Consider the following 71,620-nt stretch of genomic DNA (forward strand, 5'->3'; position numbering starts at 1 on the left):
ACACAGCATCTGCTTGGAGAACCGTCTGTGCCGGCTGCCCTCCTGCTCACTTAGGAACGTTTAGGCCAAGAGACCTCCTGTGTCAGCCTGGGTCACCCCCAGCCAGAGTGACGAGTCAAGGCTCTGGAACAGCTCACATCCTCTGTGGCTCAACAGAGAGACCTCTAACACCAAAAGACTCCAATTGCATGACAGTGGGTTCAATTCCAATTTTTCCCATCTTAATTGTTTGACTTCTTCCAACCAAAGCCTGCAAAAACAAGCCTGACAAACCAATCTTTGGAGTATTGCTTCCTGTTTTCTAAAGCTGAATCCAGAACAACGGTTTGTGTAATGATGATGAACTGTTAAATAGAATTGTCTTTTTCCCTATGGACTTCGTAATAAAAATTGTAAACAATACTTTGCAAATAAAGCTGCAGGCCTATGGGCTGTCCCTCCCAGATGGCATGAATTAGCGGAGGAAGGTTTGTTGTGCTTCCTTTTCCCAGCCGTCCACCCCTCCCTGGGTTTTGGATGTGCTTGCCTTGGATGGGGATGACTCAGCTGCTGGTGAATCACCTGCTCAAGTGCTAAAAGCTATCACTTGGCTCCATTTCCTCCAGCAACAGTGAGCTTGAGACTAGTAAGAACATTGTTTTCTGCAGCTGGGAGAATTTTCCTGCTTGCAAATCTAGATTTGCTGCTATTAGAGGTGGTTGCACAGATTTTACTGTGACTTCAACAACGCCCTTAATAAAAGCTTCCTTGTGCAGCCGCTCATTCACAATAGGGCTTTTCCCAGGCACTGCTGTAACGCTTCTCTAGCAGAAAACCAGTCAGTGAGTAGCTCATGTACAACGTAACTGGAGAAATACTGGTCAGGGATGTTTTGCTATTTTCCAGTTGGTGACAAGGAAAGTAATGGAATATTTCCAACTGGAGAGTGTTCCTGAAAAGAGAGGAGATCTAGAAAAGCTTCCTGAGATCTTGCTTTTTCAAATTACTGTTTTCTGGATTGGTGATGGTGGAGAAAGCCACAAAGAAAACTAAAAACCACCTGTAGAACTTTGCCAGGCTCCTCATCCCCATGGGACTGCATGTATCCAACCAGCTGCTGGGGAGAAAAAACATGGAGAACCTGTTGTGGCTACATAGTGAGTCCAGATGTCCTTTACAGAGGCTGTGTGAGAGATGCAATCAATGCTAATTCGCCACAGTAATTTTTAACTAACAACTGATGCGATCAATGGGCTTTTTTGACTATTTCTGTTGGTGTCGGTACCTTCTTCCTCTTAATAGTCGAAGGGAAGTAGTGTATCAGCTGATATTGCCTGTTGTCTTTGTCAGGGTCCTCTGAACCAAAATCCTCCTGCAAACCAGTGGTTGAACAAGGATGGTTAAATTCTCAGTCACGTAGGACAGAGCAAACAGTGCCAAAAAGGAGTATTCAAAGTTACATATATGTGTAACTCCTCGTTGTAGCAAAGCCAGAGGGTTCATCACCTGGCAGGACCAAGCTAAATGAACAAGTGTCATTCTATGAACTCTTGGTTTTGGAACAAGTCTGATCGTTATTTGTATTTTTGTGGGGGAAGGTCCAAGGATGTGGCAGAATCCCACTATGAGCCAGGCTTGCTCGTGGTCATGCTTACTCTCAGTCACCCTTCGCATTAGTCTTACGATAAGCATGGAGGAGACAGGAGATGGAGTCAAAGGCATTCCTTCACATATTTTTCCATGAACATCCCACATCTTTAATATTAAACAATATTCCATTTTCTGGAATAGCAGGCATTGGACTTGATGCTGTTGGAGGTTCTCAACACGCAGAGGTTGTGTAAGACCATGTCAGCTCAAACATCACCACGTGCCGAATGCGGAGAGCCAAATATCTGCAGAAAAACAAACGCAAGGGTACACAGAGGTCTCCAAGTGCCGTGTTATACTGTCTACTCTAACCCCATTCCAGTGTCAGTGGAAAGGCATGGCAAAGCTGTGTGCTTAGCTGCACGACAGCACACGCAACTCTTAGATCCAAACACAAGCAGTGTCTGACTCAGATCTGCCTTTTTTTTTGTCTTTCTACCTCAATTTGGTTTCAAACCATCAGGCATTTTAGTGTTGGATGTCTCCAGCCTAGTGAAGCTATTTACCAATTTATCAACTTTACTCTAAAGTCAAGCGTATGTATGTGTACGTAAGTTTAGAGGTATTCATTTTTTCTCATTAAGATAATTGCTTTTGTTAAGAGGGATCTTATTTCTTAAGGGATTCTACTCCATTTACAGTCAATCCATTTTGCCAGTCATCTTTAAAAAGCTCGAAGATAACAGCAGTCAATTTATAGCAGTCCTTTACGCAGACAAAATACAAAGGTTCTTAATATTTTCCATCCAAGTCTCCCTAGAGTCCAACTTGGGAGTGGTAATAGGATGAGAGCCAAGGAATTTCCAGCAATCTCGAAGTGCGAGTAAGTCATTCCTGACACAGTGCCATGAGTGTTTGGTTGGTGAAAGTTAGATGCAGGACCACGCTGCCCCTGATTAGCAGATGTTATCAATACATCCCAACAAAAGTCAAAGCTTCTTGCTTGCTTACACAGTGGGGGAAGAAAGAGGGTAGTTACTTTCCCAGCTGGGAACAAACACAACCTTTCAGCACTCTCTGACCTCTGCAAGAGACTATTTTAGCAACCGCCTTCCTCACCTCAAGTCATTCTTTGTTCAGGTTATATTTGTTTCACAGCTTAAAGATGAATAGGCCTCTTAGTGTGAAAATGTTCTTTAAAAATCGTTGTAGGTGTATAAAATCTGGAGACCAGTCCTGTGGCAAAGGGTGTCTTCCGAAACAGACTGCACGGAATACGCGGGCATGAAGCCCCAACGAATGCAGAACTTCATTAGTCACCACAGAAGCTCTAATGGTCTACGTGTAGGACGCTGTAGATGGCTTCAGGGCGATCTCCTGGATTTCAAAGTGGCTAGATCAGGTCCTGCAAAATAGTTAAGAGACACCGTATTTGGTTTGTAAAGGCATAATTTGTTGCTCTATTGTATCTCCTCCAAAATCCTCAGCCAAGGAATGGTGTGATCCCTAGCTTGTTTCCCTTGATCTATGTGTACTTTAGTGCTCCTTTCTGGATATCAAGAAAACACTACTAAAAAGAAAAAAACCTATCACAGTTTGAGGCTGGGCCGGCCACTAACGAATGACAGACGCTCTCTACTAACCCCTCTCCCCTCCCAAAAGGGAAAAGGAGAGAGAACAAGGGAGAGAGACTTTACGGTTTGGAAAAGAAAACTAAAACAGCTTTAATGGAACAATAACAATAAAAGAAAAGATAATAAGAAGAATAAGGAAAAAAAATGAAATATATACAGTATGTACAAATATATACAAAATGAATACGGAACCCAACTCCCCCCACCCTGATGACAATACGTCACCACCACACTGCAGGGCTGGCACTGGGGCAGTCCCAGGCTGGACTCGGCAGCAGACAGGGACGGGATGCAGGAGCTGGACTCAGGCACTGGATTCAGGGATGCACGGATCAGTCCTCCTCAGATGTCGGCCATCGAAGAAGAGCGAAGGGGAGCGAAGAGGCGAGACCCTCGTGATCTCTCAGCTTTATACTGAATATGACGTCTATGGGATGGAACACTCTGTTGGTCAGGTTTGGGTCACCTGTCCAGTTCGCTCCTCCCTGTAGGTGCGACCCTTTTCACTCTTGGCACCCCAACACGCAGTACAAGATTTAGCAGTGACCTTGGTCGCCATAAGAACAAGTATAAGCCAGGGCCTCTCTGCATCCCATTCCTTGGTACGAACTATAAACATCAGGCCTTGTCACTGCTAGGAGCAGTCACTGTCTGGAAAAACATGCTGCTGTTTCAGAAAGTGCTGGTAGTTAGAGGAGACTTAACTGAAAAGTTAAAGCACTAAAACAGAATCAGTTCTGATTTAGCCCAAACCAGGACAAAACCTAAACCACCCTATAACTCAGGTGGAGAACACAGATGAATATTCACAGCACATCTCTGTGGTTTTGTCTGCTGGAATACAAGACAACAAAAAGTCTATGGACAAAAGGGAACACAGGCCAGGCCTGCACAGTGGAAATAATGCAACAGCTTTTCCTTCGGATTGAGAAATCCATTATTTCTGTGTCATGTTCTCACAAAATAATGGCAAAAAGGCTAGTGGCTGGGTGAATAAAAAAACCCCAACATGTGAACATGCCAGTGTTCTCCTTTGTCTGGGTTCTTCGCAGTCAGGGTGCTACCCCATACAATGCCTGCTCTTCTTAAAAGGGATTATTTAATCCATGAGGGAAAGCATTGTGCAGGCAAGTCACCACATGGCCTCAGGTGTGAAGCTCGAGCCTGCTATGGCAAAGCAAATCGCAAAAACTAGTTAAAAAGGCTTTGAAAAGGGGGTGGATTTGGAAGCCTTCCTGTCTGCCTCAGGAAGGGGGCATGCTGCTCCTTCACTCACAACAGCTCTCTACCTCTTTTTACCTCTGTGCAGGCAGAGTTCAAACAAATACAATTCATACACGTATGACTGAAGGATACGTATGTATGCATGAGTATATATACACACACAGACACAGCCACCCCCCTCCTGTCCTACATTCTGCATTTCCAAAGTGCCTAACCCTCTGCTTATCCTCCTCACAAAGCACCTTGTTTGGGACTAAGACACGTGCTAACCTATCATGGTTTTTAGCTCAGGAGATTCCCTAAACCAGCAGCAACAGGTCCAGCCTTCAAGAATCCTGGGGACCAACAGGATGTCTTCTGGTACTTCCATAAGGAGACCATATACCAACGAATAAGTCATCCCCAGTATCACCCTTCCCTGTTTTCTTGCATGCCTCCCCATATTTAGTGGGCTCCCATTTGAACTGGTGAATTAAACTTCCTCACTGCTTTTCTCCATCCTCCAGCCACCTTCTTGAAGGTGGTTTTCTACTTGGGAACCTGTAGCTCTCCCCCACCAAACCCAGCTGCCTCTCTCCAAACCTAGGAAGATGCCGACGACAGGATGTTATTCCTTGAATGTGAAGTGATTGTTTAAGCGCTCTCTCCCCTTTGAAGGGACTCCCTAGACAAAGCTATGCTTTCCTCAGGTATACGCCCCCTGCACAACTTCAGGCTGTGAGCTTGGTGGCTTTGGCACGAAGAGATAAGATCTGTCAAGCTGGAGATCCCTAGGACTAGAGAGAAAGCGTGTTACACACCAAGTGGACAAAAGCCACTGGCTGCAATGCTCCCCCACCTCTTGAAGCATCAATGACACCACCAAGTCTCACCAGAGACAGTAGTTCTGCATTCTCCTAGAACAGTCCATAGCTGTGGATCCAAACCTGTCCCTCCTGACTGTCACAGCAAAGAAAAACTGTCAGAGAGTCTAAGTTATTCTGTTAAAAGACTGATTTTTACAAAGCCTGTGGTTTTGGATAGCTGCTGAGCAAAGCATGCAGTCCACAGAGGTGTCTTCCACAGACCAACTGCCCCCAGGAAAGTTACCAGGAAAGAGGTATCTGTGTGGTTCCTTCCTGAAGTGAGATCAGACCAGCGGCCAAGCAGCTACTGTTGTTGTTGCTGTTTTCCTTCTCAGTCTTGTTCAGAGGGTCAAGTTAGTGCCAAGAAAAATTACATTCTCCATGCTTTGAAGCATTAGAGGACAGCAAGACTGCTGCTGCTACAGGAATATGAACTCACATGGAAAAAGAAACACAACAGGCAACAAAATACGGTGGTCCGGACTGTCTTTGAATCACTGTATCGGTGACTGTCAAGCCAATGCAGCCACCCCAGTCAAATTGGGGACCCAGTCATTTTGTTAGAGACTATTTAAAGTTTCAAGCAATGGTCATAAACCCAAGAATTCCTCTGTAGGAGCTGCCTGATGTACTTCAGAAAGCAGTCCCCGGCTGTTGTCTGACATGATGCTGTCACAACTGAGATGCTCTTCCATTTCACGTTCTGTCTTCTTGTTTGGGTCTCACAGCAATCCTTCCGTGAGTTTTCTTGCTGAGCGCAGGAGGAAAGAGTCCTTCTTGATGTCCGGAAAGTAAGCAATCAAGATGATCGTTATGCTGGAAGTAAGCCATTGTTTATGTCAAGAAGTTCACATGTCACTTGCAGATCCAAACACTCACTCCACGCCACCTCCTGAACACAGGGGAAGGATTTGTGCTGCCTGACGTCCAGGGTACAACTCTACATAATCCGTTGTGCCCTCTCAGGAGATGTGGGAGAGCAAAACCACCAACAGGATAGGCTGTTATCCTCCAGTCACACAAAGTAATCTGACAGCGACCATAACATTCAAAGTGGTAGCAACACACTTGCATAAAAGCCGCATTTGTGTACTCCTACCAGGACAGCTGGCCAGCAGAGATCGTCTGGTGACGCTCTGTAGGACAGACTCCACACGCTCAACCTCCCATAGAACTTGGTCTCTAAAAGATATGAAATACTGGAGTGAGTTCCAGCAAAGGGCCACAAAGACCATGAAGCTACTGGAGCATCTGTCATACAAGGAGAGGTGGAGAGAGCTGGGACTGCTCAGTCTAGAAAAGAAAAGGCTCAGGCTCAACGTGCATAAGTTCCTGATGGGAAGGTGTAACACAGAGCCAGACTCTTGGTGGTATCCACTGAAAGGACAGGAGGCAACGGGCACAAATTGGAAAAAAGTACATTCAATTTGAGTATAACTTTCATTTATTTGTTTTCAAACTGAGTGTGAACAAACGCTGGAACAGGTTGCCCAGAGAAGTTGTAGAGTCTCCGGCCTTAGAGAGATTCAGAACTTGACTGGACGCAGTACTGAGCAACCTGCTGCAACTGACCTTGCTCTCGGTCCTTTCCAAGCTCAATGATCCTGTGAAGCTGCAGAAGCCCTATGGAGATGTACTTCTCTGGCACAGATTATCAGGTAAGATCCTCCTAGTGGTGCAACCAACCTGAACTCACTGAGAATCCACAAATCCCACAGCCAGGCTTATCGCTTTCAATTTCCCCCAGTGCAGAGACACTAAGGATGAAAAGCTACTTGCTCTACGAGAGCTGGGGTTTGACCCATACTGTTCATCTGCATAATCCACTTCTCCTTTGCACACCTAGCATTTCCTAGTTAGGAGGGAAAATGTGCTCTGTTAGTATTGAAAAGTGAGGAGTCTGCAAGACACAGGTAGACTGCGGTTATTAGTGGCTGACTGTGAACAATGAAATGTCCACATATTTAGGCAAGATCTGTTTTTTAATTAGTAACTTTCATTTCCTGAAGCGTACTGTAAAATAAGCAGAATTTGTGAGGTGGAAAAGCTGCAGATCTGAAAGGACAGCAAGGCAAATCTTTTCTTCATCAGTCTGAATTGGAACTCTCATCAATCCATCATAAAGGCGAGGCTATTTGTAACACGCTTGTTTTACTTGGTGTTTCTTGCTCATACGTAGTAAAGCAGTTCTGTGTAAACCTTGCTCTGCTGGGAAACCTCACCAATGTATAGACAAGGGAAATGAAGGCAGTTTCTAGCCTATCATGGGGAAAAAAAAAATTTTAAAAAAAAAAAATCACCCTTTTCTCCCTACTGTCCTTCAAATAGTTGCATGCTAAAGCACTTTAGACTTTGTTTGCAGGTGTTACCAACTGCCAGTAGAGCACTGACATGAGGGGGGCTCAGCCAGCATGTGCATCAGTAACATGCACTTAAGGTATCTTCCTTCTTGTTTGGGATTTACCAAAAGGCAAGGGAGCTTTCAGTTTTTTAAGCTGCCATTGTCAAAAAGGGCAAGGCCCCCTCAGCATGTGTCCAAAATAAATGGATAGTCCTGAGAGTAAAGGGAAAGTTAAATGAGCCTCTGCAGACACAAGGCAACCTGCCACCCCATTCAGAGAAGCAAAACGTGACGCTGTGACTCAAGCTGCGGCTGTAATGATCCCGTTCACCCTGGTTCCATCAGCATCATTCCTTCCCGGAATAATCCCGAGAGAAGCCCTGATTACACACCGCCATACCTTCGCTTTCAGTAGCCCACTGTCTCACTTGGCGGGAGACTGGAGAGCACGCCTAGGCTGGCAGTCTTATGCTTTAACTTTATTCTGTTTAAGAGATGAACGTTTTAAATTGTTCTTAAGAAATTGCACTTAGAAGATACAAAGATTTCTACTACATAGTTGCAGTCATAGTATTAGCTTTTAAAATAAATTCGACAAGAAGTAGATTAACAGCACAAATACATCATTTACATGCCCCCCCTCCCCACCCTGACATCCACAGTCATCTCTGAGCGCCGAGATCACCAGCTCCAAAAATCAACGTATTTCATCGGTTTTGCACCGACACAGCACATACTTTCATTCCAGAAAACCTCCCTTCATATAAATTCGAAGCTGTTGTTTCAGGAAGCTCTGGAGTTCCTCAGCTTACCAGGGAACGGGAATGGCACCAGCAGCACAGCCCGTCCTTGCGGTTTGGCCATGGCAGCGAGAAGTCAGGTCCACTTGAGGCTTTCCTGGCTCCCTGCCGAATACACGTGGTTTCTCGGTGCCTTCTCCTCTGAGAGCTGTCAATTATTAGTTTGTGATGCAGGATCATATTTAAGGCATTATAACAGACACAACAAAAGGAACTCATTTCAATTCGTGTATTTCCATAATGAGGTGAAAAGAAAACAGTTCACTGGATTAAAAAAAAAAAAGTTTGAGTGAAAGCTGTTGATTAAGAGCCAATGCAAAAGCAGTTTCCTTAACAGCTGTAACTACTGAGAGGTCAGGCACCTCAAGCTCTCAGGTGCCAGAGAAGCAGGCACTTCCCCCACCAGTTATATCAAGGTCCACTTCGGAGCTGCTGGTCTCTGAATTTTGCGCTTTTTCAGTCTTTCCTTGCTCGACCTTTGAAGCTATCCATGACACGGAAGACTCCCAGATAGTTCAAAAAGAGAACCCTCACTTTCACTGGTAGGATGCTGTAGGGTAGGGGGTTGGAGAAAAAGAGAAGGAAAACAAAACAGACATCACAAGAGTTCTGTGGTTCAAGCACAGAACGGTTTTACCTGGCTATTACTGGCAGAGACACCACTCTCTCTAGATTATAGCGCCACAAGTCCTCTCAAAATATCCGTTACGCTCATTTAGCAGCCTGAGCTATTAGGCCTATCAATCCCCCAACCTGGCTTGCAACAGAAGAGCCCTATTGCTGGGGCAAGACACCAGCTGGGCAGTTTCTGAGGAGCCAGCCCAGTTTCCACAGCCCACAGTAAAACTGTGACCCAACAGAGTCAGCGAGTCAGTTAGACATTTCTGTCATTGTCCTGTGGTCCAAGGGTGGACTAAACCCCTAGAAATGAAGAAAAGACAACTCCAGGCGTGTGCAGGACTTCAGGGATTCACACCAAATTCACACCAACAAGCAGAAGCCCAGTTTGCACTTTTAGTCAAACACATAGCTGGGACATCCCTGGGCGGTAAGGAGAGCGAGGAAAAGAAGGAAAAGGCGTAACTTACTTTTTCCAAGCTAATATGAAAGAAAGACTGCGTGGTAGCACCAGTATTTCTTGATCCCGCCGAATAGCAGTGATTATCTTCTCAGCCACATACTCTGGCTCCAGAGTGGGAAGCAGAGTTGGCCAACTGGAAGAGAAGACATTTCTTAGTGTAATACAAATTGCTTTGGATTCCCATTTTACTCAAAAGAAGTCTCCATTTCACAGTTATTCCACTAAAAGAAAAAACTACTACGACAAATCCTGTGAACAACAGAACCTTCGTTATGTTACCAAGCGAGTGGCCATCGTTACTTCCCCTTCGTGTGATCTCTCACAAGACAAATCCACACAGTGCTCGTATTAAGACATATTGGCCTTTTATTTGGTTCCGAAATTTTGTCATTATACAAGATACCAAGCAAAGCTACGCCACTGATTTCAGGAGGTGAATGGGGGGTTAGAAACCAGACAGGACAACTGGACATTCGGCTTCTGCAGAGGAAAGGACACCAATTACCTTCCACGTTTCAGCTTGGATAATGGATAGTGAAGTACCAAGAGTTTACTCACATGGTTCTACAGCCATCGAACATGCCTGTGTTTATGAAGTAAGGACACACAATCGTGGTTTTAACACCAGTCTTTCCCACATCTCTCATCTCTAAATCAACTGACTCTGCGAAACCAACTGCTGCAAATTTACTTGCACAGTAATCTGTAAAAGAAAAAAACCAAACAAACCACATTAACTGCGGTTAAACCTTTTAATTTACTATTTAAACTTTACTAAACAGGTTCAGTGAGTCCTACCACCGCACATGTACACAGGAGCAGTGACAGTTTTTGACAGAGAACAGGGACATGATTATGTGCTGGCAAGTAAACTAACTAGCCGGGGGCTTTTTGGCTTTGTTTTTTTTAGAGTATATGACAGCAGCACTACAGTATGGAAATGATATATATATCATTATAGAGATGATATATACCCAGCACCTGCAGGAAATTACTGTCCAACAATAAAATACTTTACAACAGAGTAGGAACATTTTCAGGATTAGGTTTCTAATAAAATTTGCCTTTGATGCAATTCTCCCCTTTTCTTTCCCTCTCCTAAATTAACTGTTGCTCAAGACTGGCTTTGACTGCTACATCACCTTATTCCATTTTCCTCCCGCTCTGCAGACGTTTTCCAGAAATGCCTCCTGAGTTTGCCCTAATCTCAACACTCTCTTTCCATCACTGCGTGGGTCCTCTCGAATGAGTGGCTGAGAGACAGAGAGAACGCAAAGTGCGATACCACGCCTCTGCCTCTGTACCACACGGGGACAACCATTTGCTTTACTGATATGCAAAGATACAGAAACTCAAAGTGACAATTTTTTCCATGCACATTGATAGCAGAGTTTAAATAAAACCTAATTGTTTACATGAACATTAGCTTTCATACACTACCTGAAAGTCGATTGACTCCCACCAGTCCCGCTGAGCTTGCAATACTAACCAAGTGCCCGTGGTTGGAGGCTATCATCGCTGGGAGGAAGGCTTTGTAAGTCTGCAAGGGAAGCCAGAGTTGCAATGAACCATTTCACCAAGTAAGTGACGTGCTATAATAGTTTGAAGGTGGTGTTTGTCAAGAAATTCTCCCTATGGTTTAAATAAGCTTCCCCCCCATCCATTATGGAAGAGAGGGGAGGGGAGAAAAAATAAAAAGAGGAGTTTATTGTTTGAACTCTAACCTTCAGCTACTAAACTGGGACCTTCCAGGCCCCACCGGTACCACTTTCTTCTCAACACCAAAGACAGATGGTAACTTGCTGGAAGCTGAAGATACAGCTTCAGCTAGCTGTTACGTTTCTTTCAGCCTAAAGTTCAGCCCTGCAATGTTCCAAATGAGAACTAAGTGCTCGCTGCAAATTTGGTAAAATGGCAAAAATTTGAATTTTGTGTCTTCCTTCTCTTAAATTAATTTAATCTTTGTGATTAAATTTCTTTCTGAAGAAACTGAGGCATGTTCTAATATCCCCTTTGCAATTTTTTATGATAGGAACACCACAGGGATGACCTGCCTTCCCTGGAAGGAGGAAAAAGCACATTAAGCTACTCGTTTTGGATGAAAGCCCCCCTTATTATTAACAGCATTGACTGAACACATGGCATTTCTTACTGAAACTATCATAACCACAAAGCAACTACAGCAGTAAGAGAATCAAACACTTCTCTGTTGCTAAAGCAGCAACTTTTAGACTGGGCCTGCTTCACATCACTTAATACCGCGGGATTATAACATATAACCAGCTGCTGAATTTAGCAGATGGTAAAGTTCAGTTCTTAAGAGCATTCCTCAATATGAAGCAGTTCTGCTTCCCCCTGCCTACACCAGAAGTTCCCAAAGGATCCATTCTTCCAGCCTTTCTTTTCATTTTACAGACTCCCAGGCATAGAAAGTGATTCCTTGTATCATTTCTGACTGAACTTAGAAGGAGCTATATATCCTTGCATACCTTCTTCAATTCCAAAAAGCAAAACTAACACTGAAAACATGTTAAAAGGATGTTTCAGTACGTATATGCAAAGTACAGGCATTACCCAGAAGTGTGCCATTAGGTTCACTTCCATGGTTTTTTCCACAAGTGAATCTGGAGAATCAATAAAGCTCTTCCCAGTTACAATACCAGCGTTGTTGACCAGGATGCTAACGTCGCCAACTTCTTTTTTAACCTGAAACAAAAAGCCTCAAGATATTATGCAATAAATACAAAACATGCTATCCAAGTCTTACGTGTGAAGACATAAGAAACAGAAATACTGCACATTTCAACTAAGTTGAATTTATGCTTTTTACAGATCCAAACACCTCAGGTGGATGAGCAGAAGGAAAATTGGATTCTCCGTTGGTGGCGTGAACTGCCTGCATCCTAACAGCCCAGGGATTCACCTCTCCCACTGCACAGGGCAGCAGCTACTTAGCAGCATCTTGATATTTCAGATATTTCAAGAGTCCTTTGTGCTGTTTTCCACACGTTCCCCCTCTCCTGACTGCAACCGTTACGCACGAACATGTTATTACACAGTAGTCTCCCACCAGCGGTAACTTTACTCGCATCCCACAGCACATGCATTAACCCCGACTTCCCTACAGCTCTCTGGGGGAGCAGATGGAGCTCTCTGCCCTCAGTCTGTTGGAATTAGAAAGGGCAAACAGTCACTTCTGATAAGAAGTATTCCTCATATGCCTTGGCAGTGAGAAAGACCACCTGTAAAATTAATTTCCTCCTTACAACCTTTTCATCTATTCAAGTATCTTGAATAACTTCAAGCAACTTTACAGGTCAGGAACTTAAGGGCTTATCTTACCAAGCAAAAAAGGGTTTGTGTTTTTTTGTTTTTTTTTTTTTACAAGTTTATCTCTCACAAAGACAGCCTGAAAGAACAGCATGTCTCCACCGATACTGGCTCTGAGGACACCGGGAATGAGAAGACAGCAGGAAGGGTAGCAGTTCGTCATGAAAGTTAAACAGAAGTTGTAGGGTTCTGAATAAAGGAAGGTTTTAGGACACGTGCATTCACAGAGGGCAAAAGCCTTCTGAGCTTCTGGGGCTCACGGTGCAGAAGTTCGTTTCTAGTGTAGTTGCTTCAATTCTAACCCTGTAGCGGAATCCTTCTAAGATGGTTCCCAGAAGGTTGGTTAAAGAATTGTTCCTACACATTTAGTTCAGTAAGACAAAGTACAGTTCTCATTTTAGCTCCAGACTGAGAACTTTCATGAACAGACTCACTTGAGAGAGCAACTACAGGCCAGCTGATAGCAAGGTATCGTGCCAGCTCTCAAAAGGAGAATGAAAATATTCAGTGCAGAACTACTTTTATAATCAATTCATCAGCCAGAGCCCCTCTCCACCTCGGTCATTGCTCACACGCTCTTGTCTGTCTGTCCCCCTCTCAAAAGGTTGTTGTCTAATGAACCAGCGCCACATGATCTCCACAGGCAGCCTTACACAAGTCGTTCTAGTCACCAACCCGAGCGTGTAGCCCTCATCACAAGTTAAAAACAGTATGAATTCAGAGACATAATCATTGGTAAATGATGCCTTGATACTGCCTGATGTCAGATGATCTAGCAAGTCTGGAAGCCTGGACCAGTACCCCAAATCTACCCTTTGGGGCAAATAACAAATACCTGAATAAATGGTCAGGTTTGTGCCAACAAAAGACAGACAGAGGTGGGGGATGTGGTACAACACAGTTTATAACTCGGTGATCAGGGCATTCCGGTTAGATGGCAGAAGGGAAATAAGAATAGAACCTTGATCACCCCACTTCTAACCAGTGGCAAAAATCTAAACAACCTCCTCCTCTACCACCTGTCTCAGTCTTCCAAAACATAGTCACACTTTGGATGGAATTCAAAGCACATTCGAGTGGCCTTCTTGCAACCCAGACAAATAATTCCAGCTTTACAACACCCCTGCTACCTAAATACAGCAGCTCTTTCCCCAGCGAATTGGCCCTTCTCCTCATTTTAGTTCCCTTCTCCTCTCAGCTCTCCCCTGTGCAGGACAGAGCCAAGACACTCAGCCCAGGCTTCCACACTCTGCTTTGAGGCCAAGTACAGAAGACCTTTACCAAGTCTTTTCCCCAGCTATTAAGTGTGTGTGGGAGATAACCTCAACTTTCCAGAGCTCTAAACCTCTCCATTTGTGCAGTGCAGGAAAGCATGTTCTAGGTGTTTAGGCCTAATAAGGCAAGAATTGTGCAAACAGCTGTTCTGGTTAAACGTCCTTTTCAGGTACAAATACTATTGCCTGTTGGTTTCTGCATTTACATTTATGCCTTTATATTGAAGTTTAGTAGTGAGCAATTCCCACGATTCCCAAAAAACAACCTGCAGTGTCTGCTTTCTAAGAACCACAAACCCCTCCCTAACTGCCTACAAGAGGTGGAAGAAAGCACTGGATGTTTCATAGGCAGGATGAAATACCACCAGGAGATGTGCTTCTGCTGTTGCTCCTCTGCACAGGGAAAAGGATTCTCAGAAAAGCGGAAAACTGGCCGTAAACTGTCGCCTTGACTAACAAGCAAGAAAAACAAACAGTGGGCAAGCAAAAAAGTACCATGCAAGAGAGATCCTAGAAGTGAATGTGGGTTGACAGGCAATTTTGCAACATGATGAGGAAAAGGCTTCCATTTCCTCACAAGTAGGAGGATCAAAACCCATAGCGTTACCTCCCTCTTTCAAAGCCCTTGATTCTTAAAGTTTAGCTCGAGGGAGGGATGGGGTAGGTCAGAGAAGGCCACATTCCTTTTGGGCTTGGGTACTTCTGGAACAGGGACATTAATTTCAAGCTATAGCTCTTGGTAGCCAAAAGCTGTCCCTCATCTTGTTGGTACAGGAAAGGAACAACAACACCCCATGTGCAGGGCTTTTTGGTTTTCTTCCCACTGAGGTGACTTTCTCCTGGTCTCTGCACGGCTGGTGAAGTACCAGAAGCAGGTATTTGAGGTTCACATACATTTCATTTTAGCTTTGAGATTGTTTTACTGGGCACAAAGTTTTCAACCATATCCTGCCCTGCCTGCATGAATTCAGTTTGCTATAGTCTTGCAAAACTCAGAGTCATTGCATGAAGCTGAATCACCAGGGGGAAAAACCCCAAAATCTGGAACTGTGCTGCCTCACGGCGCAAAGGCTGACGAGAACACTATGAGCCAAAGCCTACTACGCTGCATTAAATAGAGAGCAACACCAAGCACCAACACTAAAGCCTTTCTGTCCATAATAAGATGGGAAAGTTGTCAGCATGGTTCTACAGAAAACATCCGCAGGCAGTAGGGTATTTTCTTCCATGTGGATCAGCAGAAGGATTATTAGTGGATCTGCTGTTAGTGAAGTGCTGACAGAAGGTTGTAAGTGAGGAATCAGGCACCGAGACCCCCTGGCTGCTCCTTCGCTCCTGCCTACCTGCTTGTGTCATCCCTACCCTGTGTCACACACGTATCTACACTCTCTTCTTTGTTTTGCTTTGCTACTGCTTTTCTCCGTGGGACTGAAGCGCTAGCCCTTGAGTCCTCAAAACTGAGGGTTAGTTTCCAGCTTCTTCATTCCAGTGTCCTTCACACTACAACACTCCCTCCTCCTCCTCCCAGTTCAGCGGGAAGCACAGTTACAGGCCTGTGGCAAAACACGTGCAACTGCTGCCGTAACTGAGCTGCAAGGGGGACCGGGGCCGATTGGCATCACCGGGGTACAAACCCAACAGCACCAGCCTCCAGCAAGCCACAAGTCATGTACAAGCTTCACTTATCAGAAAGTTTGTTCCAGGAGCTCTTGAACAGCACCAAAAGAGGAACATTATTTCAACCAACAGATGTTCCTGAAGACAGCTGAATTTTTTTTAAATTTAATTTTTTTTAAAGAATTCATCGTCAGGCAAACACTCACTGCGGAAAACTCTCTAGTCCAACAGTTAAGTTTAGCAACATTTTAAACAAATGAGAACAGGTCATTATAATGGAAACTTTTAAGCAATTTTAGCTTTTGGCAATTCTACTAGTCTGCCCAAAATATCTAACCACATGCTACATTCACAAAGCTCTTCAGAAAGGAAAAGTAAGAAATACTTAAGACTTTGAGATGCTTTATCGGAATTAATAAATGTAAGTCTGCAAAAATCTATTCACAGCCATGGAATTTTTTTCAAAACCACCTAAGCAGTTAATCCTTTTCACAGTGTATGGCCTTTAGGGTTTACTTTTGGTAAAAAGCTGCCAGAACTTGAAATACTGCTTTAGCTTCAATAAACTGATTTTCTGCACTTCACCGGTAAGTGCTTGCTCAGTCAATGAATGAAGGAGAAGCTACTGAAAAAGAGAATCAGCTCTTTTTAAAGGAACAGAGGTACACAAGTCAACTCTAAAAAACCAGCATTCTTGAAATCGGTAGCATGTGCCATACATTCTGAATGAATTCACTTTAATCTCTTGCTTTGAAGTCACTAAACTTTATCACAGACCACACCCACGCGCGCGCACTCATCTTAGAACAGTGTCAAAGCCACAAATAAGGTACTGTACCTGATCAGCTACTCTGTAGACGTCCTGCCTTTTGCTGCAGTCGCAGACGTAACAGTGTACTCTCACTGCTCCGTTCTTTCTGGCCAGTTGACTTGTCTCCTTGAGCCCCTCTTGGTTAATGTCCCAAAGAACCACTGTGGCTCCAAGGCTGGCAAACTTTAAAGATAAAAGTCTTCCAATGCCACTTCCCGCTCCTGTTATTAATACTATTTCACCACTAACATTCTTCTTCCGTTTAGGCACGACCAAGAACACTAGCGACTGCAGCAAGTAATACACAGAAAGTCCGATGACTTTCAACGTTTCCAGGAAGAAGTTCATCTTGAGGCTATTTCTTCAGATATCTGATAAAAGAAAATGTTTACCGGATAGAATAAATCAAAAAGAGAGAAAATGCAAGCATCAGTATTTCCAGATTGAGAAGCATTTTCAGTTCCATTCTAAATATTTTCTCTAGCCTGCTTCTGAGCACTGTTTAAAAAAAAAAAAAAAAAAAAAAACCAAACAGAAAACAGGCTTACACCTGCCCATCTGACCCATTTGTCCTGTTCCTGCATCATCTCCAGGTTGCTCCTGCTCTCCTCCAGAACACAGCACACCCTTCCTTTACCTTCTGGCAGAGGCAGGAAACGCTTGCCCTCATCTGCTTTAGAAATGCCCCTCCCGTCACGGGTTTCCACCTCTGCTCTGACAGAATGTGGACTCAAAAATGAGAATCAAAAGCGATAGCTGCCCCTTGAGCATCTGAAGCAGAAATGCATGCCCGTTACATCAACGGCTTGATCAAACGGCTTTAGCACTCGCCAGCTAGTACTTTAGGTCAGGGAAAAATTCTCCTTTTAGGACCATGGCTTTTTTTCTTTGCAGGCACCCCTTGTCATCAGATCCCATGCAGACCAAGTCACAATCTCAACCCTGCTGAAAAACTGCCAGCACAAGGAGCTTCAGAACACGACCTGCCTACAAATCTCCCAAACACGCCAGGTAAATCACTGGCTGTCACTACTAGCTTTTCAACTACCAGTACCACCACTGAGGAGCGGCTGCTATTGCAACTGAACAGTGTTTTGTTTACTAATGCACTGTAAAGCTGTTGACTTTCTTCTCTTCACCTCCCTGTATTAAGCAAACAGCACGGGCTTGAATCGCACCCTCTCAGGTACACGTTTAACTTCACAGTCTTGACTCATCACCATCGTGCTGACACCGAGCAGGCGTTTAAGCCCTCGAAAGAATGCTGTGTGTTTCCCAGTATACGAATGCTATGCAAGAAACGCACCCTTGGTCAAAGCAGGTTGTAATCTTTGACTAACTAAGGTACGAAGGATTAGTATCTTCCTTCTTAAGTAAAAGCAGAGCACGCTGGAGATGACACTTCAACCTTCAGCACTACGTGCCTGGTTTGGACACATCTCCTATTTAACATTGCTATCTGTGTGTACAGGTAATCGTGTTTGACAAGTGCCAAGAGATAAGTTACTCGGATCTCTGCTACTCTGAGCAAAGTGCATGAAATTCAGCATGCGGACACACGTGTCTTATCATGAGTCTCAGGTTTTGTCCACAGGAAATGAGGCCAGTCCACAAAGGGAAAGGCCACTGCTAGAGCAAAGCAGGTTATTTCAGAAAGTTTTCTGGCAGAAACATTAGGACATCTTAAAACTATGCCAATAATAGAAAAAATATTTGTCAAAAACATAGTGCGTAGGGAAACAAGTTCTTCTTTCTGAAGAAGAGGAGTCATAAGGGGAATGTTTTCTGTTCTTCATTCCCTTTAAAATGTGTGCAAAGGTTCTGGCACAGATGAAAGGCAGCAACACTGATAAGAAACAGAAGAACTATCAAAACAGCACAGGAACATTTTTCTAGAGCCAATATTGACATCTCCCGTAGTAGGCTCTCATAGCTATACAGTTACTACAGATATAAGCAAAACCAGAAGGAAATGTGTTATTAAATTTCACGTACATCAAAAAACCCAGCAAGTTTTCAAAAACACAAGTTCTTTGCTGGGTCTAAACCGGAAGAAACAGATCTTTAAAATAAATGGAGTTTCTGAATTTAACTTGATTACACTAACAATGCACTCAACACCCTCCATCTGCATAAAGGAGACTGATGTCTCTGGAGTAGATATGGATCTTAGAGTTAAACCCTAAGGAAAAACAAAAGGGGCAATTGCCTTCCAAGTATAATACACAGTCTGATCTAAACCCGGTTTGGAACTTATGTCAGTAATTTATTAACTAAAATAATCACCTATTAGGCTTGCATAGGACAGGGGCACATTAAATCCTAGAGAAGTACTGCCTTTCTCTTAGAGAAGTAAATTGTTTTAGGCATACAGACCACCGGAGACTTTCTGGTGGAACACCAGCTCCACATCCTTCAATGAGACACTTAATTTCCACTGACACGTCTCTTGCCTAACCCAGCTTTGACTGGATCAAGGGCCCTCCATGCTCAGTGCATTAGTACTGCTAATTACACCAGCTACTGTAACCAAGCACATCCATACGGACAATTAAATCAACCTTTTCTGATTTTGGCTCCTTGATTAAAGTGCACGGACGTCTACTATATGACCAAGGGTACCTTTAGCACGCATACGATCCCAGATCCCTTCCAATGCCACGTATTGTTTTAATACGCCTACATCCACACAGCGATGAGCATGGAGGGCCTTTAGACTGCAGTGAAGTACCAAAGGTTTTACGATGGCTTATCAGGCAGATTTCCGTCCAAGTGCAGGCAACTCTACCATTACCAGACTTGCTGGTAGGTGTGCTAACGCTCACACCGAGCAGCTCTCACAGACTGGCAGTGCTTATGAAACACAAGGAGAGAACCCAGGCTGGCATCTGAGGTGCAAAACACCTCTGCCAGCCAAAGGGATTACAGGTTGATCCCGCACTCACCAGAGTTTGGCGAGCTCACCGCATCTGGAGGGCTGTGACCCCCCTCAAACACGCAGCAGGCCCGCAGCCGGGGCAGCCCAAGGACTGAGGTGCAGCCCTACCTCCCTCCCCACCTGCACGGCGCTGCAACCACCTCACTCTTACTCGGCACACCCCGGCTGCTAACCCCATGAGCACCATTGAAAGAAAAAACACAACAAACAACAAACCCCACACGCAGTTTCCAGCCGCGGTGACCAGCTCACCGCCTCCCTTCCCGCACCCTCCCACCCCCAGAGCGGGACCTGCCCTGGCAGGGGCGAGAAAGGGGCTGGAACCACGCCCCCCCCCCCCCCCCCCCCCCCGCGCCGAGCGGCCGCAGACCCTGCCCCGTCCCCCAGCGCCCGCCCACCCCGTACCGCCCCCACACCGGGACCCCCCCCCCCCCCCCCCCCCCCCCCCCCCCCCGGGGCGCGGGTACCTGCGCCCGCCGGGCTGAGGGAGGGCAGCGCGGGAACCTCCGCCGTGCTGTGCCGACTGCGAAGCGGTCGAAGCAGAGCGCGCAGGCCGAGGGAGTGGCCCGCCCTTTAGGCCCGCAGCCCGCCCCGGGGCTGACCGGATGCCCGGGGGCGGGGAGGCAGCGCTCCGCGGCGGCTGGAAGGCAGGAAAGGGCCCGGCGGGATGGGCTCCGGCCGGCGGGGAGGGAGGGAGGGAGGGAGCGAGCGGGGGTGAGGGGCTGCCCTCCGCATTCGGGAAGGAGAGCAGCGGGCCGGGGGCTGGTGAGGGCCTTCGGCCCTCTTAGCTCCTCGCTCCGGGGAGGGAGCAGCTTGGTCGGCGGGGGCTCCCCTCCACTTCCCCTTTGTTTTTTTAAAAAATCAGTATTTATAATATACTTTTGATTTTTCTGAGGGAAGAAATAACTTGTGCTGGAGAAGTGATCGACTGAGAGAAGGTGGATTTCGGGCGGCTGGTCCGGCCCCGTGTTGTAGGGCGGAGGCAGGGATGAGGGTAGGTGGGCTGCGGGGGGGGGGAGCAGGAACATGGTGTGGCTGCTGGAGGGGCAGCGCTGAGGGAGAGGAGGGCACTGCTGTTGGCTTTGGAGGAAGATGGAGAAGCCCGTTGGGCAGTACCAGGCTTCGGGACGTGCAGGATTTTGGGAGGCCCGCAACAAGGATTTGCTACGCTTGGGGTTGTTGTTACTCCCTGTGCAGAGGCTGTACCTGAGGGTACACTTGAGAGCGAAGAGATTACCCGGCTTGCAGGGCCAAAGCCTGTGGGAAGCCATGGTGCACAGAAGGGTGAACGTGACCCTGCCAGGGTGGTGTCCTTTCAAGAGAAAGAACAGGGCTTGAGCTTGCGAAATGTCTTCTAGCTGCAGAATAGTCTTGAGTTTGCTGATTCAGTCAGGTGCTCTGTATTTGCTGCTACAAGTACTTTTATCCCTTAGAGCAGCATTGTTTTGGAGGGGTTTATTAACCTTATGCTCATCCGTAGGCAGCAGTGCTCTGAAACTGTAAGGTGCTGAATATTCACAACTTCAAGGAAAGTCCACGTGAGGAGACGATGCTTAGTACCACCAGAAAAAAAAAAGACTGAAGATTATTTTCTTGGCCCTAAGATCATTAATATGTCTCCTGTCCAGATTTGTATGTTTGTGTTGGTATGTACTTCTGTAGAAGTTTGAGAACACAGCTTTTTGAATATTTTCATCTGATTAAATAAGCAAACACTTGCTTATGAAACACTAGATTTAATATACTGCATAATAAAGAATATGAAACAGCAATTCCTAATGTAAGCATCTTCAAGCAGCATCTATGTTTAACCCATAACCGGGGGTAAACTATAACAGTTGCTCTGTCACCCGATGACCCCTCACCAGCCAGGGAGGGGAATCGGGAAAAGGAGATCTGTTGGCTGAAGTGAAAACAGATTTAATGAAACAGCAGTACTAATAACAAAGGCCTACAGAGTTGTACTCAGCCACATGAATGTGCAGCCGTCAAAAATGGACAGGAGAGCGGTCCTCAGGAGCAGGGAGAAGCCAGAGGAGGAGCAGGAGGAACCCCACAGGAGCTCCCCTTCCTCAGCAAACCTTCCCCCTTTACAGTGACCATGACGTGATGGTCTGAGCTACACCTGTACCTCGCCCAGGTCAGCTGCCCTGGCTGGCTCAGAGCTGCTAACGGCCTGCCCGGTGTGGCTGGGCTGGGAGTCTGTGCCAGCCGAACCAGGACAGGCAGCTTTAAAAATCTGCCGTTTGATCCAGAAACCTCCAAAGAAATGTTGAGAACTCCCTGCGCACCTGCTCCTGAGGGAGCGGGTTGCTTTACTTGCTTGCCCTGGAGCAAATGGCTGCCAGTAGTCAGAAAGAGCTGGGGTTAGAAAGGCGCTGTGCTCTCTAAAGAAACACTCTTCTTGCTTCCCCTGCACAATTTGAAGTATTGTTGAAAGAGGTCAAAAGCTCTTTTCAGGTATGCAGTTTTGGATCAGAGTCTGGGCTCTTGACTATAGACTCTGCTGTGCCCTCAAGAACTATTCACAGAAGTTAACTGCTGGATTAGAATCTTTTAGTGGAAGTTTACATATTATTGTAGCAATACAGTGAATTTGGGAGGCTAATGATAGCCAAACAGCGACACTGATGAAATTTGGGGTTGGCTGCTGCTTTCTTTTTGTGGATTGTATTGTTTACAGTGGCTCCCTTAAAACAAGGAAGCGTAAAAAAGCTGCATTCATTTAATTTTCAAAAAGGTTTAAATAAAATAGACGCTTTGTAGTAATACTTGGAAATTAATAATCTTTAACAGTGAGACTGAGCTTATGATTGGAGTTGGAGGCCAGAGGGTGGGAGACCTGGCTCCTTTTCCCAGCTTGTACAAAGATGTCCTGCAAGTAATAAACTCACTGCTGAAGTGAAACTCATCAAGTATCCTGAGTTTACTAGTCTGTAAAATTAGCCTTAAGATAACGAATCCTTTTTTTAAGACTGTCAAATTAGTGTCTTACTCAGTCTGGGGCCAGAGAAGACCCAAGTGGAATCGTTACTCTTGATTCAAGCCCAGAAATGAACTACCCTCATGTGCATGAGATGAGGATGTCTCCCTCTTGCCACACGTTATTTTTGGACCAACTTGTGAGTGCTGGCAAAATCCCAGGAGTGCAGAATTGGGTCTGGCGTTGTTTGTGCATTTTGTGTAATATCGTGCGGGACGTTTTCAAAGGAGCCCAAGGTCGTTCAATCGTAATCAAGTCTGAGGAACTTGTGCTCTCGCTTTTGCACGTCTGTAGTACTTGTGCTACGTAAATGTGCTGCTCGTCTGTAGCTGTGTTTTAGCGAGTGCTGCACTGCATTTTGGCCCGCCTTAACTTCCAGAAAGCTCTGGGTTATTTGTTGTCAGGTAGTATTTCTTTATTTCTATCAGAGCACTCAAAAATAATTATTTTGATATTAAAGCATTAGTTATCCCCCACCCACCCCAGCTGTTGAAGTGGAACAGTGTAATAGGCTTGTAAACAGTCTGATCTGCCTGCTTTCTTGTAACTGGCAAGAAGTAGGAGAGGAGTTACAGGAAACATTGTGGGTGCCTATATACCATGATTGTATATACGTCTGCTGTGAAACTGGTGGAATTCTGCTAAGTTCCCAGTGGCAGTGCCAGCTGCTTTATCAATTGCAGGTGCATCATCGCAATCGCAGCCTACACAAACTTGTCCTTATTCACCTATTGGAACTGCCCAGAGGAGTGGGTCTTCATTGGAAAACTAGTGCCTCACTGCTAGAAGTCAAATGTCTCCCATGCTGCCTATGAAGGAAGTAGGGCAAACACCGCTTAGCCAGAATTCTTCAAAAGTGCCTTTTTCTTCATATTCCAGCAGAAGAAAACCAGCTGGGGCAAAGGAGATTCCAGTCCAAAGGAAGGATCATCACCCTGAACACAAAAGGCTGAGTTGCATTCTGAATTTTCATTTACCATATGCGTTTCCTTTGAGTCGTATTTACCCTCTAACAGGAGTTTATTGAATTCTAGTTCCCTCTATCAGCAGATTGGAAATAAGGAATTGTAGAAGGGACGAACTATTACCCACTGGTGCCCCATTCGCTACAGCTGGGAAGGGAGCCAAGCCCTGTTTAGTGAGGGGGGGGTGAGATGTGCTGCACTAACATCTGTTCGAGGTATTTACTAACTACTCAGCAGCTCGGGGCACAGAATAGCGTGCTTCTATCCCTTGCAAATCAAATTAAGAATGGGACAAATCCTCATCGGAAGAGAAACACGCCAGTGCTAAGTATCATCATGACTCAGCCGTGGGATGCTCAGACCTCAGAGCTCACAGCCTGTTAAGCTGCAGTTACAGTGTGATGGTCGGTGTCAGGACCTGACACTTCTGTCTTCCATTCCCTGAGCATTTTTACTGCAGTGTGGTGAACCCCATCAGAGCTGATGAGTAAAACTCTGCAAGAAAATATTTGGAGCTTGCTTTTTCATCTGGGCCAGCTCCGTCATCAAATTTACCATACGCCCACACAGCGCAGAGGATCATGTGGGAAGGGGAGGGAAAGCCTGCACAACAAGACCGACTTAACCGGAGTGCCCCTGGGACGTGGAAGTGTGGCGTGGGCAGAAGCCTCTAAGCTTGGCAACCGGTAGCGTTATAGAGAGGGGTATGTCTGAAACGGTGCTCCTTCCCCAGACAGGGGTGCCCATTACATTAGTCCTCTAACGCCAAAGTGCAATTAGTCCTCGTGGATGTTACTCATCAGCTCTTATGAGTGACTGGTGTTGGCCGATGGTAGAAGTGGTGTACGCCTCTTGGCCATGGAAACGTGTGCCAGTCTGTTACAGCAGGGTTACGACAACGATGGGGTGAAGGACCTAAAACTACATTTTCCATCTCCCAGGAGGACATATTCAACTCCTGGGTATAATTTCTTTATCAGATCTATTGAGTCAAGCTGGACACGCGGGTCCAGCACAGGCACCAGGCCTGGCTGATAGCTACCCTTGCCCAGCAGCATAGAAGCGAATGGCAGAGCAGCATCACCTCTTTGATGTCATATTTGCCAAGGGTGCTGAACTTCACTGAACCTCCTGTGATGGGGATGGAATTGGAACCTCTGGTCCTCTCTGGGTGCAGAACTGATCCCAAACGTGCTTTGACACAAACTAGCTGGGAGTGGCAGCTAAGGGCTCGCTCAGGTAGAGCAGGCAGCATGGGCTGAGCTCTCGTCTCCCTCCAGACCTGACCCACTTTATTCAGAGCAGCGAGACGAATGAAAGAAAAGTAATTCTAGCATGATACAGAAGTGTTAAAGCATATGCTCAAATATCAAGTATGTGTCCAAGTGGTGGTATAAATCAGGGCCTTGTTTAGCAGCATTGTGTTTTCCGATCCCTCGCTAGGAATCTATTCACAATTGCACGAGCTGTAACTTCGATGCACAACGAACGCTGCTAATCAGTAGCCTGCCATGGTCAGCTGCAAAGCTCTTTGCTCACTGGTTTTGCACATTCCTCTGTGTGTCCGTGGTAGACGTTCCTCATAGTATCTCTACTTTTAAGAGAACTTGCCTCCACTGCAGGAGGAAGTGGCCCACAAGAGATTTATCTCCTTTCTTCACCAAAAAAATATATTTGTGAGTGGTTACTTGGGGAGTTTGGGCTAAAACATCATTTACAACACAAATGTGTACAGGCCTTCAGGGTGGATTTAAAGGGAGAAGTTGAAAAAAATAAATAAAAGGTAATTCATAATAATATAATCCTCCCTGAATAGTAAACATTCCCCATCTGGGACTTGGAAAACTTTCTCTCTAATAAAGAGTAATGCAAGGTTTCTGGCATGGAAAAATTAGAGACACAGCAGGGAAGCAAAACTAGTGAAAGAGATCTGAGGTCTGTAGTGATGTTTGGGAAATGAGGCAGCAAGGCTGATAGCCAGCTAACAGAAAGAAAAGTTAGCGAGGGTTTAATTAATTGAATGTCTACGAAAGCAGTGGGTGGGAGAGCGTGTTCCAATATGGGAATAAGCAGGGACTGGAGGAGAACATGGGATGGGAACAGCAGAGTACAGGAAAGCAAAGAACGAATGTAAACCCGGAGGCAAGACCCCAGGGGAGGCCGTGATGAACAGCTCATCTGGGCTTGCAAGTCTGCGTCCTGACGGGAAGTCGGGGCAGCCTTGCCGGTAGGTCGGGGCTGCAGGTGGAGATAAATGATAGGAGGAGAAGAAAACAAAGAAATAATGATTCGGTGCCAGACCTGATCTTCATTTCTCTGCTCTTCCTTCTTTTCTCAAATTCTGTTGCTTTTTGTCTTATTTTAGATGGTAAACAGCCTGGAGGCAGCGAGGTGCAGAACTTTTAGCGCACTGAATACGCTCTGCAACGTGGCCACTAATTCTCTGAGTGTTCAGCCTCGTTCCATACTTGTGTCACCATAAGCTACCGTAAAAAGGACACTTGTATGCAGAAGGGCGATAAGCCTGGTGACAGCATGCAATAGCTGTTGCTTGAGAGACATTTCAACAGCTTGGAAGAGAGTTGGGAAGGGAGGGGCATGATAGAGGAATATAAACTCCCTAACGCTGTGGGTGAAGTGAATGATTATCCAGTTTCTCACAACAGGGCAGCAGGTGATAATGAGTGAACATCATCCTTAAGTTATAAATGGGAGAAAAGATCTTGCCCTTTCCCTCAGCACCCTTAGACCTGGAAATCAGACTGATTTTCCTCCTCCAAATTGTAAACCTTTTACGAAGGTTGTTTATAAAACAAATACATACCCATAAAAGCGTACTTATTAACCAGTGTTTCTCAGCATTGCCTACTAGAAGCCCCTTTTCAGAGATTCAGCACCCAGCTAAGTTAGGTGTCAGTATTGGACACTTTATAAGGTGATTGTGGAGAATGTTCGTATTGTTCAGAGCAGCAGTTTAAAGAAAGAAGCATTTAATTTCAGAAAGCTAAATTGCAGAGCTGATATGACACAACTGGTTTGTGGACCTATACAGTACTGGCTGTAAAACAGTTCTTTACAGAAGAACAGCTGTACTGTGTCAGACAAAACATCAGTTTAACTGAGTGTTTTACTCCTCAGGTAACAGCAGCACATACTTCGGAAATCGGTGTAAGAACAGGGAAAGCATACAAGTGCTATTCCCCCAGCGTGTACAGACACATCCCATTCAGGGACTTCTGAAGCTACAGAAAATAGTTTTGTGTTTCATGGCCCCGATGGAGAAATGGAGCAAATGCAGCTGACGCGCTTGCACGTCAAGAGCAGCTTCTGAATAACGATGGAAACGTTGATTTTTCTGCCTTTTGAGCTCTGGACAATGCGTGTGAATTTCCCCAAGAGCGAGCTTTTGTACATAAAGTGCATGTTTTCAGTTTGTCCATGTTAGTATGTCACAATATCAAGCTAATCAGGGAAGAAGCCAGGCTGATTCATTAAACCTGCTTACTGGATTGTGATTGGTATCAGCTGTCAAAAAGCAGCGTAACTGCACTAACTGGTCTGTAGGAGAGGCAGTTTTATTTTGAGGAAAAAAAAGTAACTACCTGATGGTTACAGAACTAAGCTGAGGTTTGTGATATGGGCAACATTAGAAATGAAGACATACAGCACAGGGCTTGTTTAAGCAGTCAAAGTCTCAGAGCTTTGTCTGACTTACCTACCTTCATAGGCACTAAGAGTGTAGGGAAGTGATATTTATACCATGCAATCAGGGAAAGTGATTAATTATTTAAGGCTCCACTGAATTGGAAAACAATGTGGATTAGCCTATCTGTTGCACTTTAAGCTGCAGCCCATGGATTGCATCACCTGTGGATCATTCATAACATAATGATGGAGGTAACTAAACCAGTAAACCTCTTCTCACTGCACTTAAATTTGCCACATAGGGACATGTATCCCCATTGGAAAATCTCAAGGCATCTGCAAACTGAGATGGAAAAATACATTACAAAGGGAAGATCAGCAAGGAAGGTGGGAAAAAGCTTCCCATCATGTTCAACATAGACCTCCATCCCTTTTTTTTAACAGGCCACCCAACTTCTTGAAGAAAAAGAGCGATCTACTAACTTTCTGAGCAAAGCAAATCCGCAGGCCAGCTCGTGCAGTGTTGTCCCAAAGGTCAAGAGTAAGAAGCAACCAAAACCAAACGTCAGCTTTGACGATTCAGTTCTTGTTTTCATGCTGTCTTCATTTGTGCTCTAGAATACTTGTGGGTATGGTTTTGTTTCACTTGTTTACAGTGATTTGATGGACTTTTCATGTTTGGTGTAACACCAGATAAGAAAGCAGTGGTTCAGGAAGGTATTGTCAAAGAGATGGCCCAGCTACCAACCTCATGTTCCCGGTCTTTCCTAGAAAAGACCAAAAAGCCATGAGAAACAACAAGATGCGCGATGTACCTGCTAATCTCAGGTCACATAAGAAGCAGGGAAGGGTCTGCTGCCAGTCCCTGTGCAGTGGTGCACAGCCACAGTATCCATCTCCCAGGGCCCGAACTCTGTATTTGGAACAAACGCCCGTAAACGCAGTCACAGCCCACAGGCCCGGCAATCCTCTCGCAGCCGTTCCCCTCCAGGATGTCTGTGAAATGATTACAGAGATCGTAAATTTAATAAATGTTTTTTAAAACCCGTCTCTGAAGTGCCACAGCCCTCAAAAAGGAAGGAGCCGCTCTCCTCCCGCGCCATATAACCACTCGGGAGGCGGCTGAAAACCCCCTCTGTACTGACTGGCGCTGCCGTTACTGGTCCCAGTAGGAACGGGGACTGAGTAAGTGGTCTTCAGGCTGCTGGGCTTTCCCCTTTAGGTTTGCACCCACCCCTACAAAAACCCCCCAAACCCCCAAAATAAATCCCCTTCCTTCCTCCGCTGCACCCAGCCGTTGATGCGCCGGAAAACCCTGCGGCGGAGGAACGCGGCTGAACTCCTGTCGCGTCCTGCTGTTGCGCACCGGCCCCCCTCAACCCACACCTCATCCCTTACGCAATAAGCATCGAAATCGCCGAGTTTCACCGGCAGCCGCAGGTGCCGATCGGCACCGCTGAACGCGAACCGCCCCCCCCCCGGCTCCGCTCTCCCCCTCACGGCTCCCCCAGCAGCCCCCGCGGCGGCCACGGTGCCGTTCCCGCGCCCGGGGCTGCTGGGACATGTAGTGCCGTGGGCAGGCGGGAAGCGGCCCGTGGGGAGGGCGGCGCGGGGGGTGGCTGAGGGCTGAGGGCGGGCGCGGGCAGAGGCACCGTGGCCGCCGCCGTCCCCCTCCGCTCGTAGCCGCCTTCGGGCGGGCGGGAGGCTCGGGGGCGCCTCTGCGGAGGCTGCGTGAGGTGTTGGGGCCTCTTGTGCCACAAAATGGCACCTGCTGGTGGCGAGGGAGCGGGGCGGCTCGGTCTCGGGGTGAAGCTCAGTCGCGTACCTGAGGGCGGATGAACTTCCGTGATGGCGGCTGAGCAGCTTCGCCTGGTAGAGCAACAGGCATCTGAGACAGTAACGGCGGTCCCGAAATGTTTTCTCTGAGCCTAGAGTTTAGCTGTGCCCTTACCATGTTATTTCCACGAGTGGAGAAGGCACCTGGGTGCTTACATGTGTTTCCACCCCACAATTTCACAGTGCTGGGGAGCAATGCTGGAGGCCGTGTTACAACCAGACCTGCTTCTCTATGTTGCCAGGGCCAGTATCTTCTTTTTCTGCATCTGTGATGTTTGAGGCTTAAAACATCTGCAATTCCTGGCTTGCCTTGTGTTCCCTGCAGCCTTTCTTTTGGTGGTGTTGTGCTTTCCTCAACTCTTTTGGTATCGGAAACAGATCACAGTCCTTCCTCCTTTGGGAGCATCCATTCTACTGCCAATGAAACAGTTTAAAGATCCTTAGCCAATCTATATTTACTACATGTTGTAAGTCTATCTGCTGTACACTATCCTCTTTGACTTTTTTTTTAATATCACCTCTTTAAATCTTAAAAATCAATCCTTTACTTGCCAGTCCCATTGCTAAAATGGTTATCTGTGTCTCAGTCATTCCCCATTGACCTCAGAAATCTGAGGAAAGACTTTCCATAGAGGAGGTTGCCCAGACTTGAATATCAGGACAATCAAATGTGTAGGAGACTATGAGAGGCTGGTGGCAGATCAATTCCCAATAGAGCGAAGCCAGAGAAACTCTTAAGCATCAGTGATATAAGAATGGAGAATGCACTGTTAATGACCCACGGGATCTGCTTCTTTCTTTGTTCCTTCTGTTAGGTCTGGAAAACAGGGATGGGAGGACCTCTGATGCACACGCCTGCTGCCCTTCAGAGAAGCCTCTGCGAGGAGGGGAAACAGCAGGAGTCAAAGCTGGGATAATAAAGCACGTAGGAACACGCTGGGATAATAAAGCTCATAGGAACGTGGTTTGCCAGCCTGACTTACACAGGTCAGGACTGCAGTATAAGAGAGGCTTCTGCTGCATGGGCCTGAACAGGAGCTGGTGGGGAGGAGAAGAGAGGTAGCAGCAACATTTTACTGGCGCCAGTCCTCCTTGACTTCTTTTCCTTTGCACTTGGAGGGTACTGGCCTGAACGATGCCAGCCATTAAGTGAGTTACCCACTGTAACTTACTAAAAGGTTGCTGTAAAGTGCGGAGCTCCTCTAACAAGAAATTATGGGAGTACCTTGGCCACAGGCACAGTTCTTTCCAAACCCATAAAAATAACGTCTGACTTACCTACTCTTCCTACATCTTGCTGAACATTCAAAAAATCGGGGCCGGCTCCACAATTTGCTAATATTTGTTGTCCATCTCTTCATCAGTTCTGTTTCTGTTGTATCTCACTTCCATATGACTGTTTCTGCATGTAATGAAACATGAATGAAATTTGTGTAGGAGGCAAAGTGCTCAAGAACAATTCACCCAGTGGCTTGCTTCCTTTTTAATTTTTTTTTTTTTTTTTGAGAGAAATAGACCTATAGACCTGTGTTTCTTCATCTGCCAAATATTTATCCTACCTTCACAGTGTTCAGGTGTCCCACTGGCTTTTATTTCATGTACTTCCCCATAAACCTCCTTCAGGTTTGGCAAACTTACCTGAACTGTAAATTGAATTGTAAACACGTTGAAACTAGCTTGTCTTTTTAACTTTCCCTCTGAAGCGCTTAACATGTTCCCTGGCAAAGTTTGTAATACGGAGCATTATTTCCTGATGGCCCTGTAATAATAATAAAAAAAAAACCAACTAAAAGCTTTCTGAGTGCCATAACACAGATACAGTGGCTGTTTGAAGAGGTGATGGTCATTAGGTGTTGCTGGAGGCTACATGTGCCTATTTTTTAACAGCATACCCTGGGTGGAGCCACAGGAAGCCACAAATGAATCACATTTCATGCAAAAGAGCAACATTTCAGTGTTTCACCACTGAGAGGGTGGTCAAACCCTGGAACAGGCTTCCTAGAGAGACAGTTAATGCCCCAAGCCTGTCGGTGTTTAAGGGGCTTTTGGACAATGCCCTTAATGATTTGTTTTAACTTGTGGCCAGCCCTGAAGCGGTCAGGCACTTGGGCTATGTGATCGTTGTAGATCCCTTCCAACTGATCTATTCTATTCTGTTCTGTTCTGTTGAAAGTCAGGGAATGAAGAATTACATCATGAAATGGAGTTTTCATCTCATCCCTGGATATTTAGACCTATATTCTTGTTACGTTACCTGTCTGTGAAATGTCTAAACCTGGGGACTGCTGAATGTATGAATGTCAGTGCAGCACACAGGTTTCAGATTTGATAGGTTAACATGATTCACAAAACGATCTCATTTTAAAGAAGATGCGTTTGTACTAGCAGAGAGGAATTTCCTCTGTGTGTAATTTTAATATTATGCCTAAATCTCCTATGCCTGTGAACTCCTAAGTGAAAAAGCTACGCAGTGAAGGGCATGTGGCTCCTTGAGCAGTTGAGCCAGCAGTTACCTATCCTGAAGCGCTGAGCCAGTGCCATCTGGTTTTCAGATCTGATGCCCAGACCAATCAGTCCTTCCAGTGGAGCCACTACTTGTCTGTATGGTCTCAGCATCTTGTCTCTGGTGTCCCTTTGTAGAAAGTTGCTGCAGCAAATTTCTGCTTTCATTTGCATTCTCCTGTTTCTTCTTCATCAATGTGTCCTGTGAACTACATCTTGTGTGTTCTGATGCTCCCTGCAGAGAGGGAATGATGCATTCCTTCATTTGTTTAGGGCCTGTAGCAACCACAGTCAAAGGTACACGCCAAGATACTTAGTACATAATAAAATGGCAGCTTAATTTGATTTATTTCCAAGAAAAATGGGACAATACGATTTTAAGTCCCGGGCTTTCATATTTGTGCAATTAAACCTGTGTGAAATGGAGCAGGCAAGATTGTCATCATGCTGTGCTCAGCCTTACCTATCCTCACTGCAGTTCCAGTTGCTGCTGAGCATCTCTCGAGGCCTGATGAGAACTGGAGATGAATGGAAGATGTCAGAGACAAGGAGGCTCAGAGGTCAAATATGAACTGGAGCTCACTATGGGCAGAAGTCAAAAGGCCACCTTAGATTTGAAACAGTCAGTATGTATTTGTTGCCTCATACAGGGTCAGATAACTTTAATTCAGCAGTAGATAGATTTATTTACCTCTGTATTCAATGGCCTTGTACAGATACACCTGTAAAATTACTTTATACTATTGTTAAAAGAAGGAAAGAAGGGTTGTTTTTCAAGGCAATGTTCCTCCAGTCCTAAGCTGGTGTTCACATCTGTTGGAGTTGCACACCTTCTCTGAGACTTAGGTGTGCTAGGAAGAGAAGATTTTCTTCCCTTGCGCGTTATCTTTCTGTTGGTATTTGAAGTAAAATGTTCATTTTTAATTTAAACTCTTGTTCCTTTTCTTTTACAGTTATTTTTCCTTGTTTGTTATCCACATATTCATACGTGTCCTACACTCTGTATCATCCTAATACTTGAACTTCTAATGTCTTTTTTGTACAGTCTTGTTCTTTGTTTACTGGCTGTGAAAATGCAACTTTTGGGGGCTTTTGTTTTTCTGATAAACACAAGAGCACAGTACTAGGTGTTTCTTCTGAAAATTAGACACCCTTTTACAAGTCCTGAGCACGAGCACATTAAAGTTTCACAAGCTGAATAATAAAGGTATCCATTAAGACTTCTCCCATTTCTCTGTGTCTGTGCAGGTTTCACTTTGTCTGTTTCACACCACTTCAAAGCACAGTTGCAGGGCAAAGCTGAAAGTGGCTACGGTCTTTGCAGGATGTTATTTTCTAATATGCCACATCAGTTTCAAATGCAATTTGGATTTCTCTTTATGGAATCAATGTACGTATTTTGTACTCTACAGAATAGTTTGCACAGGTAAAATACAAGCTTGTAGGCTTACGATGCGAATGAGAACACTATGCGTAAGCTCTTAAACCAGAAAAACAGGGCCAGCAGTGCATTAAAGACTCACGAGACTTAAACTGCCTCCATTTTTCTGAATGGGATGGTCACACGAGGGAAGAGAGGATTGCACGTGGAAGGGTGAGGGGGAAGCGGATGCGTTTGGGATTTAAAAGGCTTGGTCATTAGCTCAATAATCCTGCTGGTTTAACTGCAGAAAAATGTGTTAACACCTCATCAAAATTGCTCTTCAATGTCTCACGCTCTTTCAGGATGTGCAGTTCAATAACACTCTGATCTCTGAAAACCAGAGTGAGGAATCAAGGTACATGCTAACGCAACCTTACCTCTGCCTTCTGCGATGGGCAATAATCACTTGGAGTTGCCTGCTGGTATCCAGCTGTGTCCCCATCTTTAGATGATGATGAATGGGGGTTTAGGGGATTAGCTGGAGCAGCTTGAGAGAGCTGTTATTGGGGCATGGGATGATCCACCCCATTTCTATGATCAAAAGAAGACAAGAGAGATTCCCTAAGGGATCCAGAATGGCCAAAGCCAAGTTTTATACCATGTGGCAGTGGTGGACTCCCGTGGTCTTGTAAGGGCTGCTGATGTACGGGGACGAGGGCATTGTGGGGGTCCATGATAGGCCTGTGAAAGTATAACTTTGTGTAAGAGTTATGTGGCTGAGAACAAAATGAACAGTTGTAAAATCTAACAGGGCTAATTCTGGGTACCAGATTAAAAGTTTGAGTGCACAGCTGTGTGGGGTGCTTTAGTTTAATGTCTATGCAAACATATGCTTAGATTTAGCAATGCGATGGAATCGCTGTCGGAGCCTTAATTCTAGAACAGTATCTATAATCTTCACAGGCAAAATATATTTATGTGAATTAAACTACAGTTGCTCAAAAAGAGCAGAACTTAGGTGGTTTTGATGTGTATCTTAACTCGTTATTGCCTGAATTCAGAAGTTTGAGTGACACTAAACGTGGTACATGGCTGTGGTATGTGATCCTAGTCTGGCCCCTCCTCTCCCTACACATCTCTCTATAGTGGAACAGGGCTAGTGATCATACTTTGAAACAGCTGAAATACATTAGGGCCAGTGAGAAAACCAAAAAATTTGGTCTAATTCTGCCAAATTCTGAGAGTGTGTTGGGACATTCCTGTCCTTCCCATTTACCTGCTCACCTTTCCTCCAAATACGTCGTCCTTATGCCAAGCAGCGTTCCCAGCTCACCCTCTTTAGTTCCCGTTGAACTGTTGCAAGTGGCAGAGCTGTAAGCATGTAACAAGCTGGCGCTTTCCATCTCACACGTCCTGTAGCTGGACATACCACAGACATCCGTTTAGTTCGGGGTTCAGTAGTTCTGTGTTACCAGAGGTGCTTGATGTGCTGCATCTGGAGACTCCTTTTTATAGTGGGGTGATTAACTTGCTTATTTTTCTTTGAAAAGGAAAAGATGAGACTCTTCTTGTGTTCAGCCTAGTGAATTTGTACCAAGATCTGACCGAAACAGAGAATGCACTGCAGTAGTTCAATCACGACACTGATCGGGATAGACCAGTGCGTTGGCTGGAAGATGAGCCCAGGCCAGTGACTCCTTAGCAATTTATGGAAAGCACAGGTAGGTTAATGAAGAGCTTGTGATCACTGTAGTCACCCAAATAATGTATAACCATGTGGGTATAAAATGCTCCAGGGAAGTAAGAAATAAGAGGTCAAGATTTTCTGGCAGCAGCTTGTGGAAGGAACAGAGCTGAGATACGTGATGCTTGTGAGAGCTCTGACTACTCCTCTGTGGCAAAGAGAAGACTTAATTAAGTCTCATGAAAGTAGAATGTGCTGCAGATTTGTCCTTCCCAGTCTGAGGGTTAAATTTGTGTTTCCTTCAATGTCTCTTCAGCTAACATGAAAGTAACTTCCGTGCGTCACTTCTTCTCTCTTTAAAAATAGTTTGAGTTCCTTCTGAATTGTGTTCAGTATTCAGAGTATAGCCCCCAAATACAAATATCCCCAAGCACTTGAATGTAGTTTTAATTTCTTCATTTCGAGATGTTCTTGAGAGTTAGACCTACTCTGTTCTTCCTTCAGTGCTAAAGAACAGCAGTCTCCCAACGTACAACCAGCGTCTTTAACTCCCAACACCTTTCTCAACATGAATTTTGATAAGTTATTTCACGTTTCTGTTACGTAGACAAAGAAACAAGGACTGAGGTGATGTGGGGAGCACAGGGAGAACTGGTTTTTAGTATGGGTTGAGACCCACAGGCCTGGTTTCTGAGCATGGTGACACATTGCTAACCAGGCTGTCTTTTGGCTGCCCTGCCGGTAATCCAATCAGGAATATTTGGCAGAAGGACATAGAAGTTACATTTCCATACTTTTTGTGAAGAGCCCTAGGAGAGAAGAGGGTCAAACTGAGCGAAATGCAGGAAGAATTGAGTCACTGCCTGCTCCGAGAGCAGCCAACGCTTGGCTGGTCCTCCGGTGCCATCTGGAGAGGGTGCTGGCAGTCGCCAGCCAAACCGGCAGGAGTTACGGAGACAGAGCTGTGGAGAGGACACAACAAGGATGTGGACTCAGTAGCCTGAGCTGGGCATGCAAGGGTGGACTTGCAGGGTCCTGCCTGGGCGGGGAAGAGTTGGAAGACTTGCACTGAGGAGCAGAAGGGATGCAGGAGGACGGGGCCGCTATGTTGGCGCTGCTGGGCAGATGTAGGGCATTGTGCAGGACCCACTAGTTGTGCTGCCCGTGGAACAATTTGTAGTTTAGGAGCTCTGAGTACTGTCCAGAGAAAGAGATGAGAAGAAAACGAGGCTGGCAGAGAACAGTTCTGTTTCCTTTTGTGATGAAGTGGGATTTCAATGAAGGGCGCAAGATCATGTTTAGGGCCAGTATAGCTTTGCAGGCTTTTTCACCAAGAATGTTTTTGTTTCTTTGAAGATGAGATTACTAGATCCTGACAGAGCTGTCTGTCTCCATGGTAGCAGAGCAGGCTATGGAGGGGACGGATGCAAACCCAGGTTTTCATTTCAGCTAACTTGCCTGCACTGGGACGCTCAGGAATATTAAAATGAGATATAATGCATATATGCTAAGTTGCACTAAAGCTCTATGTGGATGCTCTCTTTCTTTGTAACTTCGGTCACCGTACCTTAGCCTACTGTGAAATAAAACTGCCTTTCTTCTGAATGAAAATGTAATAAAGCCTCACTTACACACATCGACTAGTTAATTTGTCTCGACTGGACATTTTCCTTAGCATCGCCATGTAAACGAAGCCTTTAAGTGAAGACATTTCTGAGGCCACATTGTTGGGCAATGAAGATCCCAAGCTCAGCTGAGGGTGGTGGCAGGGTACGATAGGACCAGACACCACCTTCTCCTTAGGAATCCCTCGTTAGCACGGATCTAAAAATATCTGCTTCTTGATGCAAACAGTCACATCTATTATAGGACATTTCAATCTGCCTTTTTGAAAAAGTTTGTAGTGAGGCAATTCCAGAAATATTTGGAGGCTTCATATTTCCTTGATCCTAGCCAAATTGGTTTCAGGCCTCATTATGGTAGGGAGACTATAAGACTGTCTTATTAGCTTACTGGCATAGCCAAAGACTGAGTTTACGTATTAATTATCTACAGAAAATAGGAAGTTTGGAGAGATCTATGGTATGCAAATATACTTCATGGGCAAATAAGTTTCACAAATACACTGGCATTTCTGTCAGCATAGAAGGTCACAGTGAAAATGACAACTTGTGTTACAGGGTCTATTGCACTAGGTATGACAAGGCTGAATACAGAGTCTCATCAAGACAAAATATTATAGAAGTGACTCCACTGATTGGTGCAGCTCAGAATTTCCTATTTTGTGATAATGGGCAGATACATGGTTTTGGCTGTGTCCTAAATACTTGCATTTGATTCATTCTTGTCTTTGAAAATACAAAAAGTTGCAAATACGTTGTGTCAGTGATCCCAGCTATAGGTAGTCTTGCTTACCTAGAAACTATGAAGTGTTTCCCGCAAGTTCAAGAAATAGGATAATTAAGATCTTCAATCAATTAAGAATACATTTCACACTCCCTCTCTTTATCTTTATTGAGCCAGCAATGTGCCCTTGTGGCCAAGAAGGCCAATGGTCTCCTGGGGTGCATGAAGACAAGTGTGGCCAGCAGGTCCAGGGAGGTTCTCCTCCCCCTCTGCTCAGCCCTGGTGAGGCCACATCTGGAATGCTGTGTCCAGTTCTACACCACCACCACCATCACCCCCCACCCCCCCCACCCCCACCCCAGTTCAAGATGAACAGAGAGTTACTGGAGACAGTCCGGTGGAGGGCTACTAAGGTGATGAGGGGACTGGAGCATCTCTCCTACGAGGAAAGGCTGAGAGACCTGGGGCTCTTTAGCCTGGAGAAGACTGAGAGGGGACCTTATCAACACTTACAAATATCTAAAGGGTGGGTGTCAAGAGGATGGGGCCAGGCTCTTCTCAGTGGTGTCCAGTGACAGGACAAGGGGCAACGGGCACAAACTGGAGCACGGGAAGTTCTGCCTGAACATGAGGAAAATCTTTGTTTTGAGGGTGGCAGAGCCCTGGAACAGGCTGCCCAGGGAGGCTGTGGAGTCTCATTTTCTGGAGATATTCAAAACCCACCTGGACACAATCCTGTGTGACCTGCTCTGGGTGAACCTGCTCTAGCAGGGGGTTGGACCAGATGGTCTCCAGAGGTCCCTTCCAGCCCCTGCCACTCTGTGATTCTGTGATCTGAAAGGGCATTTCCACAGGATGACAAATGTCAGTAACCGCCTTGGTCATAAGCAGGGCTGAGTGTATCCCAAAAGTTAATTGAGTTCTGGAGATGGAGATGTGGGAGAACCGCGAGAGTTAGCAACAGCTTTTTGAAAGATCTGGAGCAGAAGACTCCAGGGATCTGCCACGCTTGTCAGCCCACATGAGTATGTCTGTCTGGACCTGGATAACAGTCACGCTCTCTAAGCCCTGAGCAATATAAAATAGAGGGAGAATCAAGAAATAGATGGGTGGTTTCTCTAAACCACAGCAGAACTGTATGGATCTTGTTTGTTTTTTTCCCAAATCATTAGTTGCGCTCCAGAAAAACGAATTAATATTTTTCACCAAAGAGGAGTAATATTTAAAGGGATTAGTACTTAACAAATAGCTGATGCTGAAATGTTGAAAATAAATGCTCAAAAGCAGGAGATTCGAATTGAAATAAAATTGTTGCAATGAAAAAACAAGGCAGAATTAATAAAAAAGAGTAAAGAAATACATTATACTCTGAGGCCACCTACTGGGTATTGTTGAATTAGCAGAGCAAATAGAAAAACTAGTCAGTTGGCAAGAGCCCAAAATAATAGAACAGAACTGTCTCGCTCTTAAAAACAAAATAAACCAACCAACCAACCAAAACCCAAAGAACAAAAAAAATACAAAAGAAAAAAAAAACCAACCCAAAAAAACCCAAGGGAAAAAAGATATAAAATCTACATTCTGGAAGCTCAGATGGTTTTTTTACCCTTTAGGAAGTTTCAGAAGAAGAAACTGAACTTTTTGTGAGGCTTCATTTTTTTTTTGTGGCTATCATTTTTTCTACTGATAATATTGTCCCTTGTGCTGCAATGAAAGTGACGTGGCTGAGCTGGTGCTGAGAGTATTGCGACTCCTTGGGTTTGGATTCTGCTATCCTAGCTGGAAAGCTGATCTTCGTCTTTCTCCTTTGTAAAATTAAAGTTCTCCTAAAGGAATCTCAAAGACAACTTTGAAACGATTAATTCCAATGCTTTAAACTAGTCTTTCTCAAACCAAATAGTAGAGTTTGTCCATGATGGTATGATACAAAAAGTGCATTTTTGTCTCTTGAAGTGTGGTCAAGATATTAGAAATGATGACTAATCATTATATAGCTGAGTGATTCCTTTTAACTTAATCATTAAAATGAATTTAGTATCTGGATTTGCTAATGACAGTTTAAGGCAAAGTTGCTCCGAGAAGTGTAGCAATAAAATCGGTGTGCTAGGCATTGGTCTTACTTAGTTCTGTTAAAATTCAGATTGTTTTTCAAACTGGAAAATTTAGTGCATATTCTCCAGCTTTAAAATACAATGTTCCTGAGCAAATTCATCAGGCCAGGAAAATCTTTGGAGCTTATAAATGTCAGCACAGAGTCAGGGTGGGTATGACTGAGTGTAACACCACTTCCAGCACTATCTTGAGGAGAACATCATAGCCAGGCTGTAAAACTGAAAGATTTACAAGAGCTGAATGTTCTTGATGTCTGATCTTTTCTACCACTTGACTTGCAGAAACCTGTCTAAGGAGTAGAGTGTATTCGGAAGACGGAATGCCGTCACCAGAGATACCTGCCTTTTAAGGACTTCTCCATTCCTTTTCCTTCCCACAGCCCTTCCCTCTGTTGGTCTGGAGAAGTGTGAATGACTAAAGAATGTGCAGAAATTTGGCCACTGATTTCAGTGCAAAATTCACAGTGAAACATGATCCAAACAGAAAACTCTTATTCTACCACCTGCGTCAATACAGTCTGTAGCACTGAAATTATCATAAATGTCTTACAATAACACCAGATTTTAAAGGAATCAGGAGCAAAACATCAAGGACTTGGCAGGGTAAGATACTCCTTCATTTCAGTGTGGAAGCTAATGAGCTAATTAAGCTAATTTAGACACTGATGTATTGCAGGTAGCGCTATAGGTTGCAGGTGGAAGGAGGCTCCACACGAGGTCCTGCTAATGGTCCCGCACTGGTGGCAAGAGCAGTGCTGCCACCCCAGTCCTGCTCTAAGAGCCCTAGTGCGGCCGGTTGGTAGGATGAGGACTTTGCGTGCCATGGGAGGTCATGGTGCAGGAAAGATGTTGCGGTGCTCTTCTGTAAATGCGTGAGAGATGGGCGTTGGTGTGCCAGAGGGTGAAGCAGGAGCAGGAGTGCGGTATTTGAGTGGGATGAAAAGAAGGTTACCTTCCAGGCTGGCCCTCTTAGGGGCTGTAGGAAGGACTCTGATTTAGTCATTGCTGGATGCATGAAGACAAAGTAGGCTACGAAATTTAGAAAAGAAATAGAACTGAACTGAGTGGAAAAGAAGAAATTTCAGCTTTCCTGGCAGGGATGGCCAAAGCCTACTGGTGCGATTGCCCCAGGCGATGGTGTTGGAGGGAGCACAGTGTGTCCCCTGCTTTCAGCCTGTATGCACAGCTCAGTCAGGCTCAAGACAAAAATCAATTCACCAGGAGACCTTTCCATCCAGTAGGGCAGGGCAAGAGACCTCCTGGTTATCCAGCAAAAACTTGGACAGTTTTTGCCTCAGTTGTCATGGTTTCTGCTTCTGGTTGTTTCTTAACTAAACAAGAGTCGAGAATACAAAGCTCAAGACCTTATTCCACAATTAAAAAGGAACAACATGGGCATGACATAAACACGGCTACAGTGATGGGGAGAAATCTGGATGAAACACTTACTGCCTGGACAAATGATAGGGGAGTGGCACCGTTTTTCTCTCAGGGCATCTGAGCACTGCCCTGTACTTGCTGGTGCTGAAACATCAGGAGGGGGGAAGAGCACTGTCAAGGCTGAAAGTCTGCTGTGTGTTTTTCCAGGCATTTCACTGCAAATCTATAGTCAGTAAAGTCGTCTTCCGAGTTATAGGGATGCATTCAATTTTTTTGCTGGCTTCGGTATGTTGCTGATCTGTGCACAATTTTTTTCTTCAGAAAAGTTTCCAGTTCCTAGGGAATGGATTGTAGATTTAATTTCTTCACTTTTCTTCCCGGCTGAAAATAATATGCTGGTCTTCAACTGGTCAAATCTTTCAACATATGTGCTGCTTGGTATTTACTGAAAACAGCTATCAAAGTGATTCCGTAGTCACAGCCTCATACAGTATAAGCAAATATATTCACACAATCTTAATGAGAGGCTTTTATCATTCTGAATCAGGTAAAGAACAGATTGTAATGGCAGTGAACAACTATCTGATATCTTGTCATGAGACTGGCAATTTGTACAATGCTTGAGCACTGGAGAGTACCCCACTTTGCACGTCTTCTGTGGTGAATTCATTCTCTGTTTAAAAAGATGGTAGTAGAGCTGGATGAACATATTTGACTTGTTAGGAACCTTACGGTCAGAAAACCACAATGTTGGTGCACAGGACATGTTAAGAAAACAGAATTATGCCTCTTATTCTGAGCCATTTTCTGTGCAGTCGTCAGTTGAAAGCAAGGAGAGATGAGGTCTACAATAAGGCACCGCAGTTTGGGTTCCTGATGCATGTCCTATCTAAACAAAATCATAGTTGCTGAGCCATTGGTTAATTCACATTCCTTCATCTGAACTTTGTCATTAACTGTGTCCCAAAAGGGCTGAGTCCCATTCAGTGTTTGAAAGGTGGAAAAAGTGACATGCCCATTTTTATGGAGACAGAGATATGCTCCTTTATCAGCAGAGGGATGATTATTTACAGGGTGAGTAGCAGCCCTGCTGGAAAAAACCTGGGTGTCACAGGAGTAGGAGTCACCACTGAGCCAAGACTGTTCTGGTGGACAGTGAGGCAAACTGCATAGTGGGCTGCCCTGGGAGGAGCATGACCAGCAGGTTATGGGAAGTTATTGTCCTCATCTAATAACAAGGTGCAACAACCACAGACTGTGGCCTGGGATGTTCAGGATGGACGTTAGGAAAAACGTCTTTATGAGGCTGGTGGTGCAGCACTAGAGAGGGAGTCCAGGGACATGGAGGAACCTCCTTCCAATTTTCAAGGCTCAGATATCCAAAGCCTTGGCTGACCATGTTGTGTGGAGAAGGAACCTTCAGAGATACCTTCTGGTCAATGTGTCTATAACTCTGTGACAAGTCCTGTGAAAAAGAAAAGATAATTCTGCCTGACTGAAGTGAAAGCTGGCAAGGTTCAGCTGGTTACTACAGCCCATGAGTATTTTTCATGTGATTTAGGAATTACTCCAAACACAGTGACATCATTCACACAGCTCTGGACTGTACAATGGTTACAAAGAAACACTGCTATCATTCTTTTGCTGTGGATAGATGTCTATGAGGCACGAATTTACAACAGAAATATCTATGAAGCCCCTACTTGCGGATATGTGCCCCGTAAACAAGAATAGAAAACCCCTCTGCACTGTGAGTTATTTAAGTGGTCCTACAGCAAGTAGCCCATGAATCACAAGAAGGAAGTGTTCAGTCACCACAGCCTTCCCTGGCTTCCCCAGGACTGTGCGAAGATGCATCATACCCTGTGTTTTCCTCTTCATCTATCAGTGTCTGCATCTGTACTAGTAAGAAAACAGCATCAGAGCCTGAGCACTCTCCCATGGTCATCTCTAGTGTGGCATTATTAGCGGGTTTTGTCCTTAACCAGTCAGCACTCTCCCAAACAATGCGTGGCCATGGTTTTGAGGACAGTATAGGCCCGGGGTGGTTCGCTGAGGCCACCCCATTTTTGAGGGGGAAGAGAATTTAAGTTTGTAGACCTCAGCGACTTGACACCCTGCTTATCATTTGCGTGCTTGTTGCAACACAAAAATGTACAAAGTTGTACGTATCTTCAAGGAGTCAAGCAAGAGAATGTGGTTTCTCAGGTGACTCACTAGACATAAAGAAGGTTCAGTCAGTGCCAAACACTGAAGTGTTGCTGCTAGGTTCAAGTACCATAAAAGCCGCTCATCTAGTGTCTAAGATTAAGAGCTCGGGGCTGTCCTTCTGATGAAAAAGAAGCTGTAACAGTATACACGTTTGTATCTACAGTGCATTTTGTTGCTAGTACCATTTGATGTCTCGCAGATGTTTTAGAAGAGATTGTCTTTTCACCTTCTTCGTGCCACCCTTGAGTTCTAGATCTTACATTCCCAGCTGTCTCCTCAGGAGGTTTAGTAACCCTAATCTATTCCACCTCTTCTTTATAGGGAGGCCACTTTGTGGTTCAAAATTATCCTTGCTAGGCTTCTCTCTGCCTTTGCATTTCTGCTGCGCCCTGTCAGTCACGCTCTTGGTATTCACAATACACATAAGTGACTTTACCCAGTGGCATAATTATATTTTTTTTCTTGTTCAGTATTAATTTCCTAATAATTCATAGCATTTCCTTTCTTTTTCTTTTAAAAAAATGTTACTCAACACTGATATTTGATATTGGTGTTGATATTTTCTTGTAACTACCTATTATATCTTTAAAATCTCACTCCCTAGTAGTAATAGCCAGTTTGGGGCTATCCTTCAATTTCTATGCAAAGTTAGGATTGGGTTTTCATGTATCATTTTACATTTGTTTACATAAATGTAATTTCCTCTGCTATTTTTTTACGTAGTCACTCAATCTCCTGAGGCTCTCCTGCGGTTCCTTTTCAGCCCTCATTCTTACACGTCTAACGGCATCAGCGGCACACCATGTCTCTTTCTGAGTCACACCTTTTTGTCGTCATTTTGGATATGATGAACACTTTGGATCTGAGCACAGGTCCTAGAGATGCTCCATGTAGTCTGTGACAGTTGGCATTTACTCCCATGTCTCCTATTTTTTGAACAATTGTAACGACACAAGGGCTTCTCCTGCTAGCCCTTGTCAGTGTCTTTTTTTTTTAATCTTGTCAAATGTCTTTTTTGATTCTGTATAGACTACCTTAACTTTTTCCTCCTTTGTCTGTAAGCTTCTTGATGCCCTCAAAGAAGAACAATAGATCAGTGAGGCAATGTAGTAGCTTCCCTAAAGCATACAAATTTCTATTCTTTATTCTGTCTTGCTGGTATTAGTCATTTACAGGAAACAGATACTGCCTCTGCTTAGTATGGGTAGAGATATATTGAATGATGTGAACAGAAATGGACACCTGAAACCATACAGAAAAAATATTTCTGGAATATAGAGTTTCTTTGCTTTGTCGGCACTGCTTTAATAATCTGACAGAATTGCAACAATGCGTACGTTGCACATTTACCTTTCACAGTTTCCTCAATCAAGAAATACTGCTGATGTGAGTTATATTTTCCCATCAAAAATTTCCTGAGTAGGTTTGCAGAGGCAACTACCTACTAGTAAACAGATATTATTACTTTTTCCTATTCCTTGGCAGTGAAGATGTGCAAAATATAAAGCAATGCTACAGAATATCTGTTTTGACCCAACACTAGTTTGTTCTGTGCTGCGAATAAGAAAGTAAAGGACTCTTGTGGCTGAAAAACAATTGGACACCCCCCCCCCCCCCCCCCCCCGACAGGCTCATTGTATTTAACTGTTTCAGTCACTAAATCTTCAGTCTTCATTATGATCAATTAACTGAAGAAAATGAAGTGGCAGACATTACAGAGCTCAGGTGTGGACCACATGTCAGCCCGCTGTGGGTTCCAACAACAAAGCACTTGCTCTGAAGAAGAAATAGAATTACTTGACCTCAAGCCTGGCCATTGACCTGCAGAGCCTTTTAGCTTGAGTGGCTAAATGTCACTGACGTTAATAGAAATGACTACTTAGAGAGGACTAGCACGTTCACACCTCCCTCCCCTCCCGCAGCACTTGAGATGGTCAGCCATGAAAATAACTTGTTTCCGCCGAAGATCTTTTTTATCTTCCAGCTGAACTGATCAGGTGGCGTCAAGTCAAGTACCAGGGAAAGGTAGAAAGACAGATGATACACTGCTCTAGGTATTACTGACTCCGTACGACCGTACTGCTGTTTCTGTCTTGTGGGCTCTGTACTTGGACAAAGTTAGCCCAAGGATGAAAAACAGCTGTGTGAAACAGAACCCATGCAAGAATTGTGATGTGAGGAAAGCCTTTCTGGGGAGCGCAAAATGCAGTCTATTTTGGAGTTAGTCGATCCACATCTGTAATTGATCAGCTGAATCTATAATTTAGAAGTCCTTTTGCATTCCTTGATTGTGCATTCCTTGATTGTGCTAAGTTCGGACATAGCATTACCCATGAGTAATGCTTTCTATGATCTTTGATTGGCTAGAAGACCCCGTCCCATGCTGGCAGACAGTGACACGTTACTCAGTTATTCATGCTTCACTTGCTTCCTGGCTGGACTACAAGAGTCTGATGTATTTGGTCACCAGGCTTTTCAGCACTTAGAACAATACACCTAGAATAAAAAGCCCTCAGCCGTGCTGTTTATTTTGACTGTGTCATCAGACCTGTCCTCAGCTGTCTACAATCTCTTCCTGCAAAGAAGTCGAAAGCAAGATTTGGTCCTTCTCATCACAGCAGGATTTCCCACAATGGCCAAAAAGCATCTACAGCTCAGTGTTGACAACTACACTCATCTGTCCCTGCAGACCATTCCTTTTGCTCCCTGTCTCCCCCTCAGTAGCCGTAAATGCTGTCATACAAGTTGTCTGTCCAGGAGACAGAATGTTCTTGGAGACCACTCTGGGATTGTGAAATAAATATCCTGGGATATAAGGACAGTCACAAACCTGACCTTCCATTCAAAGTACAAGACACATTTGTTTGACCTTCTCTAGCAGAAACACTGAGGCACCATACGTAATTATAATAAAACCAGCTCTACCAAAAGAAGACTCTTCACTGCCCAAGCATCTTCCCTTGGGAAGAAGATGAGAGAATAAACAGCATGTAACAAGCAAGAAGTCATGCTGCTTAATGTATGTTGGAATGACTCTCCAATGCCATGCTGGTGAGTGAGGTATAAAGAACTCCTGCTTCTGTGAACAATGTGTCGATGGAGTTGAAAAAATAAGCGCAGCCTTTCCTTCAAACACTTCTGGTTCTGCCGTTTGAACATTTGCAATGCTGCCATAGGGCATGACATACAGGCTGTAAATAATCAACGTTTTTTCTCTTGTGGAAGTTTTTATGACTGAGGCCTAAACCCGGCAAAACCACTCCTGGTTCTCCTCTGTGCTCAGCCCCAAACTCCTCACCCAGGAATTCCAGCCTCCACTCCCTCTACCAGATGCCAAATATTTTGTCAAGCTTACAGCTTCCTTATCCATGACAAGAGCTCTTAGGCAGACTTGGCAAACACAGGAACACACAAATGAAAAAAGTGGTTGTCATACTGATAGGAAAGTGCAAACCCAAATACCAATAAAGCAATGAAACTAAATGAAGACACTGCCTGTATTTTTGTTTTCTACTTTTATAAGAATTCATCTTCCTTCATCTTCCATCTCTTGAGAATTCAGCAGAAACTGAAAAAAAATTAACACTTAAGTTGTAAGGGATTTTAGTGATAAATAGAGTGCAGTTAAAAATGTGCAGTGAAACTGATGTGGAAACCTGGTGACAGAGATACCTGTCAAATTGTCATGAAGGACCTGTGAGAGCAAGTGAATTTCCATGCCTCATTCTCAGTCATCAGTAAATAAGTATGAACTCTGTCTCTGTACAGCAACACCTTTTTTACTGGTCATTGGTCATTTTGACCATTCTAGGCAGCGCTGTGCGAGCACAAGTTATAATTGCCATTTACCACCTTTTCTCTGCAAAAATATAATTTTGTAGCACTCCTCCCCCAAAACATTCCCAGTTCAACTGGTAGCTTTGCAGCTGAATTTGCAGTTACTGAACTCGTATGGAGATTTACTGAACTCTAAAGGCCAGGCTGGAGATCTCACTTCTGGAACCTTAGCTGATAAAGAAGGTATCAAGTCTAGCCACCGCTAATTGAAGCTTGTTTTCTTTTAGACACTAAGTAAATTCCAGAATCACCACAGAATCTTTCCTGGCGCTTTTCTTATTCTTTGTATGTTCTTACCCTTTGCCAACAGGTCTCAGTATGAAGCCTGCAAGAGCTGCCATCCCGTACTGACCTGCTACACCGTCTTTGCATGCCATCTTGATTTTCCAGCTTCTTCGGGTGTGGGACTGAGTTTGGGATGGTGGAGCTGAGAGGTGCATTGGCAGAAGGCAGGTACAGCTGACCAGATGCTCACTGCCCTTCCCAGAGTCAAGATCTTGCTTTTGCAAGAAGCTTTTTCTCCAGGAATCCTCTGCTACAGTTTTGAGTTCAAGAAAAGACTGAGACACAGCAAATTCATGTCAGAAGTTGGCCAGGATGGTGGTTCTCTATTCTGGGGTGAAATGTGAATTGCATTGGGATTGTCTTCAGTTACGTTTATGCATCTAGAATACTCTGGGACAGGAACTGACTGTCTCTCTATTTAAATGTGAAGTTAGTGAGCGTGTTATTTGACCCACTGCATAGCTGTGTGCATATCTGCACACACTGATGTGGAATTTGCAGCTGAATGCCGTAACGCGGGGAATTCTTTTTGTGATTTCTTTCCGTTGCACTCCAATTTGAGAAATTACAAGTGACTAGAAAAACTAAGAAATTTTTAGAATACTCATTAAAATAGAAAAGGTAAATATGATTAAAGAGGGGAAACTTCAAGGCAATCGTTTATTTTTGGGGACATGCTTTTTTATTTATTTTATACTTAAATGAGAAAACTAGTTTCTAGAGAGGAAAGAAATTATGCCCGCTCCATAATAGTGTATTTCCCCTTTTTCAGTTGCCTCTTTATTTAATTATATGCTTGTTTGCATTCAAATATTTTCACGGCCTATTATTTGAAGGCAGTTATCTAACAACCTCCTCCTCATCAAACAGAAGGCAAGAAATTACGAACAGGAGAAATTCTCAACTGTTTACTGACAAATAGAGTACATGACAGAGTTTACACAGAGATTGGTTAAAAATAACATTGTATGAAAGTACTGCTTTTACTGTTTTATAGGCAATGTCTAAATATATACTAGAATAACTTACGTTCTTTTACTGTTTTGTAAGGAAGAGCTAAGAGTCCAGCTAGATTTAGTGTGAGACTCAATGTGAGTTATGTGTTTTAAAAAAAATAATGAATGGAACTGTATTTGTGAAAGGATAAAGAGCAACTTTCACAGCATCATTTTGTTTAAGAGACATTAAGAATAACATCCTGAAAAATCTTCAGTATAATACAGAAAATATTACCTAAACAAGGACTAAACCTAAATAGCTCATTAATTCTGCCAATGACTAGGGAAGAAGTTTAAATTACTAGTACCGATGTTTTAAAGCTGTCTAGTTTCAGTCTTTTCTTTTCTGAACAATGATGCTGTCTAGGTGATTGAAAATCCCAAGGTTATTCAAAACGAGCATTATTGTTTTCCTTGGTGCCAATCTGAGGTGGCAAATACAGAGTTTCTCTTACCCCGTAAGACTGCAGAAGTCACCTTCTCCTTCCTCATCCCCAGGAATCCAGTCAAAAATCAGAATGGCTCAGCCACGCTTCACAGTATTTCTTCATGTCTTGGGGTTTCGTTTTTGTTTTATGTTTGCAACGTTGTGCAGGAGGCAACAAAAGTAGGTGAATCCATATGACCGCGAACACAGCGTAGATGCAGTCATAGAAACTGCTAAATTGCTGGCCACTTGCTTTCAGTCGTCTCTCTTTCATTGAGTGAATCTTCAACAGACTGAGTAATTTCACTCAAGGTAAATGAAAGATATTAGCATCACTTTTGAAGGTGCCAAACTGAGGAGACATTTTTAATTAGCCCTGAAAATATTGTATGTTCCCCTCACTAATGATATCTGAAAACCCCGTAATCGTATCTAAACCCCCCTGTTAATTTACAATGTCTGTATTAACATATAGTTATTGCAATATGCTATTTAGATCTTACTATAATGCTATCTTCTGCAGTAATTAATTTAATGATCTTACATTTACGTTTCCAACACTGTTCTTCATCACCTGTCTGACCTTCTCAGGTTGCAGATGAAGAAGGTCCCTCCCTCCAGTGGAGCCCTGTAGTTGAGAGAACAGTCAGTAACAGAGGCTTCAGAAACTGGGAATTGTTGATTCCTCCCTCGGAGGGCATTTTGCCAAAGAATTCTGCTAGAGACTCATGGAAATTCTTGGACTAAATATATGCATGTATGGGACTGGAAAAATATATACGAAGCATGTGTTTCTATAGGAATCCTCTTTGCCTAAACCATAACGAGATTTGAAAACACTTTTTTTCTTTGTGACTTAGATTGAAAATGACTGTGAGCTTGACAGTCTGTCTTATTGCACATTTTTACCAGGTTTGTAGTAATCGATATTTGCTAACCGATGTTTGGCAGAGAGAAGAAAGAGACCGTGAAGAGGAAAGACACATTCTTAAGTGCTTAAGTAAGAGCGTGCTTGCGTTTTTCCACTTGAACTTCAAGCGTGATCTTTCTGACGGCGTACTCTGTGTCTAAAGTAGAAAATGAAAATGTGCACCTGATAAAATAAGACACAGGGATTTCACAGAAGTGTAAAAGTTTCACATTCAAGTTTCCTTATTTTAAAGCAACTTGTTTCAGTATCGATTCTCCAGTCTCACAGAGCTCCCTCTCAATAAAATCTGCAAGAACAGCTGCAGACAGTGTGAGATTTTAACAATGAATAAATAACGCTTCTTCCAGAAGCTGGTGAAATTTATAGGACTTTTTCCCACAGTAACTGACTTGCTCAGATGTTTACTCACTCTTGCTATGTGTAAATATTCAGGGTTCTACTCCTGTAAATGCATGCCTAATCTGGGCCAGCTGAAGGCAACTCTCCGTGTTCGGTCTTCCACGGCGATACGGACACTTCTCTGGGAAGGCAGACTTAGTTGGCACGCTTGCATACACAAGCGGTACCTCAGACTAGTCACCTGCCTTCAGCCTCCTTTCCTTTGGTCTTTCCACTGGCTGCGTGGGGAATCCGTGCCTGTAGTTATGTGTGACAGTTCTCAGCAAATGCATTGAATACGAGGTGTTAAGAGCTGAAGCTCATGGCTGATGAGCAGCACCGCTGGGACAGCCTGATGCCACCTGGACCATACCAGCATGACATGGGCTATCGTCTCTCTGGGTAACTAAAAAAGATGCCAGAGTTCCTGGGAAAGCCCTTTTTCTTTCTTGTGCTACGTTACACATCAGGAGCTGTAACATGCTGTGAAATACTTGTGCCTTCCAGTGGAAAGTGAAGGAAAAGCATGAAGAATTGCAGTGTCGTTTGATGGGGGTTCGAACTGAATTTAAACTCGATTGGGAGAAAACGTTTATTCTTCAAGACTGAAGCATATAGGGAGTGTTCAAAGATTTTTTTACAAACCTATGTAGCCATGCTGTGGGTGTCTCCACCCCATTAGTTCCAGGTTATCCGCAGGGTCACTCCAGTTTGGATACGCTGGTAAAACACATCCCCATGCTGGGCAGGCTTTGCAGGGCCGGCGCGTGACAGAGCCTGCGGATGGCTGCATCTGGCTCGCCGTGCCTGACCCCCCCGGCAGGCGCATAGAAGCACCTATAGTTTTTACCCTAAATGTCTGCACCAGGGCGTATTTATTTCCTTTCTTTCTTGTTCTCCACAGGGAGCTTCACGGGAAGGAACAACTAAGCCTTCCTGAGCGCTAGACCTGGCTCCTTCTTGGTGCCCTTTGAAAAGTTTGTCAGTGACTGAGAGCACTAGGGCCGGTCCAACCGTGTCACGGTTTAAGGCAAAGTGCCTTTCAGTCCCACCTGAAGCTCTGCTTCTTCAGCAGTGCTTTTTCTGTCTGGAGGAAATATGAGTGATACTAAAGCCTCAAAGAACACTCCCAGGGACTGACGTGTCTCCGAGATGTAATTTTTAAGTTGGACATGAAAAACACAAAGGATAATTCTCTATTAAGAAAGCAAACAAGCCAGAAGCAAAAATATTTCATTGAAGCACAAAAATACTAGGATAAAAAGAGGGCTTGTGCACTTAAGAGCTAAATATGTGCCACCCCTCTGTCCTGCGTGCAGTGCTAGTTAATGCTAAATGCTTCCTTGTATGACCCCAGAAAGATGACATTTCCTGTTAACAGTACAGGAGAAACACAACGCTGCAAGTGTAGGATGACCAAATTCTCCTAATATTAATCTTCTGCACTTTCCTTTTAGATATTTTAACAGGTTATGTTAATAAGGACCTGACTGCATCTACGCTGCAATAATAACGAAGGAGCTATTTTAAAGGTATTATCAATTTGGTGGAATAAACCCCACTAAAACGAATCAATCAGCATTACCGTCATTAGCTATGATGCCACCTCCAAGCTGGAAACACACCTTTCATTTATGAAATGCGTGTGATGAGAATTTATCCCAACAATGGATCAGTCATGTGTGGTTCAAGTCACAGAAGTTGTGAGAAGTGTACCATGATTCCCAAATTATGGAGGTTGTTCCTTACATAGGAATTCTGCCTGTTGCTTCTACTGATATATAACAGACTTCTTTCTTATATAAAAGAACTGTTATTTCCCTTCCTGAATGTTACTTTAGTTGTTGCAGTGGCTTCTGACTCTCATGTAGAGGTATGTGCCTTCTTTGGAAAGGAGATTGCAAAAAATGGAAATTGAAGGAAATCATTAATTAGAAGGTCGCTGTAAAGTCTTCACATAGCAAGCAATCAGCTGTTATATGTATTAAAGAATTATATATATTTAAGAAACACCACCAGTGTACCCAGCGGTAAACATCTCGGTATAAGGGAAGCATGGTCTTATGTAACATGGCTTAAATATTGAAGGGGAACAATTTTCTTCTAATTTCCACTCCCACATGGCCCACAGTGTGGGCGCTCACCTCCTGCATGATTAGAGTCACGGCTCTTCTCGTAATTGGCAGCTGTGAATGGATGTGGGGACTCTCAGATTTACCAGTTTAGCAGTTCAGGCACTGCTATTCCTTCAACTTGCAGGGAGGAGGAAGCTGTAGATAACGAAGGACTTTAGATAACGAAGTAGACATCAGGTCTAGCCTGCTTTCCTACTTGAAGCTTGTTTGCTGTCAGACTACGTAGCTCTCAAAGACTTTTTCAGGACTATCGCACTCTCTGGCTTCTTTCAAGCTCTTTTCCTGTTCTGGGGGAGTATCTGTTTAATTCCGTAGTTCCTGTCACCCCCTAGCACGGCACCCCAGGCAGACAGCATGCTGCGGGCTCTTGAGCCAGCTCTACCCCCAACCCCCTCGCCCCCCGGCTTCCATTGCAGAAAAGACAGTCTCTTCATGTGTGTAAATGTAAGAGGATATGTATGCTGGTATCTGCATGAAATTTGTGTTTCTTTTAATTTTGGGGGAAAAAAAGGGAGAAAAGAAGCATTAACTAATGTTTTGGAAGAGGTAATTTTAGCGTGCTTCTTAAAGGTTAGTATGTGTGACTCAGCTAGAGAAACTTCAAGGAATTTTAATCTTTCGAGGAAAGTATTTTCTGATACGCATAGGCTAGCAGCTACACCGTATTGTTCATGTTTATCCCCCTCTTTCGTATGTATGTGCTTTGCTTTAACTACATGTGTGCTGTCTTTCAAATTTAGACTAAAATCCCTTGTCTCATTCTTTATAGGACAGTTGAATCTTGTGTATGTTCTGTAAAGTCTGAAACTCAAGACGCACATTGAGGTATATTATGATTGAGCTGAAAATTGTATTAGATCTTTCCCACTAAAATGAAAACCAAAGGGATTTAGAACCGAATTCGTAACATCTATTTTAGATATGCTCATCTGGTGATAAGGTGCCCTGAAGGCTTAGCCTTAGCAAGGCACATGCGGCTTGCCTGCCTATGCAGTCAAAAGGAAGAGTAAAATGAAAAAAAAAAAAAATTGCAATACAGGGAGACGCCTAGAACTAACCTGCGGGCAACACTGACAGTGTCTGAAGAGCTGCAGAGCTCTTAGTGTCTTAGAACATGGAAGTATTTCACAAGACTCACGTATCTTAATTACCAGGTGATGACAGGTTAGATAATGGAAGATATTTGAATTTCATTCCTGGATTCTTTGTCTGTTTGGCAACATCTCTGTTGTTTGTACTGGGCTCATCTTTGCTGCTACTTTGGAAATGGTTTTTCTTGAACGAGCTGAATTTGGTAAAAAGTAAATCATTTAGCAGTGTAAGTCATTTATTGAGTAATTTCTTCATACGGAACTGATGATTTGCCTGTACTTCACTAGAAATATTTGTAAGGCCATAAATATGTAATTAAAAATACTAATAATTTAAAAATGCTAACAGTGAAAAGATGATTTTCAATAATGAATTTTTAGGATTTGTTGGTCTTTTGACTGAGCAACTGAAAAATGGAGGAATAAAGCAACAGTTTCTGTCCTTACATCATCTTTGTGTCTCTCGTGAGTGAAAAATAGAAACGATGCATTTACCTATATGTGATGTCACTGACATTATTTTTTATGCTTCCCAGATTACAAACGCAAATACTGGAACAACAAATGTGTTGTGTAGGATAATTTTATGAAGAAGTGCCTTTAATCTTCCGCCCACGGCTTGGGGGATGACAGGCAATGCTTCAAGTGAAGTACTGCTTCAATGTGAAAAAAATACCATTTGAGATCTCTGCATCCTCCCCCCGTTAGATAGGAGGCTGCCCTGCTGTCTGGGGGATTCAGCTGACCCCAAGCAGACATTGCCATCGTACGCAGACCTGTAGACACAAGCTTTCTAGACCCCCTTTAATGACAATGCAATGGAGAAGGCGTTCCTGGGAATGGTGCAGCTCATCCTAAACCAGACAGCAATAAGCAATCAGGTGAATGGTGACTGAAACGGCACCCAGAGTGCATACTGGAAATATTAATGTGTTCATTAACCACATTTCTGAGAAAGATGCAATGGAGGAAGCGACAGAGCAACCGCTGGAGCGCCGCTTCCACCGACACAATACGTTTGGTCGATGAACGCCCAGGAAGGATGGAGTTTATGAAAGCATGGAGCAATACCTCCTGACGAGTGAAATCCCTGCTACCCCAGGCAGTGGTGCCAGGTGAGATTAGTTAATGGAACAGATGGCCACCTACCTGATCACTTCTTTGGCTTCAGCAACAGTTCTGTGCAATGTTAAGTGACAGTTAGATCTGTATTCGTTACTTTTCAAATTGAACCAGTCATTCTGTATTAGGAGTCTGTGGCATCCTGAAGTATTGACTGAAGGAAGAGACTAGAAAAATCCATAATAGTAATCAGCGTAGAAATTTGATCTGTTAATAACTGAGCTCTTTGGATTGATTTAGGCCTTTTTACCTCACAAAATTATATAAAGTATTGAAAATCATCAGATAATATAGAAAGTAATAACATTTTTCTAGGTGTAAAAGCAAAGAGATAAAGATTCTGTTTCTAGTTAGCCTGAAAAATTGTATAAGCATGAAGCCTCCTTGTCCACAGCTTGTAATAGTGAAAAATAGGGACAGTACGTTTATACGTACTTTCTGCCACTTTCACTATTATTTGTGTTTCCCAGGGTAGAAATAAGGATGTTGGAACACCAGGATTAAACCTTTGTGTCAAAGGCAAAGGTAATGACAGAATTTCATAACATAAAATCTAATAACAAGTAATTAATAGAATTTAATAACAGGAATTTCCTGACTTCCAGCTCTAAGTTTGTTCCTCCACAGTTGTCCCATTACTTGTGGGAAGTGTGGACTGAACATCTTTCCACAGAGGGGCTAAGAAGAAGATACAAGCTACTCATGAGCAAGACTTAAAATATTGCAGGATTTGAAAATAACGCTTTTCACTGTGAGGTAGTAGATAAAACTAGCCTCAAATTAGCTTTGAGTATCTTACAGGGTCTTTTTATACAAGCTGTCTTACTAAAATAACTTCCTTTATTTCTCCCACTCTAAGCAATCTTGCAACAGGTTCCCCAATTTCAGAATTACTGCTCGATAAAGTAGGAGAATAAGGTGACACTGGGAACTCCTAGTATCTAGTAAGCAACGTGCCTGTAGCACGTGTTTTCAGCACTAAGTGCAATTAATGGGAATCTTCCCCGCAGTGAAAAACACATTCAAATACTTTGGAAAGCCTGAGGTTGTTCTGAGAATGTTTTATAATTTAATGGGATAACGCCGGTTCAGGTGATGAACCAGAACAAGCTGTCAGGATTTCTGGGAACGTCCCGTTGTTTCTATGGTGTGTGGCAAGTTACACCTCAGTGTCTCTAAGCTGCTGCTGCACGCTTGAGCATATATGAGAAACTGTGATGATGACTTACAGGGAATATAAAATGAATTTGACTGAGTGGAAACATTTATCTCTCAAGTAAAAGATGAACTAAAAAATGCAGGAGAGCGTATGTAATAGATGTCCATCTCCATGCAATGGCCGCGTTCGCTAGAGCTGCGTATTTCAGGTGGTTCCCCGGCTGGCTGCGGCAGTGCTTTACACACCCAGACAGAACTGCAGACGTTTTGGGGTGGAGCCTAGAAGGCTGTCACATGGTGGTGTCTGTGGTATAGTGTGTTGTAAATCTGTGCCATACGAAATTCCCTGCTTTCTGCAGGTGCTTTAAAAACGCTCTTCCTCCAGAAGGAGCTTTGATGCGGGGCAGGAACTAAGCTGCACCGAGCCATCCAGCCTGTGGACGCGATGGGACAAGGTGCTACAGTGCCCCTCTCTCTTCTTCATGCTCTGGGAGCTGAGGAGTCACAGGGTGCCGTGTACGACCCAAACCACCCCAGCCCTCGCTTCGGGGCTCAGGGAGTGTCACCGAGTGGCTCTGAAATATCCAAGAGGCTGCAGAAATTGCTGAGAAATTAAAGTTGCCTGTGGTTGCCAGTAAGACTTACTTAAAGATTTTTGTTAGATTACAGGGTGACCCAGCATCATTCAAACATTTCTTTCCTCAAAATGCTTATAATTTGAATTTGATTAATACGCTTTATGAGATACCTGATTCTACAACTTCCTTTATAAGCAAATTATGCTCTGAAAAGGCATGTTGGACTAATGGCTGTAAAACAAGAGCAAGCAACTGTGTTTTATCGGACATGACAGATCATCTCTCTTGATGCAGCAACACAGGTGGATTCAGCCTGTGGCTAATCTGGCTAATCTGCTTGGCTCTTCTTCATCAGAAGTGCTCCCAAAGGAGAAAAAAGTGAAGAGAAACTGCCTTCCAGTCCCATTTGCAGCTTCAGGAGTAACAGAATTTCTCCTGCAACATTGTTTTTGTGCAGAAGAATTAGGAAAAAGACAAAAGCCTCCAAGAAGTACAGCATACACTTCTCAGGAGATGTCAGTAACTCTGAGATACTTCTTAAGTGGCGCATTATATTTCAAAACACAAAAGATAATTTTATATTTAAAACCAGGAACAGCATCTGATTGCACCTTCTGAACTTTAATAGGAAGGTCTTGGCTTACAGTTGTAGAATTGTGTTACAGGATCCATCACACTTCTTTTCTGTATAAATAAAAAAATGAAATATTCTCCTGCTATTTTCATAGAAAAGAATGAGTTACTGATTTCTAGGGCTGATTAGAAGATCTAACAGATCACTGTGAGACTTAGAAAGTATAAGCTTTACAAATTCCTTCTTGAGACAAGCAGATTAGCCAGAAAGCGAGCCAAAGAATGGCCTTGGCTGGGACTGCAGCAATACAGGATAAGGCTGTGCAGGGTGGCTGTGCCGAGTAGGTGAAATATGGCTTAGCAAATAAAGTGTTGTTTCCTTTATATTATTCTTAATCTTCTCACATCTGGTGTATGTAGATGGTAAACTTACAACCGCAAATGTCGGTGGTAAGGTTGACATGGTTTAGTTAAAGAAACTGAAGAAAAAAAGGGTGCTGAAGGGAGAGCCCTTACGATGTGCTCTGCGGCTGCAGACACTTCATCCTGACATACCAGATTTTTAAGGATGGCGAGTCCACCAAATCTTAGTGGCACCAACAGTAACTACTTCAGTTGGGAGCCTCATTTTACAAAGCGTTTTCAAATGTTTGGCTCTCGCCTCGTGAGCCCTGTTCATAAGCTCTGCAGCACAAGAGATCAAATGACGTATTAAGCGTGTTCAGGCCCAGAACACATTCACAAATACAGGTCAGGCCAGTCAGTGTAGGCTCCTGTAACTGTACTTCAAACCAAACGCAGATCTAGAGCCACCGTGGAACATTCATGTGGAATAAGGGAATATTCAACAATTTTGCTTGCAGTTGAGAAAAGGATCGTTACTTGCAGGGAGCAATTTAGACTTTGTTCCTGTCTCATTAGCAGGAAGAAAAGCGTATTTCAATTACTGATCACCTAGGGAGTTTTTCAAAATATAAATCAATAAACGTTGCTTTCCAAAGAGCCAGACTTCAGATAGCTTTCTCCTTCCCTCAGCTAAATTTTCCCCTGCAATATCTACAGGGGACACGGAAGAATTTACTGAATGTAAGTGTACTTTGAAAACATGGGGACTTCAAAAAGTCGTTTTTTAATTGGAGCGTGCACTCTTACAGGCATTTGAGGCCGGGAGGGAGCTGGTAAGTATGGGGTTAGTCAAGTGCGACAGAAATAGGGTGACAAATGTGGGCAGTAGACGACTGTTCAAGGTTCTTTTTAATTCCTCACAGTCAAGTTTTATGAACTGTGCTTTGTAGATCCTCTGTTCTGGTCTGCAGATTATTTCTTTATTCTGAAACGAAGCAAATTCTGAATGCTTTATGTTAGCATTTCCTGAAAATTTGCACGCGGATTCGTTTTTATCAATTAAGTACCAGCACATACTTTTGCTTAACTAAGCTTTGAACTTTTGCTCTTGGGGAGTTTTTTCCTTTAGGACCTTTAGGTTGTAATTTCATTTAAAGACAGCTGAAGGACATGGGTGTGACTTCTCTCTAAATATAAGAAGTTGTTTGCCCAAAAGCCAGCCCATAATTTTCCATGAATACATGAGGTATTCCTCCTTTCTACATTCCTTTTCCCATGATTCACAGCAGAGTTATGTTTCTCACTAACAAGCTACCTCACTGAAGTTTCAGTCTCTGAAAGCAATACAGTCTGTGCAAAGTTGTTGCTTGGTCACTTACTTAATACATATTTTATATGCTAATGATTTTTCAAAAATTACTCAGAAAAAAGATTTCTTGCACAGATTCCTCACAATGCTCCTAAATCTTAACAATTCCCTAAGTAATTTTACTGAGGTCACTGAAACTAAAAAGAACTGTGTGGACCAGTTTGCAGGTCTGGATTCAGCTGCTGGCCGCAGGGACCTAACCCAGGACACCCCACCTTGAGCCCGGTTCTCTGGCCTCAGCCCGGTGCCCCAAAGCCACGCAGGAGCCTGGCGGCTCGGGGAAGGGCTTCACCAGGGTTCAACGGGCAGCTGCCTACAGCAGATGCTCACCGCCGAGCCTGTGCTTATCAACTCTCCCTCTTCTGTTGTACAAAATTTAGAGAGGCAATTAATTACCACATAAGTGATTTCTATGATGGATTTTTTTCCCCGTCTGCTTCCTCTGGTTGTGGGGCTTCATCATCTTTCCTTTCCGAGTGGGCACATGTTTTTTTTGCCACCACAGTTTTACAAGTGCTGTTCCTAAGCCCCAGCCTTCGCCAAATGATCTGATGTCAGCCTCCAGCCGTGGATGAACAGCGGGGCGCCCATCCCGTAGGACTGTGCTTAGAGAAGAGAGCTGCGACTAACGAGGAGCGCGGTGAGCGGCGCAGCTCCGCAGATGCTTTATCAGCGCTCGCTGCAGTTCGCTCCTCTTCAGGACACAGGCTCCCCGCGCCAGCCAGAGCGCATCAGCCCAGAGCAGCCTTCTCCGTGTCCGTCGTGCGAACTGCAAGGGAAATATGTCAAATGCTTTGTGGTGTTTTTTCTTCTTTCTGCATGAGCAGTCGTGCTTTTTTCCCCATGCTTTGAGATTTTGCTCAGAAATTGAGAATTCAGAGTAGGAAATGAAGACAGGCACCTCTGTCTGGTCTTAGTGATGTTTATTGAGAGCTCAGATAAAAGCAGCATGCCATCACAAAATGAGAGAGCTGATTGTGGCTAAAAGTCAGTGATTAAAGGACAGTTAATGAAGAATTAAATTGCATACTGACCAATGTCAAATATCATATAAGAAGCAAATTTTCTGTCAAAGAATAAACATGAATCAAAATTCATTTTTACTGAAAATTTTTAATTAGATGGCACTTGAGGTCTCCAGAATGTTTTCGTTTCAATGCTTTTTCTTTCGACCAAAGGCTTTATCCATGCTGTTGGGGATCTTCAGGCAGGATAAGATAAGTAGCATTATTTTTCTAGGAATGAAACTGAGGAGACAAACACTGAGTGAGCCTTATGTTTGGGTTTTTTTTTAGAAAAAATATACTCAATAAAGAAATGGTAAATTCGTTATATGTGCTCAACACTTCTAATGTCTGGCAATAACACATTTGGTGCTGCCACGTTGTGAATGGGGGAAATGAATGACAGAGCAAGGCCCTTGGTGAGAGCCCAGCCCGTGGTGGAGGCACTGATGGGAAGCAGACAGTTCTAGCTCAGGCTAGTGTACCATCCTGGGAAGAGTTTTGAAATTTCTGTACCCAACTATACCTTAAGACACATATTAGAAACAGAAGTGGCCAGAGGAGTGCTATTCACCTAGCTTATTAAAAATTAAAACCACTGCTTCTTCATAATTGGGTACATATAACTGAATCGACTGCAGGAACACTACCTAAAGGAGTGGTTTTACTAAACTTCCCTGCTGATTTTGCAGGCATATGGCAAAGGAAAGAAGGCAACACTAGACAATGGGTCACATTCTTACGTTTTGAAACCAAGAACGCGTAAAGTCGGAGGCAAGATTAGATAAAACTGTTCCTTTTGGATTGCAGACACAATCTTGCTGGCTACATACTCTGGTTCATACACAGGAGATAAAAGGGGGCATCTGGTGAAACAAGAAACAAAGCATTATGAAATTACAAAACTTTACTTTTGAGATGTATTCTAACATGGAAATAATTTAAGTAAATCATTTAAGGATTTTTCCCCATCCCCTCAAGTAGTCTTGAAAAGGAGCCCCCAGTCTCCTTTGTTCCTTCTATCACCAAAATAAATTGAAAACTCTTTGGTGATACTGTGCATTTTAATGACTAATGAGTAACTTTTTGTGCAAGCCCTGCTCAGACCCTAATGAAGTTAATGCCCACAGTGATGGGGGCATTGAAAACTTCCCAGTATATGTATATAATCCATAGTATGTGCTGTTCTAGGAATGAGCGTTCCACCCTCCGCACACCTCCTCCTTTCCTCCTGTAGGTGCTGAGGTGACAGCTAGATAAGACGAGGCCCAGGCCCATTTCCAGCCAGGAGAAAGGGTGTGCTCTGCCCAGTACGTGCTACTACAGGCTGGTGAATGGTGCAGAGCCCTGAAGAGCCCAGACCACTGGTACTGCACCTCTGCAATGGCTCACTCGGTGCCTGCAGCCTCTCCCATCACCACCACCGTACAGCCACCCACCAGACACTACAGCACAGCTATGCTCACGTGGAGAAGTCCAGGGGCACAGTTCGTAACGACAGGTCACGGGCACCGTGACAGCTGTAACTGTACCACAGGGCCAAAACTACTTGGGGCAGAGGACTTCAACAGTGCCCGTTCTACTGACAAAGCGAGGTTGCCTTAAACACTGCCGTGCGTCCCGAACCGTGCCTTGGCTGCGAGGTTATTACGCAGTCCCTGTTGCACGTCAGTTGTTACTGTGCGCGAGGCTTGGATTATTTTTATGCCAAGAGACATAGTTGTATGTGCCAACAAGGCAAAAATACTGACTTGAAAAGCAAACCAACCTTATAATCGCTAGAGACTGAACATGGATATCTAGTGAGCAGTGAGTACTTTTTACACGTGAACTAGTACGCGATCTAAGTTTTACTTACTGGCTTTGATAACCTCTAATTAATTTAGAATTAACAAAATTAGGGCAAACGATTGTGGTTTTAATGCCTCGTTTTCCTGCATAATACAGTTCCCAATCTAAGGTTTCCAGCATTCCAATGATTGCAGATTTACTGGCAGTATAATCTGAAAAGTGAAGAAAGAAGAAATATCCAAAGCATGTCAACAGCACCACAGTAAGTGTTATATACAGTGTTTCATGTTCTGTCATACTATGCAAGCCCTGATATGGCTTAGTTATAGAATCAGCACTCTTGTAATTAGTATTTTAAGGAAGCATATTGGTGATGCTAACTCTGAAGGTTAATGGCTCTTCCCATGATGGATGCACAGTCTAAGGATAAGATTAATCCTTTCCAGAAGACTTTCAGTGCACTAGAGAGACACATCGGAAGATGAGCTTATTCAACAGTTTATGAACATTTCCAGATACCCGTATGCAAGCCAGGCATTCCGTCAGTTCAAAATGTCTCCAGCCTTTAATATCACAGGTTACATTTCTATCGTAGAACTATTTCTAGTGGCAAAATCTAAATACCCTACTTATAAATGCTGCTTCAACCTATTACTCCTTCTGATTTGCCCTGCAACTGCAATACCATTTTGTTTGCCCAGGAAGATTGAATCTTGCCTGATTTTTATTGTTTGATGAATGTATGGAACTCCATCCTTGGAGATAATAAAAATTTGCCCTTGCAAGACTCTGTGCAACCTGTTCTAAGTTGGGCCTGCTTTTATTTGGGGGTATGGAACAAACGGCCTCCAGAGATTCCTTCCAACCCAAGTTATTCTACAATTTTGCAGCTGTAAGAACCTTGTTTTAAAATGTTGTTTCCTAAGGCTTGTTCAAATTTGTGTGAAAATAGTTGTTAGATGTAACGAAATCCAATTTTGCTAAAAGAGTAACTTCAAAACCTGGCATCAGAGACAGTTTGTTATTCTCCAGGGGTTCACCCATAGTGGATGATGGAACCACACAACCTAAAAATGCATAGCTAAGGTGTAGAAAGTTACATTGCATAGATGGTCAGGTCCACTCTCATAAGCCTTACAATGAAATGATGAAAGCTGAGTGGGACCTATTACCAACACCAAATCTGACCCAACCATAACAGGTAGCAAATAAACACTACACTAACACCACCGATCAGCAGAAGAAACAAGAGATCTGTATTACACTGAAGTTCACATTCTCACAGGGTGACCTAAGAGATACAATCAGGACGTCAGAGAGGCTTGAGGAGAGACTGGGCAGCAGACCCAGGCTGATGAAACAGTCAGGACTGCAGCAGACAGCTCTCCTGAAGGAAACAGCTGAGAATATGGAGCTTTAAATAGTTTAAAACACAGTTCATTCAAATTAATTTTAATGAAAATTCTGCCAAAATGCCTGCTGGACCTGAAAACTGTTTTCCAACCAAATTTCTAGTTCCAGGTATAACCCACCTATGTCTCAGGACTCTGAACATTCATCTGCAGAAAACCTGGCATGAGAAAGTGTTAGACAACCTGTATGCAGGGCTCCCTCCCACTGCACACGTACGAGCTGCACTGTCCTTCTTCTGTGGAGATAAGGCAGGCTGCGGTCAGGCAGTACAGTCTGCAGTGAGCTCCTTGTGCCACTCGGACAACAGGCCCCCATCATCCTTTTAAATACACCGCCATCTTTCGTATCTGCAGGCTCCTCCTGGGTGTTCGATATGCCAGTATAAACTGCTCAAGTCAAGCATTTATGAGATCTCCAAGAAAAGTTATTGATAGGCAGGTCTAATTTGTAATGGCACTTGACAATACTAACCTGATGCTCTGTAGAGTCCCAAGAGTCCTGCTATACTGGCTGTGCTAACCAGGTGTCCACGGTTATAGGTCATCATGGCTGGAAGAAAGGCCTTGCAAGTCTAAGAAATATAAAGAATGCCCTTTATAACTAGACATGCCAAAAATGTTGCATTCTAAACGAGGCTTTACGTCCCGATCTGCTTTCTGGGGCTTCAATTTACAAGAAGCCCAAGTGACCTTCTATCTCTGAATGACAGCATTTCCTTGAATGACTGCCCTCTGTCTGAAGACCTTTCAGCACTAAAATCGTGTTATTAAAAGTAGCAAAGTTTGTATTTTCTCTGCCTCCTTGTTCCTCTCGGTTTGAGTCTATTTGAGATTATGACCAAAGATTTGGTACACAAGAGGGAGCTAGAAGTCAACACATCAAACGGAGCTCAGCTGTCTATGGGTCCTGTTACAAACCCAACGGCCTGACAGCTCCGGCATGCCAGACCACCTCCGTGGGTGATACCACCTATCTAAAGAGGACACTAGTGAGGGGGAAGGTAAGAAAAAAAGACAAGAGCAGTAACAATTTTTTTCCCATAGCTGAGATGTCCTACAAATGTCTATTTGACTCCAGATGTGTGTGCCTCCTACATGGTTGGTTTTGGTTGAAGGCCCACAGTCACTGTCCTCCTGCCCTACATCTCTTCAGACCTGTCAGGAGGAATATCTCTCCCGGTCCCTTTGCTTCAGGTATTCGGAATAATGATGCACTGTGGGCTGGGAAATGATTAGAGGACTTCTGTGTGAGAAACATCATTTAGCTAGGGAGTTGCAATGCTAATTTTTTCCCTGACGCAGGCTGCTCACCCAGGCATATAAACAACAAATGCAAGAGGGAGCAAGAGTAACTCTCCCTCACCACAAAACCTCCTAAAGGTCAACAAAGACCCCAAATAACTGCAGATTCCTTCAGAGGTATGAAAAAACCCCAAAGATAATACACACTATCCAGATGAGTTTTTTATGTACATCAAGCAGATGGTGACTAGGAATGAAAGCACAACCTGAAGACTGACATCAGTGTGTGCAGCAAAGAATCACAGAATTGTGGAATTGTTTAGGTTCGAAAACATCTTTAAGCTCATCGACTCCAACTGAAAACCTAGCACTGCAAGTCCACCACTAAACCCTGGTTGTGCCTCCCCGAATGCTGCAAGTTATTAGACACAGCCCTCTGATGTCAGCAAACATCAGGAGCAGGAAAGTCCCATGCTGTCATGTCAGCACAAACTTCAGACAGAGCACGTTTCACAACAGTTGCACAAACTTTTGATTTACCAGAGTGCCCCAACAGGTTTGTGTTAACATTACTGGGATATAGTAGGGAAACTGGCAATTTGGTGTGTCTCCAATTACAGGATGATTAAAAAAAAAAGTGTCTTCCCCCATTCAAGGCCCTTCCCATCCCTATTCCAAATTGGGTACCCAAGGTAGGTGCCACCATGGTGATTTTCATACCCAAATACTTGCCTGTACCTTCCAGTCACCCTGGAGAGAAAAAAAATACATTACCCAGACTTGAGAGAGGAAGTTGACTCTTAAGGTCTTTTCAAAATCTTCATCTGGAATGTCCCAGAACTTTTTCCCAAGCACTATGCCAGCATTATTGATTAGAATAGTAACACCCCCAACTTCTTCTCTAACCTGAATAAAAAAAGGATAACCAGAAAGCTTTAGAAGGTATCCTCATCTCTTTTGCTTCATTTATGAAAATGTTTCGTGACATTTGCAAACATCTATATCTCTACTGGAAACATAGTATGTAAGAACTGTTGTACTGCATCAGATCAAAGGTCCACCTAGCCCCACAGCCCTTGTCTCGTGGTGAAAAGCAGTGAAAAAAGTATCAGGACTTTAAGGTCTCCTCCAGCATACTCCACAACTTTCCACACTTTGCAGCTCAGGATCTTCCCAAGAGAGGTAAGGTATCTACATCTTTATATTTAATATATCCCCCCCCCCTTTTTTTTTTTTCTCCCAGGAATTTGTCTAATTGCTTCCTGAACTCCAGAATACTTTTGGTTTCCACAGGAACCCAAGGTAATGAGTTACAAAGCTTTGGCGTGCACCGCCAGCATGCTTTAATTGCAACCTGAACGCTTCCTGTCCCCTGCTTCTGGTATTGTGAGACTCTGTATGCCTCAGCCAAGCCTGTTCAACCCCTTTTCCAGATCATTTCTGCTGAACAGGAAAGAATTGGGGGATACCAATCCTGTGAGTACAGAACCATGTACCATGATAGTTAACGTCCCCTGGAGAGAAGGCCAAAATCACCATTAGCTCCATTTGCATTTGTTATAAAAAGATTTTTTTCTGTGATTTGGATTTATATCAAAGCAGGTGGCCAAGATTGACTTACAGTACTAAGAATCGGGCTCACCGCAGAGACTTCCACGCCAGCGGCAAATGGTTATTTGGTGTCTCAAAAATTATAGGATGACTACAAAAACATAATGATCCCCAATCTGCTGCTGTCTGGCAATTTGGAAAGAGGTGCTTGGATCTGATGCCCCAACATTTGACCTTCCTGTGGCTCTCTCAGGGAACCCTTGTGTTCAGCAAAGGCTCGTCTGATGCTCCTCCAGCTGTGTCAGGCTTTCTCCTCATCGCAGACAAGCAAGGCTCAGGTATTAGCACCTTCTCACCTGCACAAATGAATGCAGATCCACACACTGCTGAGTACGAATGCCCAACTCCTCCTTTGTGGGATATATCAGTACTTTCTCCCTACTTGTACCTTTTAACTACTGTGTCAGTCCGTATGACGATCCTCTTTTTCTTCACACAACAGCATAGCTTCCCCAGTGGCAGCATTTTATTTAATCTGGCTCCATTTGACCTGTTTACTCACTACCTCAAAAAATGCAGGAAGCTTGACTTCCATTTATAGAAAGTCAAGCTGATTATTCTTCATTATGTATTTCTTTAGGTGTCTATTAATTCTTTATTATTGTTTCCACCAATTTTCTGCAAGACAGGTTTGTAGTTTGTGTCCTCTCAAGTGCTCTTTAAAACTGGTGGTTTTGCTACTCTTCGTTCCTCGGACACCTGCTGGAGCAAAACACGCCGCACACATCTCTAGCTCATCAGATCCGTATCTGATTTCCTTCAGAATTCCCAGGTGGAGACTGGCTGACCCTGAAAATTAGTTGCTGTTCACTTCACCAGTTTATTTTAAAATGTCTTCTTTAGGGACTTTGATGATCTGCCTTGCTTCCTAGAAAGAAAGCTTCCATTATGGGTTTTTCTGCAGTGCATATATCCAGTAAAAGCAATTAATGTAACTTTTCTGCTCTTGCTTTATCTTCTGTGTCCAAGCTCAAGCCTTTTCATATTACCAATCAAAAAGTTTCAGGTATTTCCAAGAGTAGAGGAGGCCCCTAGCTGAAAAAACTCTTGATCTAAAAAAATTCCTGGCTCCATCATGACTGTTCAATTCATGCAAATACCTACAGAGATGTTGGTATTGTTAATGATAATTTAACACCCTAACAGCAATTCCTGAATTTTAAACACTTCTTCCAGTTTCTCCTTGTAGGTCAGTCTGTGCACTTCAGAACACTCTTTGCTGATCTGGGCACAGCAAATTCTGCAGGCTGGAGCCCTGTGGCTGATTAATGTGTTTGGAGATTGAGAATGACTTGAGTGCACAAACCAAACATTCTGAGACTCTGTTAAACTAAGAACAAACAAATCATTTCAAAATGTTCAGCATCAACAGGGAAGTCCAACAGAGAAATTACTTAGATAAGCTTAAACTAATCATTTTGGTGCATGTCTTTGCAAGAAGCAGATAGCATTTTGGGAATAGGGATTTAATGCCAATTTAAAATGTGGGTTTTTTTAAAGAGTTTTGATCTTGGTGAATTCTGAAGTGAGGGTTTTTTTCCTTCCTAAAAGGGGATTCTAGAAGAATTACTGTTTGATTTGTAGTATCATTCCAAGTAAAGATCAAGTATCACATTGAAGTACTGACCACAAGTTGCTCTGACTGATTTTTCATCTTGCTGGGAACGGATAACAGGTATTAAGATTGTTCAAATTACTGGTATTCCTACTTCAAAAATGTAGGGAATCGTAATCAACGCCTTACATGTGAGGATCACGTCACTTGTACTGCTTGATTAATTGGCAAAGATCATCCTCCTTGAACACCGCGTGCTGTGTCAGCACAAGCCAGAACACTTGACAACTTGCTCCTCTCTGCTGATGTACTATTACGGCATGAGAAATCCTTGTCACCACTGCCCAAGTCATACTGTGACATGACTTAGGGACATTTTTTCTGTGCACTTTTAGTTGGCTGTGCCCCGAACGCTGCTAACAAGTATGGGTAAAATAATACCTTGCTGACTCCAAGCACGAGAGTTGCAATTCCAGATACTTACAGATCCCGAATCCAACTTACCCTTCAGAAGTACTTTTCATCGGGAACATTTCTTGATGAAAAACCTTCATTTCAAACTTTCATAACCGTGTTCAGAAAGAATGAATCTGTTTTGGCTAAAATTAAAAGCAACAACCACAAAAGAAAGAGCCCCCCTGGCAACTCACAGAAAATTAATGTTACATTTCAAGGCTATTCCAAAACAATCTATCAACATTCACATGTCATGAAAGATTTTAGCTAATTTCTCTGATGTATGCCTTCGGACACAGAACGTCAAAGATGTGACTTGAGTCATGTATGTAAGTACGTATACTGAGAATTTATCAGAAGAAGAATTTATCCTTGGCTAAAACAGCAGGGGGGCTAACTGGATTGTAAGTGAGGTTATACTGGGAAATATTTTCAGGCAGTATGTAGTTTAAGGACAAGTAAAAACTAATAATGTTAACTTAATGTCCAATTTCTAGACTCTGATAATAATAGTTTACAAAGCATAGGTCAGCGCAGCAGAAGAGTCTCATTTAAAACAAAGTGCTTCTCTACCTCACTTTCCAACTAGATTGACCAAAAAATAAACTGAAGCTGAATCATCAATTGGACTGGAGACCAGAGATGTCCTGATGATGTTTCTGAAGCCATTCCACCCCATGTCACCCTTCCAGAACTACAGTTTTCTAAACAAATGGACAAAGGACCACTACCCCCCGCCCCCTGTTATGATTTCCACTGTTGATTTTTAAATTTTTTTTTTTTATTCCTTGATATCTTAAAGAAATTTAAAGCCTAAACAAGCTAATACATGGAGCCAACCTCTGCTGCATGTTTTACCATAGTCTTAATCTAAAAGAAGTTACCAAGTCACCACGAGGACTGGAAATGGATAAATCTCGACGGAAGAGATTAAACCCAGTTACTTTACTGCAAACGTAGTTTAAGCTCCATCTAGAAGCTACCTGGCAAAAAGATTAAGTCGTTGCCCTACACGATTAGTTCCCTTTAGTGAATAGTACAGTTTCTAAAAAAAAAAATTTAATAGCATATACTATTAAAAAGAAGCAAAAAATCAGAATCAAGAAGCCAAATCAGAAGCCAGAAGCTGTATCTTACCTTGTCTGCCTGTTTATAGACCTCCTCCCTATTGCTGCAGTCACAGTGGTAGGCAAACACTCGTTTAGCTCCATTTTCTTGGGCTAATCTCCTTGTTTCTTCGTTACCTTCATCATCAATGTCCCAGAGAACCAAGGTTGCTTCCAACCGAGCAAACTTTAAGGCAATCTGCCTTCCAATCCCATTTGCGGAGCCAGTAATAAGCACAATTTCCCCTGCAAAAGTTTTTTTGCATGGGGGGAGTATGAATGAGATTAAACTCTCAAAAAAATAAAAAATTAATAATTTCAGGAACTGTAGTATCTTCAGGATGCTTCTGAAGTTGAACATGATTTTTCAGGCAAGAACACCGCTCTTCTGTTACACAAACCTAGAAATACGGTGTCACTGGCCCTTCAAAACACTGCAGATATTGACTGAAAAAAAAAAACAAAAACAGAGATTGATTTTCAAACAGCTGGTCTGTGCAGGTACCAAACAAATCACTAAAGACTTGTTTTGTGAAAGCTGCCAGCTGCTTACTAGTAGGATTAAAGCGAATGATCTTCTGCTGGATCCTACACATGTGCTGTTTCGTTCCAGACTCCTCATCTTCCATCTCGGTTTTTAAAGAGGTTTAGTAACGTACGTTTTATACAGGTACATTGTGGGAATGGCTGTAGGTTGTTTCCACAGCAGGGCCGTACTAGCTGAACAACAAAGTACCGAAACCACTGGCGTGACCTCAACCTTGGAGAGGTAGGTGTCCTCCTCAGCTGGAAACGTGACCCGCTGCTCCCGAAAGCGGGCGATAAGAACGTGTCTTCACCATCCACCTTTCCCAAAGCCGCAGGGCCCAAACCACACAACGTATTTCCTCCTGTGAGCACGCTACTGCCCACGCAGAAAAGCCGGGTGAGTTACAAACCTTGATTTTTTCTCCCGCCTTTAGACCACACCATTTCCTTCACAGCATTTTGGAGGGGAAAAGCAAGGCTCAGCAGAAGCAGCACCCACCACCCACCCGCCGGACCCAACCCCTCCGTGGGCACCCCGTGAGGGGTGACTCCCGTCTCCCCGCGGCCGGAGCCCTCTCCCCACCTCCCTCCGGCCCTGCCCCAGCCCGGGCTGGGCCTCCCTCATCCTCCGCTGCGCGGCCTACCCCGGCCCCGCATCCCCGCGCTCACCGCCGGCGCTTGGCTGCCCCGCACCTCCCTGCCCGCCGCGGCCCAGGCTTTATACTGGCCCGGCCCAGGGGGTGGCTCGGCCCTGCCTGGCCCCAGGGGTTCAGCTCCGTGCGGGGGCGGAGGCGGCCCGGGGAGCTGCGGGGCAGGGACCGGGGCAGGCGGTGCTTCACCCCCGCGCGTGTGTGCGTGAGGGCGGCGGGGAAGCCGTCCGGCTCTAGGGGAGACGGTGCGGAGCCTGGGTGGCTTCCCAAAGCCGTCTGTCGGGCTCTGCTGCCGCGTCCTGACAGCGGGCTGCGGCATCGCCTTCCCTCCCGCGCCCAGCCTGCCCCAGCGGGGCGGGAGGCGCCATCTCTCTGAGGGCCAAGGACTCAAGTGCCCTGGACTTCCTCTGCTGCCACTCGGTTGTAGGCACGAAGTTAACCACTTCCTACTTTGTATCATAAATTACTGTTCTCCAGCTTGCCTGCTTGCTGGAATGGGAATTAAAAGGGAGCTGCTGATCATAAATATCTCCCAACAGTGAAACCACCTGATTATCATTGTTTCACATCTTTAAAATGGCTATTGTGGTTGTTCAGATTTCCATACATACATTACCCAGCTTTAAAACCGCAGTCCTGCACCGCTGGAGTGCCAGTAAATTTTTTTCCAAGGTTGAATTCAGCTCTGGGGCCCCCAGCACAAGACAGACACGGACCTGCTCGAGCGGGGCCAGAGGAGGCCACGAAGATGCTCAGGGGCTGGAGCAGCTCCCTGTGAGGACAGGCTGGGGGAGTTGGGGATGTTCAGCCTCGGGAAGAGAAGGCTCCGGGGAGACCTTAGAGCGGCCTTCAGTGCTGAAAGGGGGCTGCAGGGAAGGTGGGGGGGACTCTTTGTCTGGGGTGTGGTGATGGGATGAGGGGTGACGGTTTCAAACTGCAAGAGGGGAGATTGAGATGAGATCTGAGGCAGAAATTCTTCCCTGTGAGGGCGGTGAGGCCCTGGCACAGGCTGCCCAGAGCAGCTGTGGCTGCCCCCTCCCTGGCAGTGCTCAAGGCCAGGCTGGATGGGGCTGGGAGCAACCTGGTCTGGTGGAAGGTGTCCCTGCCCGTGGCAGGGAGTGGCACTGGGTGAGCTTTAAGGTCCCTTCCAACCCAAACTGCACTATGACTCTGTGATTCTATGAATAGAAAGCCATATTCCTACTCTGGCCTGTAAGACTGTTTTTCCTGTTATGTTCTCAGCTTGTCTCAGTCACCATCACATCTTCCATACACCGTTTATGTAGAAAGGCAAATGAAGAGAGCACGGTTTATTTGCTGTACTTTGTGTTTCGGACAAGTGATGCGAAAGGTCTTGTCTTGTTTATCAGCAGGTCATAGAAGGAAAGAATTTGAATAAAGTCACAGTGCCCTCTGGTCCACACATCTACATTGTAAACACAATTCAGATTACAGTTTATGGGGAATCACAGGTAATTTTTCATTTCAGCTGCAATAAAATGTTCACATAATTGGATGTAATTTACACCAAGAAATAAGGTGGAAAATTCTACGCTGTCAGCACTAATAATTGTACGGAAGTGATGTACTTCCGTACACAATTAACTGATGCATGTTCTATTTAGATGCCAGCAAAAGGTGAAGATGAAATACACCCATTGAGGCTGAAGGGAGATCTCAAAGCCTCAGTGAACTGTGGTTCCAAACAAGGCGCTGACCAATGCAAAATAGGTGGGTAATGTAACTCCCAAGTGTCTTACGCTGTAATCAGCAATTACACGACAAAAGCAGCAGATTATGGGAAGGGGAAGATTAAATGATTCAGTAATTAATTCCTGGTTATGAGACAAGGTTTATTAGAACAACATTTCAAGGTAAACCACATTGGTAAGGAATGGTGTTGCAACCAGAACTTCGCAAGCTGTAAGGTGACAGAAGGAGCCTGGGTAAGCACGTGCTCATTCAAGTACATAAACACACGATTTCCTTTCTCTTGCACTGAACCGACCTAAGGAGCAGCTACTAGCATTCCATAAGTAGTCAAGATGACAGTGAGGTTTAGTAATAACAAAGATGATTAGGGGACTAGAACAGCTCTCTCATGAAGATTGGCTCAGAGACCTGGGGCTCTTTATCCTGGAGAAGATTGAGAGGGGACCTTATCAACACTTACAAATATCTAAAGGGTGGGTGTCAAGAGGATGGGGCCAGGCTCTTTTCGGTGGTGCCCAGTGACAGGACAAGGTGTAATGGACACAAACTTGAACATAGGAGGTTCCATCTAAACATGAGGAGGAACTTCTTCACTGTGAGGGTGGCAGAGCACTGCCCAGGGAGGCTGTGGAGTCTCCATCCCTGGAGATATTCAAAACCCATCTGGACACTGTCCTGTGTGACCTGTTCTAGGTGAACCTGCTTTAGCAGGGGGTTGGACTAGGTGATCTCCAGAGACCCCTTCCAACCCCCACCGTTCTGTGATTCTGTGATAACTAAATTAGAGGCTTGGGTGTGGTAGTGGAGGGTTACAGCTCATTGCTGGCTTTAGATA

At 44.2% G+C, this 71,620-nt stretch overlaps 2 protein-coding genes across 2 annotated transcripts; both read right to left on the bottom strand.

The window, feature by feature from the left end:
• Positions 1 to 8,062: 8,062 nt before the first annotated feature.
• Positions 8,063 to 19,969, bottom strand: SDR16C5 (short chain dehydrogenase/reductase family 16C member 5). The gene is made up of 7 exons (XM_086472514.1): positions 19,932 to 19,969; positions 16,554 to 16,897; positions 12,069 to 12,200; positions 10,935 to 11,034; positions 10,053 to 10,197; positions 9,502 to 9,627; positions 8,063 to 8,963 (listed from the first exon to the last, which is right to left on the bottom strand). The coding sequence occupies exons 2-7, from the start codon at positions 16,872 to 16,874 to the stop codon at positions 8,870 to 8,872; spliced, it is 918 nt and encodes a 305-aa protein (XP_086328640.1). The 5' UTR covers positions 16,875 to 16,897; positions 19,932 to 19,969; the 3' UTR covers positions 8,063 to 8,869.
• Positions 19,970 to 58,870: 38,901 nt separating this feature from the next.
• On the bottom strand, positions 58,871 to 68,255 carry LOC104344761 (epidermal retinol dehydrogenase 2). The gene is made up of 6 exons (XM_009948984.2): positions 67,926 to 68,255; positions 63,941 to 64,072; positions 62,397 to 62,496; positions 60,580 to 60,724; positions 59,465 to 59,587; positions 58,871 to 58,964 (listed from the first exon to the last, which is right to left on the bottom strand). The coding sequence occupies exons 1-6, from the start codon at positions 68,253 to 68,255 to the stop codon at positions 58,871 to 58,873; spliced, it is 924 nt and encodes a 307-aa protein (XP_009947286.1).
• Positions 68,256 to 71,620: the final 3,365 nt, after the last annotated feature.

This window comes from Leptosomus discolor, chromosome 13 (genome assembly GCF_034619465.1).
Source record: "Leptosomus discolor isolate bLepDis1 chromosome 13, bLepDis1.hap2, whole genome shotgun sequence".
Classification (NCBI taxonomy): domain Eukaryota; kingdom Metazoa; phylum Chordata; class Aves; order Leptosomiformes; family Leptosomidae; genus Leptosomus; species Leptosomus discolor.

Bases quoted from the DNA above. Each gene is read 5' to 3' on its own strand.
- LOC104344761 (XM_009948984.2), bottom strand. From the start codon at position 68,255: ATGTTCAACTTCAGAAGCATCCTGAAGATACTACAGTTCCTGAAATTA. The intron at 59,588-60,579 runs GTAAGTAAAACT...TTGTTTCACCAG, and splicing joins ATTAGAGGTTATCAAAGCCA to ATGCCCCCTTTTATCTCCTG. The intron at 58,965-59,464 runs GTAAGAATGTGA...TTGTCTCCTCAG, and splicing joins CGCGTTCTTGGTTTCAAAAC to TTTCATTCCTAGAAAAATAA.
- SDR16C5 (XM_086472514.1), bottom strand. From the start codon at position 16,874: ATGAACTTCTTCCTGGAAACGTTGAAAGTCATCGGACTTTCTGTGTAT. The intron at 10,198-10,934 runs GTAGTGTATGAA...TTTCTTTTACAG, and splicing joins GGGAGTCAATCGACTTTCAG to ATTACTGTGCAAGTAAATTT. The intron at 8,964-9,501 runs GTAAGTTACGCC...CCTACCCTACAG, and splicing joins TTCATATTAGCTTGGAAAAA to CATCCTACCAGTGAAAGTGA.